Source organism: Antechinus flavipes, chromosome 1 (genome assembly GCF_016432865.1).
Source record: "Antechinus flavipes isolate AdamAnt ecotype Samford, QLD, Australia chromosome 1, AdamAnt_v2, whole genome shotgun sequence".
NCBI lineage: Eukaryota > Metazoa > Chordata > Mammalia > Dasyuromorphia > Dasyuridae > Antechinus > Antechinus flavipes.
The window spans coordinates 299042494-299106326 of record NC_067398.1 but is presented as its reverse complement, the minus strand read 5'-3'; the positions used below and the strand labels follow the sequence as shown (position 1 = coordinate 299106326).

Sequence of the window (63833 nt, the reverse complement as noted above, 5' to 3'; positions counted from 1 at the left end):
AGAGGAAGGGAAGAAAAAACAAAGTAAGAAGTGCACAGCAGAAAATAAAAGAAACCTACAAAGAAGCAAGAAAAAACAGTTTTGAAAAACAATGTATACTATTTATCTTATAGGTTTTCTTGAAACAGAAATTTATTGCTTTATCTTGTATTCTTTCTTATGTTCTGCTGTGTACAAGGCAATTTTTTTCTTTTTTTACATTGTATTTTAGTTTAAAATAAATTTTAAAAATTAAAAAATATTTAATCTTTAATTTATGGAATAAAACAAGCATTTCCATAACATAGTATTTTTTTTTTTAATGATTGCACTTTTCTCTTCAAAGTTCCACTTTTTTTCCTTTCCTTATCCCCTTCTTGAGAAGGCCAAAAAAAAAAAAAAAAAAAAAAAACCAACCAAAAACCCCATACTCCAAAACCAAACCAAACCTCCATTATATATATATTTGTTGTGTTTGATTACACATACATTCATATATATATATGAATGTATGTGTAATCAAACACAACAAATTCCCACATTGGCTTTGTCCAAAAAAGAAGTCACAATCTGCATTCTGACTCTATTATCCTTTTATCAGGAGGTGGATATAATGTTTCATCATGAATCCTTTGAAATTATGGTGAATCATGTTCTTTAGAGTAGCAAATCTTTCAAATTTATTTGACTATTGTTATGGTGTAGATATTTATATCTATAGATACAGCTATATTATATATATATTTATATTGTCAGTGGAGCTCACTTGACAGGCATCTCACCCCTTCCCAAGGTAGCCTGTTCCACTTATGGACAACATCAATCCTCAGTTTTTTCTTTATATTTATTTGAAGTCTGCCATTGCAACTTTCACAGTTCCTCCTAAGAGGTCAATCAAAACAATATAATCCTTCTATCTTTCAGCCATCAAGTCTTCCTGAACCCTAAGGCTGTGTGTAGGAAAGCTCATCAAGTTACCATACTTGGACTCCTCAGTTTTATCATCTCCACCTTATTTGCACTGCTGCCATTTAGTAACAATAATTTTTTTTTTTTTTTTTTTTTTAGCCCTGCCTCAGTAAGACCCACGAGATTTGAATCTCTTGAACTCACAAGATCTCCTCCAAACTTGCACATGTTCATCTCAGGATACATACTCATTTATCTAAGATCAGGAAAAAACAAACATAAAAAGCAGAAAAGGCAGGCAGGGACCCAGACACAAGCATGTCTATTTGAGTCCCTTTATTATATGATAGTTGGTGTGGAAAGGGCAATCCTTTCTCTACTCCACTGGAAATCTTAGAGGTAGATGATGCTACCTGGTATATAGATGCAAGACAGACTAGGAAGGAAGCTATTTCTTTTTTTTTTTTTAAACTGATGCAGCACCCCCCTTCCCTGGTGCTGGGATGGGGAGGATCTAAAAATAATTCAAAATATGCCAGTCATACTAAAATACCAAGTCCTTTCAGCATGGTGGAGTGAGGATTTTGAGGTGGGAGTGGGTGGTCATCACATGAGACAGTCCTCAGAGCCCATAAATGGACACCTGAAGGGCAATTGAACACGCCCCAAAGAATGGATCATAGGCCAATTCAACATCTGTTATGCAGAGTATAAAAAACCTGAGAGTATACCTGTCAAAACAAGGAAAGGAACTATAGAAATAAAGTTAGGTCTAAATAATTGAAGTAATAGTTATTGTTCATGGATAGCCAAATCCAATATAATTTTTAAAAGATTACAATTTTACCTAATTAATCTATCTGTGTAATGTCATCCCAATTACTTTTTAAAAAATTTATATTACTGAATTAAAAATAATAATAACATGGTGCATTTGGAACACCAGAGAGTCAGCAGAGGGGAAGAAGATATGAAGGAACTAATGGAACTAAATTTAGTAGTGATCAGACCTTAAATCATATTATAAAGTGAGAACACTTGAAATTCAAACTTCTGATTCTCATTTGCAGATGAAATTATGGCATAGAAATTGAAAGTAGTTTCTTAACTAGAATAAACTAATCAATAAATATTGAATACATATGTTAGCAGTAGATGTCATCCTGAAATGGGAATAGCAAGTGAGGTTTCAATTACCATGCATGAAGTCCATAAATATAGCAGTCTTCCAAAGAGTCTCTGTATAACATACAAAGAGTTTTGAATTACAAGAACTTTGTACCCATATGTTCCTTTCTTAGTGTTGGAACTCATTTTCTTGCTGTTCTGGGAGGGAATACAAATATTGACTGTTATAAAGCAAGGGTGTGGAAATTTTTTCTTTCTAGGATCAAATCACTTACCTGATAGAGTTACCTACAATGAAAAGCAAATTGGCTAGGTTTGTTTTGTCACAGGTATATAACATTAACTTATTTTTCATTTGAGAAAAAGGTTGAATATAAACCATTTATCATTCAATTTTAGATTCATAGCAATCAATGTGGGGCATTTCAGATAATCCATATATCTTATTTGCATCAAGTCACTAATCAGGATAATCAGTTTTCCATTTATTATTCATGACTTTAGCTAAATCATTTAACTTCTCCATTAATCTTCTATAAAATTATGAGTTGGACTATGTAACTTCTAAGGACCCTTCAAATTAAAGGTCCTATGCCCCAAAACTCAGCTTTCATTGTGAAAGTAAAATGTTTAAATACACCTAAAAATTAATAAATGAACAGGAAAATGAATGTCGGCACTTACTCCTCAGAGTTTGGAAGTCTCTGAATGATGCAAAGAACAACCTCCCCCAAAGCTGACTTTTCACGACTTTTCACTTAAACACGGCAATGACCTGGTTTTAGCAGTCTCAAAAGGCTGGAAAGATTTATTAATGTTATATCTGAATCTGATTATCCACTTACTGGTCTGTTATCTCCATCATGTTAGAAAGACCTCTTTCATTCTCTTTCACCTCTCTTTAGCCTGGCAAATGCTTTAATGGAATTGCTGTTCCATTTCCTGTAATGAGTATGCCATGGCCAAATTTTCACAGGGTTTCCTTTCTTTCCAAATCTCCTTTATGCTCCTAACCCAATCATCTTATGCCACAAGTATGGAGTTTCATAGGAATTTTAAAGTACCAAAAACTTCAAACAAACCTATTCCTGAAGTTCAGGGCCTCATAGAAAATGCAAAATTGAAATTTTATTTTAATTATATTTTGCTAAGACTTAATCAGGCTAGATTTAATGGTCTCTTTCTCAATTGCATCCCCTAGCAAACTTCCCCCACCACCTACATTCCAGACATGCTAGCCTAAAAGTCTAATTTTTGTCTTATATTATCTTTGCAACCCTACCCATCACTCACTTTAAGAGAAACTTGATCAGCCTAAAAGATCAAATTTCGTCAACTTAAATTATAGTAGTAATTCCGTCTGGAGAAGACTACTCCCTTCCCTTGAGAGTCTTAATGATTAGAATCACTCTTCTTGGCAATGGTTAAGGGGTATTAGAAAGAGATATCAGAATCAAGTAATCTCAATTTTGACTCAACTCTTGACTGATTGGATCAGTCAATACATAAAGAAACTAATTCAGGCTATTCACTGGAAGGTCAAAAACTAAGCTGAAACTTAAATACTTTGGCCACATAAGTGAGAAGTTGGGACTCATTGGAAAGGATCCTGCTGTTAAGATAGATTGAAAGCAAAAGGAAAACAGCATTGCAAAGGATGAGATGAATAGAGTCATGGAAACTATGAACATGAACTTGGACAGACTCAGGGAATCATGAAGAGTCTGATAGAACCGAAGAACAATTATTCTGATACTATCATAATTAGTGCTGTAATGAGATCCATAATTCTCATAATAATCAATATGATATGTGTAATGATTATTCTAACTATTTAGATATGTTACTTTGGTTCCAAAAGACCTTGATGTAGAAGCTGAGTTTGTAGCTGACATGCTGCAGCCAAAGTGATGAATCAAATCTCTGGACCTGTTAATAATCCCCCAACTTGACATTGAGGAGAGTCTCCAATTCAACATATGGGGATCTTGGTTCAAGTATACACTCTATTACCTTTGCAACCCCATTTAGCACATGGTTCCTATACCAACCAGTATCAATAAGCTGCTAATTTTTCTTTTGGCAACCTTAGCCTTCTAACTTTTGACTTTTGGAGAATTAGATTTCAAGCTGTGAGATTTGTTACCTTTGATTCAGAATAGATAGATTAAGAGTTAGTGAACTTGAGGCAAGAGAAATTTGAAAAACACTTGAATCAGTTGAGAGGATAACTTCAAGACGTCCACATTACCTTTCTCTAATAGCTGTTTGAGTAAAGGGGCTCATCTGAAAGTGTGACCTTTGTGGCATATAGTGTAAAGTAACAATTCAGTATAAGTTGATTCTCTTCTAAACAGGACTACAGTTTTAATGTTTCACATAAAACCTTCTTTTACTATTCTTTGCATATGGAAAGTTTCTTGTTTTTCAGAATAAAAATCCTTTTCCTTGTCAGAAAAACCTGGGGAATGTTATATAAACTGATAGAGTAAATAAAATGAAGACAATGGACACAATAATTACAATATATGTGTATATATATATACACATATATAACACATACACAACATAGTATACACAGCTATAACATAATTATACATCATACAATACATGTATAATCACAATATGCATATATATACAACTATGTATGCATGTAGATGTAAACATACATATATAGTTAACCCACTTGTGGACTACTGCAAAATTCTGCTGGTTTCTCTGCCTTTAGTCTCTTCCCACTTGACCATCCTCCACTCAATTCTTAAATTGACCTAAAAGTGCAGATCTGAACATATCAGTTCCCATTCAATCAACTCCAGGACCTCCCTATCACCTCAAGGACCAAATATAAAATCTATTATTTGATGTCAGAACCTTCACAGCCGAGCCTGACTTCTAACTTGCTCCTCTTATATTCTGTGATGCAGTAACATTGACCTTATTATTCCTCTAACAAGATATTCCAGCTCTCTGTTATTGCATTTTCCTTTCTTTTTCTTTTTTCCTGAGGCAATTGGGGTTAAATGACTTGCCCAGGGTCACAGAGTTAGGAAGTGTTAAGTGTCTGAGATTAGATTTGAACTCAGGTCCTCCTGATTTCAGGGCGGGTGCTCTACTATTCACTGCATCACCTAGCTGCCCCCTATTATTGCATTTTCAGTGGCTGTTTCCCATCTCTCCTCATCTCCACCTCCAGGCTTACTTCAAGTCCCAGCTAACATCTCTTATACAAGAACCTTTCCTGATTCCCTTAATGCTAGTTCCTTCGCTTCTGTTGATTAATCTTAATTTATGTTTTTATGCCTTATTGTACATAGTTATTTACATATTGCCTCTCCTATCACACTGTGAGTTTCTTGAGAGCCAGGGCTGGGTTTTTGTTGGTTTTTGTTTTTGTTTTTTGCTTTACTTTTCTTTATATGCTGAGAGATTAGTATAGACCCTGGAACATAGTAGGTGCTTAATAAATGCTTGATGATCTGTCTTAAGAAGAGGACTAATGACATCACAGGATGATGTCTTGACTTGATTGTGAATTAGATTTAAGTGAGGCAAATTTGCCTAAAGTCAGTCTCTCTCTTCCAGAATCATCAAAGTCCAGTGGCAAGGCAAAAGTCAAGACAACTGGCAATGGCCCAGGATGCGATGGATGACCTTGGCATCTGTGATGGCTGACCCATCTCTAAATGCTCCACAGCTACCTGCCTCAGTTGCCTTCATGGCCTTAGGAACAATTGCTCTTTTCTGCCCATTCCAGCAGATCATGCTTGGGATAGACACCCCCCTAAATCACCAAAGAATCTGAGGCATTGTCAGTTACTCTCAGCCTGGTTTAGCCCGTGTGCAGAAATAATTTTACCTGGGTGTGGCCACTATACATGCTACAGCTTCTTGGAGACACAGTTGAGAGCAGGCCAGGTGGATACCAAAGATGGAGAAGCAGCCTTGAAAAGGGCTCTGTAAGCCTTCACACCAGAGGTGCTAGTTTTCAACCCTTCATATACTAAAACGAAGCCAAACTCGGAGTAAATGAAAAACTAATAATGGCCTTAGAGAACAGATAATGAACATATAATGTTGTCTCCTTTCAGCAGACAGCATTAGAATATTTTATTTATATTTTGTCAGATTTATTGGATGTTCTTTTTTATAAAAAAGGGTTTAGTTTCTGAGCAGGAAGGGTTATTTCCAGAAATGAACATGTTGTGAAAGCAATAGGAATCAATAAAACTTTTGTTAAAGGTTCTTTCCATTACCACTCCACCCTCCAAAAAGGCCAAAAAAAAAAAAAAACCACTCCTTTTTTTACTCCTTTGCCATTTGTCCCATGTATCTCCCAATGTAAGTCTACCCTATTTAGATTTCAGATAACATTTACAGAAATCTTGAACAAGGAAAAAATTATCTCAAAATACAATCTAAAGAGGGATCAATGGGATTCCTTCCAGAAATCAATAACTAAAATAGTGGAAAAGAAAACTTCCCTTGGGTAGATCCTAGCATTGATCACTTCAGGTAAGTAGGAAGATAATGTTGGAAACAAGAGTTAAATCACCTCTTAATCCACTCTCCCAATGAAAGGACCCCATCCCCATTTCATAGTGACCTATTACCCATCTTCCAAGAATTTTTTGGAAAGGACTTTAGAAAAAAATATTATTTCTTATTTTTTCAGTTTTATTCCTACTTGTTAAAAGAAGAAAAAGAGTTTTAAGAAAGACTTGATGACTTGCTTAAGAACATTAGACTTCTTTACCTGGACTAATCTTTACCTGGAATCCAGGTAAAGACTTCCATCTCACCTAACTCTCACAAAAGGTTTTACTTAATACATAAGCACTCTAAATATTAGTTTAATTTTCATGCCCAGCATCTTTCTTTATTTACTTGTCTTCTATCAGGACAAATTTTGAGCAAGTAAACATTTAAAGGTCACTGAAAAGGAATTATTCTAAAGGAACTGTTTATAATGTATTTTGATACCATGAGACAGTTTAAATCTCATGAAATTTTGCTTTCATTTTGGAAACTGAAAATGACTTACAATATTGGTATATACATCAGAGGAGAAAGGTAATGTCTAATGCTGTGCCTAAATATTCTTCCACCTACCTATCAATTATCTAGAAGGACTTCATTCTTTCTAAAAAAATTGAGATCCATAAGTCAGTTACCCATAGCTATTCCCTAAAAAAATTGGATCCTCTATATATCTTTTAATCAGGGAGAAGCTAGAATCAGAGAATCTAGGGAAGAACTTCAAAATCTTCTAAGATTATGGATTGAGATCTGGAAAGAATCTTGAATGCCATTTAATCCAGCCTTCTTCTGTTACAGGTGGAAAAACTGAAGTCCATTGAGGTTTAAGTGATTTGTTTCAAGATTACACAAGTAAGTTACCTGTGACTCAGTTTTATTTAGATACAGAGAGACTTATGTCCCCTATTGTAAATGGAATAGGCATAAATTAAACTTTTGTTAAAGTTTCTTCTGCCCTCCCAAAGGGAAGAGCAGCAGAAAAGCACTCTGTTAAATTTTGTAAGTACCTTCTATTGCCACTGATATCCCATGTGCCCCTTGTGGGTGGGCATAACTCCCTTTGATTGTGTACTTAAAATTAGCAACACTCTCTTTCTGGACACTTTCTACTATAGTCACAGGGTGAAGATCACAGTTCACTCTCAGCTTGGGTGCCATGAACTCGATTGGTGAGAAGGGAAGACCTTCCGAGCCCTCTATGTCCTCTCTTTTACACCAGCTCTGAGAAATGATTTTAGGAGTATTTATTTCTGTTCTGTGTCTTTTATTATCAGTTTCAGTTGCCAGTAGGGATTCCCTCCGTTACCTGAAGTTTGAACCATGGTGACCTTGGAGTCGGGTGGGATATTGCAGTCAGCCAGCTTAGCAGCCAGCCTTGAGAAGGCATTACCTTAACAGCAAAGTTTGGAACTTGAAACTTAAGCCTGTGATCTATACAAACTGAATTAAGTGAAAAATCTAATTCTCTTTGAATGAGACCTGATGCGGGAAAGATTCCTTTCTACATTCCCACCCTCTCCTAGTTAATAATGTAAACTACCCTTTAACTCACAAATCCTGGTCTCTTTGAATTCCAATAGAAGATCCGGATCTGTCCCAGCCCCACTCGGATCTGAGCCAATTTTGGGGCTACACCCAAAAGCCCCTAGAGCTAAGTCTCCTATTATAAAAAGGCCATGCTGGGAATCCCTCTTTGCAGAGATTCCAAACATGGTAGCCATGTGAGTACCCTCTGTCCACTGGAGCTGTCCATTGCCTTCCTTATCTCTATTTTCCCCTATCTCCTTACTTCCAAACCTAATAATAAACCTTTATTATCAATCTAGCTCTCCGGGCCAATAAATGCTTTTATTGGGAACTCGTGCCGCTACTAGATCCCATTTACCGCCGTATCCTTGGGCCGAATCCAAGGGGCTTGCAGGGGAGCTTTGCTTGACTCCCTGTACCCCAAACCTGCCACTAGACCTCAACTAAACACTAATTTTATTTAGGTACCCCAAATCTAGACCTCAACAAGACCAACTGAAGATTTCTCAAGAGGCTGTAAGACCTTAGATTTTAAACTTCAGGAAGTCACAGGATCCCTATTGTCAGAAGAAAAGTGAAAATCTAGGTTTAAAATTCAGGGATCATGTGACCCCCAAGCAGTAGACAAGTGTTGCTGACCACTGGGCAATGGTTACTTCTTTTTCAGTCCATCCAATGAATTTAAAAATCAACAGGAAGAGGCGTGAACTCAGTTCTTTTGTGCTTGGACCTCCCCTTGCAAGGACTGAATAAATGTTTTCTGTTTGTATCTGAAGATGCCTCAGAATAGTCAAATTGGGTAAGGGGGTGTCTAGCATCTCTTCCACACTTCCTTTTGCCATTGGCTGAGTGGTACAAAGGTAGAGTGGAGGACTATGCCTCCCACACATTGGGAGAGTGAGGTTTGTATGCGATCATATCTGTGAGAGAATTATTTCCTTGTAAAAGCCAATCCAAATGTTAGTGGCTAAAAAGAACTAGGATATTAGAGACCAATTAGGAGATTAATACTGATGGAATTAGAACCATTTGTAGAAAAGCCTAGATACCCCTAAATCTCCTTAAGAGTAGTGATAAACCCTATGCGGAGGATGAAATCTAACACATTTGGGGTTCAAAATTGCCCACTCTATAATAACTCAGTTCTGAGCCAATAATCATTTATTAAAGGGACCTAGCCCCCTTTAATGAATAGAACTTCAGATGTTCCCCACCTTCTGGGATAGCCAATTCTTCTAGGGCCTTTGTTTTATAGTGCTTAATACTAAGATAGTACATATAAGGCAAAATAAAATGCAGGGTCTTGTTGGTTAATAAACCCTCTTGGAGAACCATATACACACACACACACACACATACATATCCATAAACATATATACATACATATATATATACATCTACATGTCTGTTCTTTCTCTGGAGGTTGATAGCATCTTCTTTTATAAATCCAAATCTTTCCTTGTTTTTCTAAATCAACCAGCTCACCATTTCTTTTTATTTTTTATTTTTTGGGATGAGACAATTAGAATTAAATGACTCGCTCAGGGTCACACAGATAGGAAGTGTTAAGTGTCTAAAATCAAATTTGAACTCAGGTCCCCCTTCATGGCTGGTGCTCTATCCACTGTGCCATCTAGTCACCCCCAGCTCAACATTTCTTATATACCATACCTTATTTAGCCATTCCCCACTTGAAGAACAACCATCATTTTAGCCAATTCAATAGGTATATAAGTTATTTTATCAAAGTAAATACCAGGGGCAGCTATAGTGGATAGAGCGCCAGCCCTGAAGTCAGGAAGACCTGAATTCAAATCTAACCTCAGACATTTAATACTTCCTAGCTGTGTGATCCTGGGCAAGTCACTTAACCCCAATTGCTTCAGAAAAAAAAAAAAAAGTAAATATCAAAGTTGTTTTAATTTACATTTCTCTAACCAATAATGACTTGGAGCATTTTTTCTCATATAATTATATAGTCTTCATTTCTTCATCAAAAAATTGCCTATATATATCCTTTGAGAATTCATTGGGGTATGAATTTGACAAAGTTCTTCATTTATTTGAAAAATGAGTTCCCTATCTGAAAAACTGAAAAATTTCCCCCCGATTTTCTGTTTCTGCCTAATCTTGATAATATAGGTTTTATTTATACAAGAAGTCTAATTTAAAAAGTTGAAATTGCACCTCAACAATGGTCTCTCTCTCATTTCTTCATATATTATTCTCCTATCCTCGAGTCTGATAAGTAATATATTCCATATTCTTTTGATTTTCTTGTGATATCTCCCTTCATATCTAGATTATATATATATTCATTTTGACCTTATCTTGTTACATCATTTAGTATTTTGGCCTATAACTAACTTTTTCCAAAATAATATATATATCAGCTTTCCCAACAATTTTTACTAAATATTGAATTCTTATCCCCAAAACTTAAATATTCCCATTTGTCAAACACAAAGTTACTATAATACTTTACTACTGTGTATAATATGTCCACTCTATTCCACTAATTCACTTATTCATTTCTTATCTTGTCCCAGATAGTTCTGTTATCCCTTTCTGTGTTATGGATAAATTAATCCCATTTACATTCTAAATTATAAGTACTTGTTATATATATATTTCCCTCCATCCAATTTTTGCTCATTATCTTTCTTATCCTATTTACTTTATCCCTTTTCATTGGCTTTGTAATTCTGGTCAAGCAAGCTCTTAATCTCTCGGTTCTCTAGAAAATTCCTAGACTCCAAGGTTCAGAGAAGGTCTTGAAGTGCTTTAACTCCCTGCACCAATGAAATCACAGGTCCATTTTCTCTTCCTTTGCATAAATATCTATCATTTCTATAGGAATGTTATTAGATCAGATATCTATGAGCTGTCAATAGTATAAATGGCAGGAGAGGTCTCATTTCAAGTCAAATGTAAATTTGATTCAGTTTTTAAATGAAGGACTATTTGCCCTAACATTTACTGTGATAATAATAATAACAATAATAGCTAGCATTATTATAGCATTTTAAGATTTGCAAATGCCTTACATATATTTGTACAGAACAAACCTGTAATGTGGACACTATTATTATATCCATTTTATAGGTGAGGAAACTGAAGCTGAATGAGCTTAAGTGACTTGTCCAGAGTCACACAAGTGACTCTGATTTCAATTCAGGGCTTACTGTCTCCAAATCCAGTAACTATCTATTATACTAGCAGGTTCTGTGTCCAATATTGTATAAAGCTATAACATCATGTAACAGAACCTTCTCCAGAAAAATAGATATACTTAGGATATGGCTGGAAATTTTTGTGTTCATGGCAAATACCACCAATCACAATTGGGTCAATGGCATGAATTATGCCCTCCTCATTCTACTCCTTAGCAAGAGCTACCAGAGAACATAATTCTGCTACTGAGGCCATTACTAGAGGAAGAAAAAGAGGAAACGAAATCATTTCAACTCATCATCATGTAGATTCCTATTCTGACTTGATTAATTCAGTATTAAACTCTCTTGTTTATTAAGCTGAAGTATAAGACATGAGGAAGTATAATCTAAGACACAAGGCAGCTAGGTAGTACAGTGGCTAGAACAATAAGCTTACAATCAGGAAGACTGATCTTTATGAGTCTGAATCCTGCCTCAGACACTTAATAGCTGTGTGACCCTGGGCAAATCATTTCACCCTATTTGCCTCAGTTTCCTCACCTGTAAAATGAGCTAGAGAAGGAAAAAGATGAAATGTTGGCATTCTTTAACTTTGATGCTTGTAGGCATACTTGTAGGATACTTTGTTATGGCTCAGAGCATACTAATTACATTCCATGACTCTAAATACACTAATTCATTATTACAATTTGACTTTTCAGTGCACTCTGCATCCTGTGATGCTGAGATTCTGTAATTCAGTTTATAATGTTCCTGATACACATTGAATGGATGCCCATCAATTGGAGAATGGTTGGGTAAATTGTGCTACATGAATGTTATGGAATATTACTGTTCTGTAAGAAATGACCAGCAGGATGAATACAGAGAGGACTGGCGAGACTTACATGAACTGATGCTAAGTTAAATGAGCAGAACCAGGAGATCATTATACACTTCAATAACAATACTCTATGAGGATCAACTCTGATGGACGTGGCCCTCTTCAGCAATGAGAGCATCCAAATCAGTTCCAATTGATCAGTAATGAACAGAACCAACTACAACACTGGGAAATGAGTATGGACCACAACATAACATTTCCACTCTTTCTGTTATTGTTTGTTTGCCTTTTTTTTTCTTCTCAGTTTATTTTTATCTTATTTCTAAATCCGATTTTTACCTTGTGTAGCAAGTTAACTGTATAAATATGTATACATATATTGTATTTAACATATTTAACATGTATGGGACTACCTGCCATCTAGGAGAGGGGGTGGAGGGAAGGAGGGGAAAAGTGGGAACAGAAGGCTTTGCAAGGGTTAATGTTGAAAAATTACCCGTGCATATGTTTTGTAAATAAAATGCTATAATAAAAAAAGTTTCTGATACAAACATTAACTTCCTCCACTAGAATGAAAGCTCCTCAAGGCCTATTTCATTTTTGGCTTTGGGTCAAAGGTATTTATAAATGGTAAATTGAAGAACCCATGTAATAAATTTCAACTTGAGCTCATCTATGCAGATGAATCTATTTCCTACTGCCAGACAATGTAAATCATGTAACCTCATGTATTTCCTTTTTTTTTTTTTTTTTTGTTTGGCAGTACTATTGTTGACTATAGCCTGGAGGCATTAAATATTTGTATATGTGTATGCCAAATTTACCAACTATACTACCATAATAAGAAATCTTTTTTCTTAAAAATTAACTCAATCTGGCTAATATGCATTCTTTGGAGCCTCTATAAAATATTTGGTAGTATTCAGATCCCCTGTGAGTTCTGATTTCCTAGTATCTTAATCTCTCTTTTCACTGGTTAGGAAGCACAGACAGGGCAGTCATAATTGGAAGTTATCATGCAATGATTACAACTTTCTTTGGATTTCATTTGTAGCACTTTTTTTGGAAATTCTATAATGAACTTACCATGTAATGTTGCATATTATCATTTTCTGTGCTTATCTCATAGCAGTACTAGACTTTATATTCCATGAGTACAGAAATTTTATTTAAACTCTGTATCCCCTACACACATAACACAGTTCTCTGCAATTGTTAACTTGATCAGGACCAGCCTCTAACTTTTAGGTGACTGGAGCCAAACTAAGCAGGCTAGAGACAGGAGAGTCAGGAATGAAACAGAAATTTAATTTCAAAAAAAGGAAAATGGCTTGCCACAAGGACACATATGCTAGATTCCTGCCCCTACTGTGGAATGCCTCTTCTAAGGAGATTTTAATACTTACACCAATGGTTGTATAGCCCTGTTAAAGAGGGGTAAACAGCAACAGCAAACAACTGGGCTTCATAACCAGAAACAATTCTGGGATTCTGCTGTGCTGAGGTCAACTAGAGGGTGAGAGAAAAGGATTATTGTTACGCTAAGCTCAGGGCATAGCTTGCTTGCTGGCCTTAGCTCTGAAAAACAGGGTGTCTCCTAATATCTTGATATACTTAATATTGTGTACTGTATGAATGAATTTTTGCACATGAGGGTTTTTTTTTCCCCTCTTTTATGATTTCTTTGGGATTCAGCAGATTAAAGCTTCTCAAACTGTATGGGATTGTGTAACTGAATGTGGGGATAGTGAAAAATTTAGCAACAGTAAAAGGTTTTGAATGTGCAATGACCAAAAATCAATTCAAAATCAAATGCATAAGGAGGAAGTTTAATTTAGCTTCATGCTAAAATATTGGGATCATTTGTTAGATCAGTTCAGCAAAGCCAGTATAAGGGTGAGAAGTGGTTATGTAGATCTATTATGGCATTCCATCCCTCTTAAAATAAATGACAAAATGCTGAACAAATCAATCAATTAATCATAGGTTTTAGAATTAATAAGAAAAAATCCTTGACCAACTAAAGTGACTTTTTTTGACAAAGGAAGTGTGCTCAGATTGGCTGAAGAAATTTGATAATAGGACTAAAAAGATTTAAACAAAGGGAAAGTGAATTCCAGATAAATCCCTTATAGAGTAAAGCCCAAGGCTTTGGGTCGAAGTCTCTTTCTCATAGATTGTTGAAGGAAAAAAGGATTTTATGAACTTCAGTGGTCCAGAAGACTTGCAATCTTCCCATCATTATTTTCAAATCAGTTAATGACCATGGATAGCAGTGTCTGCATCAGAAGCCATGAAGAGATTATATAAAGATTCAGTGCTTTATGAAGAGCTCAGCACAGAAGCTATACCCTACATGGGATTCTAGCAAAAGAACTTCCAGAAAGTATGAGCTATCCTTTTGCCACACATGCTCTAAGCTTCAATCACTCTGTACATGGAGGAAATTCGTGTATCACAGACTTTTTAAGGAAATGTATGGGCCAAATTTACCAACTATCCTGCCATATTAAAAAATCTTTATATAAAAATTAACTCAGTCTGGCTGACTAATTGATAACTGTTCATATGTTCATGATAAACCCTAAAGACATGAGGAAACATAGCTAGCCTTACTCGAGGCTCCTGACTTAATACATTGAAAGCTGAGATCATATGCTATACCAAGAAGAGCCTAGAGAATTGAGAGAAATAATAAGTTTTCTCTTTTATTAATAATGAATTACTGAATTAGGGTGAAGATTGTTCCCCTTTCTGTTCCCTCATTCAGAAATTATTATCAATTTGAAGGATATTGTGGATAATGTGATTGGATTAACTTTCCCCTCAATTTTGTTCAGACCCCATTCAAATTGTCCACTGTGTTCTACTCAGGTATGGTTGGATACCTTTTCTAGGTCAAAGCTTCTTTTTTTAAAAAAAAAATTTAGGTTATACATGTACATTCATATTTTACACATTTCCATATGAGTCATGTTGAGAAAAAAATTAGAACAAAAGGGAAAAGCCACAAGAAAAAAAATAGAAAAAAAGTGGAAATAGTATGCTTTAATCATATTCAGTCTTCACAGTCTCTCTTTATATGTGGATGGCAGTTTCCATCCAAAGTTTATTGGAATCACTTGATCCTTGGACCAGTGAATTGCAATGTTTTCCTGGTTCTGCTTGCTTCACTCAGTATCAGTTTATGTAAATTTTCCCAGGCTTTTCTAAAATCAGCTTGTTCTTCCCAGGCTTTTCTAAAATCAGCTTGTTCATCCTTTTTTATAAAACATTACTTTCTACACCATAACTTATTTAGCCATTCCCCAATTGATGGCATGTACTCAATTTCCAATTCCTTACCAGTACAAAAAGAATTCCTAAAAATTTTTTGCACATGGGAGTCCTTTTCCCTCTTTTATAATTTCTTTGGGATACAGGAGATCAAAGCTTCTCAAACTATATGGGGTCATGTAACTGAATGTGAAAAATTTAGTAACAGTAAAAGGTTTCTGAATGCACAATGACCAAAAATCAATTCAAAATCAAATGTGTAATGAATCTGAGGTGTGTCTGCTAGTCCTTGCAAATGTTACATCACATTGACTTCACTGTAACCTTCATTCTCAACACACAACATGAACAATTTGAGCTGTGCATGCATGAACACTAGCAGAAACATCCCATCTTAGATTTAAGACAGGATTGACAAAAAATTTCTCAGGCAAAAAGTAGTCACAAGTGGGAAAAGTTTAAGAAAGCTTGGTCTAGATTGCCCAAGTTTGAGAAAGGTCTGGGAGTAAAAGTGACATAATCATTTATGTCCTCCAACCCTTCCTTAAAATAAGTTCCCCTGTACCAACCCTGAAGTCAGGAAGACTTCAGTTCAAATATGACTTCAGACACTTAACACTCTCTAGCTGTGTGATCCTGGGTAAGTCACTTAACCCCAATTGCCTCAAGGGAAAAAAATTGATTCCCTTTCATTATAATATTCCTTATCTCATTAATCATTAACCAAAGTTGATTGCCCTCTATTGGGAACACCCACTCCTCCAAGATCACATAGGTAATCATGATCCCCTTCACTAATTATTAATTAGCCATGATGGATGAAAATGATTAATTACCCAGAAATTAAGTCTCTTAAACTTTTTATAATCACAGAATCCATCTTCAGAGTCTCCAATACATGTGCAGAATTCTCTTTAAAAAAAAAAAGTTTTTATTTTCAAAACATATACACAGATAATTTTTCAACATTGATCCTTGCATAGCCTTGTGTTTCAGATTTTTCCCTCCTTCCCCTCACCCTCTCCCCTACATGGCAAGCAATCCATAATATGTTATACATGTTAAGATATATGTTAAATCCAATATAAATATGTTAAACATATTTATACAATTCTCTTGTTGCACAAGAAAAATCAGATCAAAAAGGAAAGAAAATAAGGAAGAAAACAAAATGCAACAAACAACATCAAAAAAGATGAGAATGTTATGTTGTGATCCACACTGAGTTCCTATAGTCCTCTCTCTGGGTGTAGATGGCTCTCTTTATCATAAGATCATTGGAACTGGCATCAATTATCTCATTGTTAGAATTGATCATCAAAATTGATCCTCCTATAGTATTGTTGTTGAAGTATATAATGATTGTTGTTGAAGTATATAATGATCTCCTGGTCCTGCTCACTTCACAGCATCAGTTCATGTAAGTCTCTCCAGGCCTCTCTGAAATCATCCTGCTGGGCATTTCTTACAGAACAATAATATTCCATAGCATTCATATACCATAACATATTCAGCCATTCTCCAACTGATGGGCATCCACTCAGTTTCCGGTTCTTTGACATTACAACAAGGGCTGCCACAGATATTTTTACATATCTGGGTCTTTTTCCATCCTTCCGTCCATTTAGTGTATTTCCTTGGGATACAGATCCAGTAGTGATACTGCTGCTGTAGTGGTAATTGCTTGTTTAAAAAAAATAAATAAAGTACTTTATAAATATTGACTCAATGGGCTCCAGGAAAAGGATGGAGAAAAGAAAAAGCGAGAACAGTTGAAAGGAGGTGCTTCTCAGATCCAGGCGCTGCCTTCTCACCCAACCAAAAGCCTTGAGTTCAACTGATGGGGGGAGTGGGAGGTGGGGCAAGATATTAAGGACCGAACCCTCTACCCAGGGAGGGAAAGTTTAAATAGGAATCTGTAACTACCCCAGCCCAGTGACGCTTCCCAGGTATCCAGCCCCCTGAGTAAATGTGAACCTTTAGCACTGGTCAGCTGGGTGGGGGGTGGGGTCGGGGCGGGGTAAGTGGGGACGGTAAGAGAGCGGCTAGGTACTTGCAGAGGAGTCAGCCTTGCGACTCCGCTCTTACACCTGCAACCCAGAGCAGATGGAGTCTGTGTACCTGCTGCTCCTGCTGCTCTTCACACCTGGTGAGTCTGGTGAAAACTCTCGGAGCGCGCGCTCTCTTTCCCATTCCGAAGACCAGTTTCACCGGCCGGAGAGCGGAGGAGGAAGAGCTGGGAGGGAGTGGAGGGGAGAAGGGAGGGAAAGAAGAGAGATAGAGGAAAATGGGTTGCAGGAGACCTAGTAGTCCTCCCAGTCTCTGGCATCAGACTCCGTCCGCACGGGCTCCCTTTGGTCCCACTTCGCGGAGTCACCCTCTTCCTCGGACTCTACGGAAGTCTAAGCTGAATAGTGGGACAGGGGGAAAGAAGTTTCTGTGCCCTGGATAGGGCTATGGGGTTTTATGGGAGGGGGAATTTGGGGGATTTCCTAGTTCTCTAGAATAGCGAAGCCACAGGAAACCAAAAAATTCCTGAAATCTTCACGCAGCCGGGTAATGGAATGGATCTTTAAACCTCAACCACAACGGAAAGTAAATAGGGGTTCTTCAGTATAGGAGGGAGTAAGGGTAGGGGCAAGCTCATTACACAACTATCCCCTGGTCTATTTTCATACCAGCGGCGTCGGGTGAAAACGAACCTCCAGGCTTTTAAAGGGAAAAAGATGCGTCGAAGTGCAGTCCTGGGGTGGGTGTCGGGAGGAGGGAGGAAGCGCCTCATTCATCTTGCTTTATATACTTGAACCACGGAATCTTTTTTAGCTTTTGCTGCTTCTCTCTTACTACCAACTACTTTGAATCGTGCCTAACAAGAAGGCTCCCAAACTACAGGGTGTAATCACCTCAGATTGCTAGCCAGAGCTGCGAGAGAGTAGGATAGGATGATTCATGGCGATAAAGCTAGAAAAGGACATGGGGACAGCTGTTTCTAATGCAAAGGCTTCGCTTCAGCTTGCTTGGGATATACTTGAACCCAGCAGTGACTGGTTAGGAGAATCAGACACATATCCGAGACTTAGCTTCCTTGAAGGGCGTGCTGGAGTATTTTCTTTGGTCAGCATACACTGCTCCCTCTATGTAGGCCATCCTGGTTCTTAGGAGGTATTTGGATACAGCCAGAATCAACTACATGGAGAGGTGAATGGGTGGAGGGGGGAAGGGCAGAAATTCAAACTGAATGGCTCTTGTAGATGGGGCAAGGATCAGTAGAATAGGGGTTAACTCTTGAACATTAGAAAGTGGAATGGAGTGGGAGGTAGGAGGAGGAGTGAGATCTTCTTGTGATCAGGATGGAAAGAAAATGGAGTCTGAAGGGAGTGTCCCGTGTTCCCTTCTTCACAGAGGAAGCTAAGAGGGACAGTGGATAGTCTCTGTTCTAGAATCAGGAAGACCAAGGTTTTTAAATCTATCCTCAGATACTTAGTAGCTTTGGGACCGTCAGTCTGCCATAGTTTCTTCAACTGTAAATGGGTATCATAATAGCACTTAGCTCATAGGGTTGTTGTGAGGATTATTTTAGATATTTGAAAGCATTTAGCTAACACATAGTAGGCCCTTAATAAATGCTTGCTTGTTCTCTTCCTTCTCTAATCCCACTTCCATACACTTGCTAACAGTTCTACTAAGTCCCCAATTCTATTATTCCTACTGCCCCTCTCCCCCCACTTGGTATTGAAATTCTCTTTACTACCTCTAACCCTGCCTAGATCTAGGGTTCAAACAAGCATTTAGTGATTAATTGCTTCCTATGGGCCTTGTGCTACCAGCTTGATTCTGCTTCCCGGGCAGGAAAAATAATAGTGCTTTGCATTTAATGGAGGGTTCAATAGAAGTGAAATGAATTGAAGCTGGTTTTTGGTGCCTGCTTATCACCTCTTGGGACATCCATTCAGGGAACCTGCCCCTAAGCATTTGCCTTTCTGGGGCAATATCTCAAGATATATTTCTTCTTTATCTAATCCCATTATCAATTTAGTCTAATCCCTCATTCCCTCTGAGCTAGCTGCCTTCTTAAACAGCAAAGATGGTATCTCCTTTCAGTAACTTGGAAGGCTAATTACTGATAACCAACCCTGAGGGAAATTTGTATTTTAATAGATGACTCTAGAAAATGAAAATTCTTAATTCTTAATTCTTTATTTCTTAAGGAGTGAATCTTGTTTCAACTACTGGGAAGTGAGATTCCAGGGGAAGATAAAAATGGGTCATTTTGATGTACCTTAAATCGTAAGATTTTGTTATTGTTGAATCATTTCACTCATGTTTAATTCTTCATGACTCTTATTTAGGGTTTTCTTCCTGAAGATACTGGAATTGTTTGCCATTTCCTTCCTATAGTCTTTTTATAGATAAGGAAACTGAGGCTAATAAGAATTAAGTGATTTGCTCAGAGTCACACTGGTAATAAGTGCCTGAAGCAGGATTCAGACTTATGAAGAGTTTTCCTGACCAGCTCCTTCTACATGACATAGAAGTGGTTTTTCTATGCTTTCCTTATCCTTCTAAAATATCCTTAATATTCATTTTTACCTCATGTGATTTTAAATAAAAATGTACTGCAGTGGGGAAATGAAGATGGTGGTAGAGAAGCTGATAATCAAACCTTCCTGAGGTTCTGACAGATCAGTTCTAACTTAATTTTCCCCCTTCTCAGTTTTAGGGAAATCTCATGTGCATCGGAGGGGACTCTTGGAGCTAGCAGGAGCTCTCAATTGTGCTACAAGCCGTTCAGCATTAGCTTATGTGAGCTATGGCTGCTACTGTGGCCATGGAGGAACTGGTTGGCCAAGAGACCAAACTGACTGGTAGGCATCATCTCAGCCCTGTCTCCCCAATAATTGTCATCTTTCCTTCCTTATTCAGTAAAGACTGGTTTTGATTTTGGTTCTGGCTGGAAAAGCCAATTACATAGAGATAAATTCTAAAAGGGTTTAGTTCAATAGATTTCCACTGTTACTTTTGATACACTGGTGCTGTTCTTTTTACTTAAAATTGATTCAGGCAATTGAATGCTGACTCCTAAAATGGCAGTGGGTTGATTTGAAGCAACTATACTTTTCTTCATTGGTCCATTTGTTGTTGTTTTAATAGCTTTTTATTTGTCCAAATACATGCAAAGATAGTTGTCAACATTCACCTTTGCAAAACCTTCTATTCCAATTCTTCCTTCCTTCTCTACCCTTCCCCCTTCAACACAGCAAGCACTCAAATATAGGTTAACTGTATGTGATTCTTCTAAATATATTTCCATCTTCATGCTGCACAAGAAAAATCTGATCAAAAGAAAAAACCCAACAAAATAAGCAAACAACTCCTTCCTTTCAAAAGGTGAAGATATAAAGGATCCACTTTCAGTCTCCATAGTTCTCTCTGGATATGGATGTCTGTTTCCACAAAGATGTCCATTTGTAAAGTGACAGGATTAGGCATATGTTCTATTACCATGGAACAGAGGAAGATTAATGAAGAGATTCAGCCAAGAATTTGAATAGCATTTTTAGAATGCTCTAACCCAGTAAGACTTTTAATTTTAATTTTTGGAGTGACATATATTAAGTTGGATCCTCTATCTTAAGATGGAAACTTCCTGTAGAACTGTTGCTAATAGATGTAATGGGCTTGAGTTGATGCACTGAGGTCCCAAGCACATGAGGCTAAATAGTAATTGGACCATACTCTATTAATATATAAGCTTGGAGAAAGAATGCCCCCTCCCCCCCCCCCCCCACTCTTTGTGCAAGTCCTGATGTGTTGTATAGGAAATGACGATTTTGGTGGGTGGGGGCAGGGGAGTAGAAAGGGAAGGGCAGGAGAGACTGCTTGCTTTTGCCATTGCGACGATTCTTTTTGCTTTTTTGCTGAGGCAGTTGACTTGCCCATGATCACACAACCAGGAATTGTTAAGTGTCTGAGGCTGGATTTGAACTCAGGTCCTTCTGACTTCAGGGCTGGTGCTCTACCCACTGAGCCATCTCCGGCACCAATTGTAATGACCGCGTATTTAAAATCAGCCGGAGTCAGGAACTCAGGGTAAGGGAAAAATCTTCAGTCTTTATTGAAGTGAAGAGGTGAAAAAAGATTGCGATAGCAATATGGGCAGCTGTGACAGAAAGCCAGCTTAGCAGAGAGAGAGATCTGAGCTGAAAGGTCGTTGCAATGGCAAAAGCAAGCAGTCTCTCCTCCCCTTCCTTTTCCACTCCCCTGCCTCCACCCACCAAAATCATCATTTCCTATACAACACATCAGGACTTGCACAAAGAGTGGGCGGGGGCCATTCTTTCTCCAAGCTTGGTCCAATTACTATTTAGCCTCATGTGCTTGGGACCTCAGTGCATCAACTTGAGCCTCAGCCCATTACAAATAGATATGAGTGCTGAACCAGAGTTCAAATTCTGTCTCAGATCCTTGGCAAATCCCTCAGCCTAGAGAAGGCTAGTTTCTTCTTAAGTGGCAAATCAGGTATATCACACATGCTACTGTTTACACACATTTGTTTTCCCCCAAGCATTCATAGGAAACTTAGGGGCTTAGTGGTCACTTTGAGGACTGATATAATTAAAAATATTTGTTTACTGGCCAGTTGCCAACATCTCAATAACTAAATACTGGGAGGATCTGTTAATTCCTTTGATTAAGTATTAGAGATTACATGAAGAAGCACTTAGAGGTTAAGCAGTCTACTTCATGGTCACATAACATCAGATCAACATAGAACCTAAAACTTAAGGATTTCTAACCCAATTTATTATACTAGATGACTTTTTTTTTTTTGTCAAGGCAATTAGGGTTATTGATTTGCCCAGGAACTGTAGTAAGTGTTAAGTGTCTGAGGCCAGATTTAAATTCAAGTCTTCTTGCCTTGCCTTCAGAGCTGGTGCTTTGTACATATACCGTGCCATCCAAATGCCCCTTAGACTTCTATTAATAGAAAAGGAAAAACCTAAGAAAATGGAATGACTTTCAGTGAAAGTCATTAAGGTTACAGCTGCCAGTCTTAGGAAGAGCATCCAGCATGGTTCTTGTCATCAAGTGGCCCAGGAAGAAATTGTTTCTAGTGCTTTGTCATTCATTACCATGTTGACCTTGGGTGAAGTTCCAATCAGTTTGCTATGATTCCATAGTGGTAGTCTATATTATACTCTATAGAACTGTGAACTGCAGATTATAAATCCACTTAAGCATAAGCCTTCTTTATTTTCCTTGGAATGGTAAGCAAGTCCCATGTAGTGAAGGTTGAACTAGTTATATGGAAAGTCCAACTTGTTTTTGGACCTCTGGACCACTTTCTTGTCCAAAATGAGGTGACCATCTTGTGACCTAGTCAGTGTAGATGCCCCATGCTTTGCCCAACCCAAGATACTCCTGACATAACATTTTTAGCGAATGTATCCTTTTTGATTCATGAAACAAGGTACTTTGTATAGCTGCTTTAGATTTGTTCATCTATCAAATGTACTAGTGAGCCCCATAAAAATAAGGCCCTGGAAGAAGAGGGCATCTCAGATCATGAGGAAGATCTAAGGTCCACTTCATCAGAAAGGACTTGTGGACCCTTTAATAAGTTGTCATCGGCTCAACTCTGCCTCAGGCTCTTTTCTTGCACTCTTATCTATTGTGTGTAATTCTAATCAGGCTCACTCCTTAGGCCTGCCAATGTTGACCTTAGTAGGAAACCTACATTTATTACTTAAGTAATACCACAATCTATGATCGCTATTTCTTGTGTGTTAATCTTACTGCCCTAGGTAGATATAAATTTTGGACAAGGATAATGTCCTGTGTTTGACTCTTGGAATACCTAGCAAAGTTTTAGGAACACAAAGTTAAGTACTGAGAAGGAATTTAAGAAATACTAGATGAATCCCTGAGGGCAGAAATCATACTATATACTTATTTTCTATGCTCCATAGTACCTAGTGGAGCTAGGGTGCTGAGTAAATAAGTGCTCAATAAGTTCTTGTTGAATTGATAATATACTTAAACCATAACATAGTAAAAAGCAGGAAATAAAACTAATGGAATTTATTATCCTCAAAAGTGGGAGAAATTGAAAATGTCAGTAATTTCAAGAAAAGTCTAGTTATGAGAGTGGTGCCTTTGGAAGATAAAGAATATTTAGATGGGTTCATAATGACTTGCTAGGAAAAACTATGTGAGGGATATACCTAATTATTGAAATAGATGTGAAGGGGGAAATATCAACTTCCTGCAACTATAATATGTTCCTTGGTATCCTTGTTAGAAACAGAACATGAGTAGAACCCACTAAGGCACTTGTGATGTCCTTGCTAGCCACAGAGGTCATCATGAAGAGCAGGTGAATGGAGGGGGGAATAAGACAGGTATCCTAACTTCACTCTTCTTGCATTAATTTTGCCTTCTCCTACCACTTAGTTTGTTTTATTGTTATTCTTTACACATGTAGCTAAAATTTGTCTCTTCAGTAACTGTAACATAATTTCTCAAGTAAACTATGTCCGTAACATTGTTATCTCCAGGTGCTGCCATAAACATGACTGCTGTTATAGCAAGGTGGAGGAGGCTGGCTGTGGCCCCAAAACAGGACGTTATGATTGGAAATGCACAAACCAGAAGGTGGAATGCAGTAAGTCGAGAGATTCCTTGTTCCTAGCCCACCCCTTGCAATCATGTCCTTTTTTTCTGATAATGGACTGGTGGAGTCTACTGGGATTCCTGTGCTCTAAAAACTGGGCTGAGTCTGGCCCTTCAGCAAATCTCAAATTAAGTCTGGTAGTTTTTCTGTTTGGAGGAGTTAGCTGGGATATATAATTTTCTTTTTTAAGTGAAATACTTAACTGGTTATTGAATTATTGCAAGTTAGAACTAGTAGAGATGTCAGTTGATCTTGAAGTGTGGAACATTTAGATTTAAATCCACCTTTTGGGAGATTCCATCAAGGCCAAATAGCCTAGTGGACAGGATGCTAGATTTGGAATCAGGAAGACTGATTCAAATCCTATCTCTAACACTACTTGCTACCCAGAGACTCGGAATGGGAGAAGTTGATAGTAGTCAAATTAGCAAAGGAAGCTAGAGAAGATAGCTTTGCTTCCATCTGTGGATGAACTATTTCAGTGATCCAGGCATACTTCCCAGCTGGTTTTGCTATAATTAGTTTTTCAATGTGGAGAGGGTTCCCATACAATCAAAACTTCAAATCAACTCTGCCTCACAGACAGAACACAGTCAGAATTCAGCTGCCAGGCTAAGGGAACTCCAAGTGGAATGTTGCTCTACCTTAGGATCTCCTACCTCCTTCTGCTTTCCCTTTGGATTAATAATGTGGAGATTGATTTGGGTTAGCCTACAATTAACTCTTGAATTAAACACTAAATGTCCCAGGAAATGATTTTAAGCTATAAATTGCAATGCAGGTATTGACTTTTATTGATATAGGGAATTTTCTCACCAAAGAGTTCCTTAGGCTGATAGATACAGGTCAAAACCACACATTCCCACTAGGTGGTGTCATGGAGCAAGGACAAGTATAAAAACCTTTAATGATTTTAAGCTATAAATTGCAATGCAGGTATTGACTTTTATTGATATAGGGAATTTTCTCACTAAAGAGTTCCTTAGGCTAATAGATACAGGTCAAAACTACACATTCCCACTAGGTGGTGTCATGGAGCAAGGACAAGTATAAAAACCTTAGAAAGCAACTCTAGTATATGAGGGAAACAATTGCTTTCTAAATATTGAAGAAAATAGAGGAAGACTTTCAGGTTTGTGAATATCTCTGTCCTCCCTCCCCTTACATCACAGCCTTATGTCATATACATGACATATCTCTCGTCATAAAACTGTTTGACAGTAGAACTAGTACTAGAATTCTAGTTCTATAAAAAAATAACTAATCTTATCACCCTCATTTTACAGCTAAAGTCATATGGTTAGGGGCAGGCAGAAAACCAAAGGATAATGTAGTTGCTAGGTAATAGTTTCCTATTTAGCAGTTTCCTCTACATCATGAGTATTTAATGAAATGGAACTTTGGCACCTAAAATACTTTCCCCAGCCTTCTTAATCTTGGTGGCTTCTGTCTGTGATTATCTCTATTGCGCATGCCTCATTTCTACAGTTGTATCCATATTATCTTCTCCACTGGACTCCAGTTTGTCCCCATCTTATAGAATGAGGAACTGAGGTGAATTGCCTAGGGTCAAATAGCTAAGTGTCTGAGGCCACATCTGAGCTGGTCCAAACCTGGTGCTCTATCCATTGTACAACCTAGACACCCTGCTTAGCACACAGTATGTGCTTAATAAATGTTCCCTGACCTTGCAAATGCATGTTAAATATTATTTTAACAGAAAGAAAATTGCTTCCAATATATTTGCTTACATACCTTTAGTATGTTTATCAAAAAACACCACCTTTTTTGGAGATACTCTAAATAGTGTTCTGCTTATTTTAATTACATGTTTGCCCAATTTCCATTTATGGGATGAGCATAAATATTAAAAAAAATTGGATTATGATAATATTTACTCAAACTCCTCCAATAACTTAAAATGTGGTATGCAAACTACTTAGCGCTGTAGTTTCTTATTGGCGATTTCTTTTGGGGGTGGTTTTCCTCTCATATTTTTATTAGTCCTTATGAATCTGGCTCCAGCAAGAAACACGGCCAACATATTTTTTATTTTAGAAAAATTAGACCACAACTTGCACAGAATTGGGCCTGAGGTAAGGCTTTTATCCTGCTCTGTGCTCTAATTCTGCATGCTTGATGTCTTGTTCTCCCAGTAATATGACTTAGAAAACAGTTAAACTCAAAATTTGGCAAAACATCAAAATGACTTATATGTTCCACAGGAACATCTGTCTCATTAGCTACCTGTTTTCCTCCAACCATAACTAAGGTTTGCAATATAGTAAATGTGATCCTTTGCTTTCCTATAAAGCAAAATGTATGGAAAAGTTCACATTGTGGCTGTCAGTAAGCAAGTAAAATAAAAGCTGGATACCACCTAGAACATAATATATTGAGTCAGAAGTAGGCAAGAGGGTGAAAAAATACAATATATTTTGCAACAAGAATTGGGTTTACTGAGAGAAAAGTATGCTAGAATTAAAAGTTATCTAGAAAGTCATCCATCCCAGTAATATGTTTTTCTGTTGTATTATGAAACTCTCAGGATAACTTAATGTAGTACTCATGATATTCCTTACAACTACCTGCTGTTTAAGGCATCATTAAAAGATTTTTAGCATGAACCCCGAACTAGGGTCATGAAAACCATTTCCCCAATGCAGAAATCCTCTTTAGAATATCCCAATCAGGAAGTCATGTAATGCAGTCTTTGCTAGTAATGGGGACTCTACTACTTTATATGACATTTCATTTGGAAATAACTCTAATTATAAGACTTTGCTAGAAAAAAGCAGTCAACTTTATGAAGGAAATTTTCAATCATCATCCCTGGAGAACAGATTAAACTGAGTCTGAAAAAGGTTAAACTCGAGCAGAACAAAAATCAGAAGTAGGCATTAAGTCCTAACTAGCAGGCTGTAAGTGATCATAACTAATGAGGCAGATCTATTTATTCTTGTTTTCAAAATCAGATCTCGGTTTAGACCTGAGGTTTGCTTCCTGGAGCTTTTGTTATATTTGGAGCTCACAGAATCTTAGAATAGAGATCTTAGTAAATACTGTCTTATTTCAATCCACTATAATTATCTGTCTCTCAGAGCTGAGATTAAAAGTTTTTCTCAGGGTAAGTCAATGTGATAATAGGGTTTGACGACAATAAGATCAGATTGTTCACTTTAATTCACCATACATAAGTAACCTGGATATATGGAATCTCTCTCCCTAGATATTCAACTATGATTCAACATATAAAATCCTCTTATCACTTATCTGAAGAATTCTGACCTTATCAAAAACATGGCATATTCAGGAATTTTTGCTTCATTGTGTACATTGGTTACAAAACATTTGCTTTTTATTTTTTCCAATAGAGAGAAAAAAATAGAATTTTGTTGATGGGGAAAAAATAAGTGCCACTTTTTAAAAAAGAAAGGAAAAAAGTTTATGCAGGCAAATTTGCTTAAGGAACTTCCTTCTCAACGTTTGAGAATGGCTTCTCTGAAATACTGTCAGCCCAAGAAAGTACAACAGATTGAAAGTTTTCAAATAGCAGAAGCCAGAAAACCCACTGGATTTTTCTCGATATCAACCATATTTGAAGAATCCATGAATGTATAAATATTCCAATAACTAAATCTTCTGAATTTCCAGAAGTCTAAAAGAAAAAGAACAATTTGTTCCTTTTCAATAACTCAAAGTCATCCAACACCAAACCATTTTATTCTGTGTTCTGAACAGTGAGATTCACTCTCCTTTTTACTCTGTAGTTTCTGGTGATGACTAGGAGAAAGCTTATAGAAGGAAAAGGTCTGGATCCCTATTTATGTGTGTGGTATTTGAGGTCCTGTTAAATTACCCAATTAGAATTTAACATAGTAAGAGGTGGAAGGGACATCATTTAGTCTAACTCCTTTAGTTCTGAGTGTTTATTTGCCTTATCCACAGTCACAGAGATATAACAAGTTCAGTGCTCTTTCCACTGCACTGTAATGCCTATTTCAACACTCCCATTTCACAGATAAGAAACTGAAGAGATGGGTTACATGACTGACTTGGCATTATAGATTGTACCAGGTATTGAACCTGCATCTGATTCTAAAGCCAGTACTCTTTCTACCGTCACTGGATTTCTTACTAATCTAAGAAAAAGTTGCTAAGGAAACCTGTACAAACCTAGATAGGATATAAAGATTTTGGTGATGGTTTTTCTAAGTAATCTGGTGATCTCAACCTTAGTTACAGTTTCACTTAGATCTAGGCCTGAGTTCTAGACAAAATTCCTGGAATTTTAGTTTGTCTCTGTTTCATGGGCATCCTACTTCCCCATCTCAAGCACACTTGATGCTTCGGTCTATATGGAATCCTGGAGGATTAATGAGCTTATTTTGCAGCTAAGGAAAAGTTAGATTAAGTGAGTTGTGAAGAATCACCGAGGTAATTTAAAGGCAGAATTTGAACCCAGGATTTCTGACTTTAAATTTAAAATCTATAATTTTCAAATCATGTAAAAACAGAGACCAATAGGGAAGAGATTTAAACTTGAAATACATAATATTGTAACAATGCCAAGAAATATTGTGGATATCCTGCAGTATAGTTGGAATGTCAAACTTTCAGAGCCTGAGTGTTCTATACTTCTAACTTGTATCTTATCTATATTGCTCAGTGTACTTATTTGGCACATTTAATCCCATGATTTGTATTCTCTCTGCCTCTTGCAGATGCCGATCTGAACACGTGCCAAGAAATGATGTGCAAATGTGACATGGAAATTGCCCACTGCCTGGCCACAGCAAAATATAATCCAAAGTTAATTTTGTTCCCCTCCTTCCTTTGTGGAAATAAGATACCGAAGTGTGACTGACATAACTTGGAAATTTTGTTTTTGACTGTGGCAAAATAAAGGTTCTTCTGTATTTCTCCCTTAGAAGGCTAAAACATGAACCCTCATCTATCACCATGCTTCATCTCCATTGAAACCTACCTGGAAGCCATTTCCTTACTTTGAATCCAACGGACTTATCCAAGAAAGAAAAGTGTGAAAATGGCACACTTTTGCAGACCCATGTCTTCTAGGGATAATGTCGAACTATCTATGACTTTAAGGATAGGGATTTTAAATCAAAGGAGACTAACAAAGATGATAAACTTAAGGGAAAGTACTTAATAAATAAAAAATCAGACAATAAGTTAAAAAAGAGGTTCTAGCACCTCTTATTTCACTGTATGGTCTGAGATTTGGCATCTATAAAATGAAAGTAGTAATCTATTAAATTCTGCTTTTACAGCAAGAAATTTGCTCTCCAATATTTTTCATTGATTTCTCTTACAAATAAGGAATTCATCATCAAAGACATTCATATGGAAGATATTTTAGCTGGTAAACATGATTTTCTGTTTACTTTATCTCCCTTGGGAGCTTTAGAGGATTAAAGAGTGATGTAAAGTCAGGAAAATCTCGTAATTCAAATGTGGCCTCAGATTCTTATTTCCTATGTGACCTTGGACAAGTCAGTTTCCCAAGTATAAAATAGGATAACTGCCAACCAGCATCTACCTCCAGAATTATTGTGAGGGTGAAATAAGTTTCTAAAGTGCTATGTAAATGCTAGCTATGATTATTATAATTGTCAAAGAAACTAAACGTGGTTTCACATAAGAAGTGGGGATAGGGTATAAACTAAGGATTACCTCTCCTGTTTATTTCTAGTCTTGTAACTAGATCAAAACTTTACTTGTTTTATAGAATTGCTATTTTATCTAAATCTCTGGTGTCTAAGCATTCTCTGTACAGAAAGGACATTTAATAAATGCTTAAACTGCACCAAATTATTGGTGTCATTCAATTGGAATGAGTTCATATGCTTTGTTTATAATTCTGGTCATTACAATTATTAAAAATCATTTATATAGAACCTGAGGTTTTGCTAAATGCGTCAGTTACAAGGACTCTGCAAATATTATTAGTACCATATTTCAGATAAGGAAATAGATTCAGTGCGAATAAGAGGTTTACCATGGTCATAAGTCTTGAACCAAAGTCAACCCTATGTCTAGTATTTTAATCACACCTATCCTATATCAAAATAAATGCTTCAAATGTATCCCTATTAGACGTAACTAGGTGGCACAGTGGATAGAATGCTAGATCCAAGTTTAATCTACTTCAGAAAGAATGCTTATTTCTTGAGTGGAGACTTAATTTCTCGGCTTAAAATAATGTTTTACACATTAAGGCTGGGAAGTGGTGCAATAAATAGAACATAGGACCTGAATTCAAATCAAGCCTCAGACCCTGAGCAAATTACTTAATTCCAAGTTAATTCTTCTGTAAAATGGGGACGCACTGGGGGAAAAAATGCAATCCTCTCCAGTATCTTTGCTACAGTTCATATAATTTCATATTTATAAATCACAGCTTTTGGTACAGATATCACACCACAAAGACTGATACAATGTGAGGTCAATTGTCAAATGGTTCTTAAAAGTACAATCTTGAAATTTGTCACATCCAATTCTTTTTAGAAAAATGATTTTTAGGAAGCATGGAGATGATCAAGTACAACTAAAAATAGTCTTCATTAATTGCTCAGTTCAAATGAGGTCCCACAGAGTTGGACACATTTGAACAAAAAAGACTGGATAGCACTGTGGACAAAATACTATGGTGAAGCAAAGTTGTGTCTGTGGGGATTTTTTGGCAAAGATATTGGTCTGCCTTTTCTTTCTCTAAATTTTTACAGATAGGGAAACCGAAGCAAAGAGGATTAAGTCACTCAAAGCATGCTAACTGCACCACTTTGTGGCTGAACTTGAGTTCAAATCCAACTTCAAAACTATATGATTAGGGATAAATAGTGGAACATAATAGTATCCACCTCCAAGGATTGTTGTGAGGATCTACTGAGATATGGCTTTGTAAATCTTACAAACTAATGGCTATTATCAATAAATGCCTTTTCATTTATTTAATTCCCCCACAATCATAGGTGGTAGAAGGATATCTTGTTAAAGAAATGTTGAGTGTTTTTTGTCTTGCCTAACATCATACAATTAGTTAAAAACTGGGACAAGAAGTCAAGTTTCTGGCTCTTACTGCCTCTTTCAACATAGGTAATGATGAAGTCCTGAGGCAAAGTTTAGTGTAATCTTGTTAACATCTAAAATGCTTAGAAACTTGAATGTGTTCAGTAAGGAGGTGTGACATAATCTCCAAAAATTCAGTTCTAAATTCACAAGGACCTAAAAGTTCTTTTTAAAAAACCCTTTATTTCTGTTTAAAGTAACTTTTTGAAATCTTCAGATGCAAATATGAAATCTCACTTCTAAGACGATACAAAGGGTCAAAAGAATAGTTCCAGAAGCCATCACACTTCTCTTTGGATAGAAATCATCTATAGCTGTACAGCCTGTTCGTATATATTTCATACCTGTTGTTTTCATACACAAAAAGCTGCAGTTCATACCATTCCGTATTTACAAATCACAGCTCTTGGTACAGATATCACACCACAAAAACAAATAATATAGGGTGAGGTCAATTATCAAATGGTTTTTAAAAGTACAATCTTGAAATTTGTCACATCCAATTCTTTTTGGAATTTTTAGGAAGCAATGAGACAGCAAAGTACGGCTAAGATTAGTCTTCATTAATTGCTCAAAGTTGTTCAATATCCCTTTTCAAAAAAAAAAAAAAAGACACAAAACATCAATTAAAACTGACTAGGAGGGAATATATCAGCAAATTGCAGAATATTCATTATGATGCTTCCCAAGAAGTCACCAATACATCTTCCACAATACACTTCTGGTCTGCAGCTGTTTCTTGCCATTTGACTAAAAGTTCACTTATGCGCACTGGAAGATAAGGTCCTGCATAGTACAATTTCATCAGCCCTCCAAAAGAGATTCTGTCATTTTAGCAGCTCTTATCAACCTAGGCTTCAGAAGGCCTATTGAGAAGCAAATATACACAACCTAATACCATGATACTTTAATGTATGTCCCATCTTCTTTGAGGAGCTCTAAATAGTCCTTCATTGGCCATTTCACTGAGCCTCACAACACCTTTGTGAGGTAGATAAAGTACATGGCAAGTAACATATCTGTACAATCTGAATAAACCAATACTGGTTTGGGAATGATGGGCCCTGTTTCCCATGCCAAGAAAAACTTTGTGTAGCTTTTTAAAAAAAGCAGCTCCTTTTAATCACTATTTATAGAAAAGTGGACAACCCCCCTTACCCTCACTCCCATCACAGCCCCCACCACTCTTAAATTTCAAAGCTCAGACCTGCTGGACCAGCTTAACTCAGAGCTGGAACAGCAACACTCACAACAATTGGGTTTCTAGTCTGCGTACTTCTTTGACCACAAGATCAATGTTGATAATTGGGTTAAAGTACAGGGCCCAGTAAAATAAACAGTTGCAAATAAACTGAGGAATAATAGGCCAAAAAATGGCTACAAAAAGTCCCTGTGTTGATACTTTCCAAAAATGGCTCCACATTATGTGAGGAACAGTTCTGAAACAAGAAAAAGATTATATTAGAGCGCAAATCTATGGAGAGGTTCTGTTCATTGCTATGGGCACGAATATGCCTGTTTTCAAACAGTGGGAAAAATCATCTCACATATTTCCAAAGAACCTGACCCGGATTAATACGTACGTCCTATTTTGTATAAAAGAGTATTGTACGCTGTAGTTGCTTCTGATTTATTTACCCTCAAATTTGACAAAGTCAAATCTCTTTCTTCGAAAAGAAAAATATTTCTCTTACTGAATCCACATGTGAAGCAGTATGGTATAGTAGAAACAAAACTGGACTTGAATTTAGAAGGGAAAAGTGATAACCTTTGATTGCTTATTGTAAGATGGAAAAAATTTATACACACAGTATTGATTTTATAAGTTCATGGAAAAGAGCTTTCCTAAACTTAACAGGTTACATGTTAAGTTATCAGTTTCTAAGATTCTATATACTTGGGGGCAAATGAATCATTTGCATTTTTCTTTAGAGAGTATAATTCCAACTGGTATACTCTAATTGGTTGTAGTCTGATTGTTTTCATGGATATGCTGGGGTTTTCAGGGTCAAAAAGGAATGGGAAGGAAATAAAATGTAAAAAGGCAAAGACACAATTTCTTTAGCATTCCAAAAGAAAAAAATGTGCTCCAGTTCTGTCTGATCATTATTCATTCAGGAGGCATTTTATAATAGGATCATAAAATAAGAAATCTGGGAAAAAAACCCTCATGATCACTTAATCCAAGACCCTCAGTTAGAAGAAGCTAGATAGGAGACTGAAAGGATCATCATCCTAAAAACTCAGAAAAAGCAGAATTCAAATCCTCCCTTAGATACATAATGTATGAGTGAACTTGGGCAGGTCATGTAACCTCTTAGGTTCTTTTCCTCTTATTTACAAAATGAAGGGATTGGGATAGATGTCCTTAAAGATTCTTTCCATATCTAAATCTATGAATCCACTATTAGATAAGAAAATAGCTGCAATGAGTGATTAAATGACAATAAGTCAAGTTAGATTATTATCAAATGAAACAATATTTGTAAAGCTCATGGCACAGGGTAAGCATTTAATAAATGCCCGTTCCCTCTCCTTTCTTCCTCTCAGTTTATACACCAGGAAGAAAACCTGGAATGTCTAATGTCTAATTCCTTTTTTATTATATCATAGTGGATTCTGCCTAGAAACATTTTACTTTAATCCTTTCCTTAAAAAATCTTTCCTCCTAGGCACATGCTGATGATAATATGTAAATAATACTTGGGAAAATATTTTACAAGTGATTATTAATTTTTAAAATATCTCCCCAAATAAGAGAATCTTCAAAATACTTCAAAGATAGCTTCTTGTCCTGAAAAATATTTTTTCCCAAACCCTGCTATTTCATTCATTTCTATACTTACTTCAAGTCATTTCTTGACCAAATCCTCCAAAAAGAAAATAACTCCAGAACAGAGAGCAACATGGCATTAACAATAAGAAACCGTGATGTCCAATAGTGCACATCCAGCCAATCCCAAGCAAATTCAGCAATTAATTGATATGGAAGAAAAGAATATTTAACAAGGAATTCTCTCCACTGCTTCCAAGTGGGCTCTTTAAAGTCCTTTGGGGAAAAGGAAAAAAAAAATGTGGTTTTTATTAACTATCTGGTTATAATAACTAATTTTTACTTTTTATTCCTTTTTGAAATAATCTAAATTGAAGTTAATTCTAAAATTAAAATGATCAACCACACTGTATTGTAAAATTATAAAAAATTAGTAACATACAAACAAAAAAAAGACTTTTTAACCAATGGAAAGAGTGCCCAAGTGAGTAGAACAAAGATTCCTACTACAAACGTGGGACATTAGGTAAGCCAAAAAAATAATTCAAGGAACACTTCATGTAAAAACCAAGATGAAGTTCTTTCATATAAAGCTAAGGCAATTCTCAGGACACTGACTTAGATGATTAAAGTTCCTTATTGTTGGTGGATTTGTGAACTGATCCAACCATTCTGGAGAGCAATTTTGAACTATACCCAAAGGGCTATCATATTGTGTATACTCTTTGACTCAGCAGTACTGGGCTTGAATCCCAAAGAGACATTAAAGGGAAAAGTACCCACATGCAAAAATGTTTGTGGCAGCCCTTTTTGTAGTGGCAAAGAACTGGAAACCAAGTGGAGAGATATAGATGAACTGATGCTAAGTGAAGTAAATAGAACCAAGAGAATATTGTATATGGCAACAACAAGATTATATGATGATTAACTGTGAGACATGGCTCTTTTCAACAATGAGGGGATTCAGGCCAATTCCAATAAACTTGGGAAGGAGAGAGCCATCTGCATCCAGAGAGAAAACTATGGGGACTGAATGTAGATCAAAGGATAGTATCTTCAACCTTTTTTTATTATTGTTTTTTTCCTTTATCATTTTTTTTCCCTCTTTGGCTTGATTTTTTCTTGTGCAGCATGATATATGTGGAAATCTATTTAGAAAAATTGCACATGTTTAACCTATATTGGATTACCTGTTGCCTCAGAATGGGATAGGGAGGGAGAAGGAGAGGGAGAGGGAGAGGGAGAAAAATTTGGAAAACAAGGTTTAGCAAGGGTGAATGTTAAAAATTATCTTTCCATGTATTTTGGGAAAAAAAAAAAAGAGTTCAGGATCTTAGAATATAGAAGGTGTGAGACAAAAGAAAAAATAACAGAATCATTAAATCAATTATTAGTGGTCTTTCCAGGAAGATAGGTGATTAGGTGACTCAGGCCACCCCTAAATGGAATAAGGTGATTGGATCAACCTTAAAGTATAGGATTGCTAGCTCTTAAATGTAATCTGCTGAAGGAAGAGGAAAAAATAATTTCTAACGGGGAAATTCATTCCTGACCAATATATTAGTTCTTTTAAGGGAGTCAAAGAAAGACTGTAAACAAGGGAAGGAACAGCAAATGACTTTTTTATACCACTTTATTTAAAAAATGACTAGTTTCTATACCAGAGATTTAAAAACTAAGTCATTGTCAGATTTATGGGATTGTTTGTTCTTTATTGAAATCTTACAAAGTATCTGTCTATTATAGTTTTACTAAATAAAAATAAATTCAAAAAAAGTTTAGGTGAAATTTATTAAAAAATAGACCCATAGTGACTCATTCAGCAAACTTAGGGATACTTTAGATACAAACCCAAGGTTCTAAGTTTAACATCTTAGATGACAACCCTGCTAACCCACAACATTTCCCTTGATATTAATCCTCAACATCAAAGGCAGACAATTAGGGTGGGCAGATATAAATTTGACTTACCATGTCAATTTAGTGTTCTATTTGTCCATTACCTTAATAAGCTTCTAAGTGCCTCCTATGAGCAAAGCACTGTATTGAGCACTGCTCTCAGTGTATGATTTGTATGGTATATGACTTTGTAATATGATACAGGCAATGCCACTATTTAGCATTCATATGTCACACATGACATATCTCCTTGTGAACTGAAGTCACATTTGCTTACTTCTTTACTCTCTGGAGTAAAATACTGCATAAATAATGCAATGATGACTGAAGAAGCTAATTTTGTTGGTATAAGTATTCCCTCAACTGATGAACATCCCAGCCCTTTTGTAACTTTGAAAATTTTGCTGTGGCCAAAAAATTCATTATTCATTAGCCAATCTACACCAAGCCTCAAATTATCAATCTCTAAGTTTTAGTTTCCTCATTTGTAAAATCTAAGAGAATAATACTGGCCATTAGAAGTGTCATAATACAGTGAATAGAGGGGCAACTCTGGAGTCAAGAAGATCTGGATTCGAGTCCTATCTTTAGCACATACTAACAGATGCATGCCCGTGGCCAAGTCACTATTTAACTTCTCAGTGATCCAGACCAATCTCTTAAGACTACTAGTGACAAGTGTGAATTGCTGATCAGCATTGGTAAAAGGGGTTTCCACAACAAGAAGGAAGGAAACAAGCATTTATTAATTACCTAGAATGTGCCCAAGCACTTTACAAATTTTGTATCATTTGATCCTCACAATCCTAGGAGGTTTTTGCTATTATAATCCCTATTTTAGAGTTGAAAAAATTGAGATTAAGTGACTTGCCCAGGGTTACATAGCTAGTATATGTTTTAGGTTGAATCTTAACTCTAGTCTTTTGGACTCTAGAACCAATGTTACTATGCTACTTAGATGCCCCTCCATAGTTTCCCAAATGAATGAAATCATAGATTCAAATCTAACTTAATTTTATAATAGCTTTTTATTTTTCCAAATTACATTCAAAGATAGTTCTCAACATTCACCTCTGCAAAACCTGTTCCAAAATTTTTTCCTTCCTTCCTCCCTCCCCTAGACAGCAAGCAATACAACATATGTTAAACATGTACAATTCTTCTAAATACATTTCCATATTAATCACGCTGTGCAAGAAAAAATCAGATCAAAAGGGGAAACACATGAGAAAGGAAAAAAAAAACCCAAGCAAACAAAAAAACAACAAAAGATGAAAAGACTATGCTTTGTTCCATATTCAGTCTCCATAGTTCTCTCTGGTTGCAGATGGCTCTTTCCCTCACAAGTCTATGAATTACCTCTTTGTTGAAAAGAGCCAAATCCATCATAGTTAATCAACACATTATCTTGTTGTTGCTGTGCACAATAATATTCCATTACATTTATATGCCATAATTTATTTAGCCATTGTCCAACTGATGAACAAGCACGCAATCTCGAGTTCCTTGCCATTACAAAAAGAGCTGCTACAAATCTTTTTGCACATGTGGGTTCTTTTCCCTTTTATTATGAGCAGACCCAATTAAAAAATATTTAATACTCACCTTTCAGGGATGTTATGACAAAAGGTGGAGCATAATCAAGGTAAGTTGTTATTTCTATTGTCCCATATCAAATTCTTATCAAAGCATTTGGTTCAATAACTGTGTGTGTGTATATGCATGCATCAAAGTCGAGATATTCCTTAAAAAAAAACTTACTAAAAACTTTGTGATGATATCTTCTTTTTCTTGCACAGGACATATTGTATGGATGAAAGGGAGGAAGGTTTCAGCATAATCAAACAAATACAGATACAACATACTGAGTCTTGGGGAGCTCTTCAAGGCATACAGTAGGAATAATGACTTGCCTGGATTGACAGCCTGAAATGCATTAGAAAGTGAACAATGAAATATTAAAAACATGAGGCAATCATCCTTTTAAACTCTTTAAATCATTTTCTAAAACAAAATTTATATATTTTTGCAGCCTTAAATAAATGAAATTAACAGTGAGAAAAATGAGTATTTTTCATAAATATCCAGTATGTAAAGTCTCAATTTCTAAAATTATTTTTAAATGCCCGATTAGAGAAACAGTAGCCCTACATAAAAGTGTCTCTAAGTCTGAAGAGCAAACATTCTACAGTACTGCAAATTACAGTTACAAAGTCTGACAGTGCCAGGATTGGTTCCATTACGAGTTATCAGGAAAGTACACTCAAGCCAACTCAAAGAATCATATTAATGGAACTCTTGACCTGAAAAGATAAAAATTCTTAGCTACTTTCCATAAGATAAGAAAAACTGAAATACAAATGATCACAAGCACCCAGCACAGAAATATTAAACATAAAAGTACTTGTTTGATGGAAAAATTATTTAGATTATTATCAGCATAAATGGAAAACTTAAGGAACCCCATTATGGTAAAATGTAAATATCAGGGAAGAAGCAAAACTATGTGATCTTATGTAAATCATGAAACCTCTTTATGTCTTCATTTCCTCAAACATATAAGTTTAAGAGATGCCGTGAATATATAAGTAGATAATTTCTATGTCTTTCTAGGGTCAAAATTTGGTGATCATGTTATGGCTATATTTCCTTTCCCTATACATCAACCTTCAAGGTAGGAGATAGGAATGATACCTACGATTTTATTGGCATAGAAACAAACTCCCAGATTAGGAATTTCTTCTCTTAAGGTAAGTTAGAACCTTCTCAAAGACTTGTAGTTTTAGTGACTTAATTAGGTCACTGATACATGAGGCAGAAGCCAGACTTAAATCCAGGTCTTCCTGAGTTGGAAACTGATTCACTATTCACTACACTCTACTATTTATCATGTTGATGGAATGGAAATCAATGGTACAAAAAAATCAATTTGGCTATGGAATATATTTATTTATTTTTGCAACAAAATTACTTTTACTAATTACAATATTCTCAGATTACTAATAAAATTAGTGTCAACATCTTAAAAGATCCAGAGCGAAAAGTTCAGGACTAGGAAACATTTTGTTTACTGAATCTTAGAAGCTAATGAGTTGGCTGGAATATGTCTAACTCTCTGACTTTATGGGGCTTTCATAGTATAATTACAATTATACTTCATTCATAAAATTTTAAGAGCTTAAAGGAATCACTTGTTCAAATACACCTAATTTTATACAAGAGGAAAGTAAATCTCAATATCCAGGGTCACACATCTGGTAGTGCTAAAATTCGGACTGACTGAAGTAGGGAGACCTGGGTTCTAATTTAATACTTTTATCTTTAAAAGTTCACAGATGGCTTAATCTATGTATGAAAAAGGGAATCAGTGGCTATAAAAGTTTACCTTGTATTCCCAAAGATTCTGTGGGGGCTTTACTCCTAAAGTTTTGACACGCTCCAGTTCCATTATGATGGCTTTTCTGTGGCTACTATTCTCTATGTTATATGGAGCCTTTGAAAAGTCTTCATCTGTCAATGTTAAAAGCAATCTATGGTAGGGGAGCAAAAAAGAAAAAAAAAATCTGTTCTTTGAGATCACGTGTTGAAAATACCCCTTCTGTGTTCAAAATTTCTTCTTGGAAGAAAATCCTAAACTTGTAAAAGAGCTAAAACATTTAATACACCTGGAACTCAATACATATACTCTTCTGTGAAGGCTACTATAGCAATGTAGTAAGTCATTCTCAATAAGAGGCCAATAAAACTATTTTAAAACAAACAAAAAATATTGCTCTAAAACCCATAATGTGACTGAGCTCCCAAATCTCAGCAACAACGCTTAATGGAAATAAATGCATACAAATGAATGTTATACAGGAATAGTATTGTTGTAATGAGATTGATGAGATCTATAATTTTCACATTAATCGACATGATATACGTAATGATAATAGTATTTAAATTTATAGGTGCTTCCCTACTTTCCAAGTGATCCTGACGTGGAAGCTGAGATTACAGCTGACATGTCATAATTGAAGTGATCGATCAGATCCCCTGACATGCTAACAATCCCCTGAGCTTATAACTACCAAATGAACCAAACCAGATGCCTTGCTTCTGCTCCTAGCCATGCTGAACCCTGATTCTGTGTTCCACTGAACAATCACAAGGCTTAACAATCCTAACAACTTGGAGACTGTTTGCTTGTGTTTTTCACACTTAAAAATCCTACCCCTGCCATTAGCAAGTGAATCCCCTTCTTAGGAAGGTGGACTTCACTTGCAAATTGTTTCCCTTACTTTGAAATTAAACTTCTCTTTGACATCTGACTCTTCTGTCTCTAGCTTGCTCCAGCCTAACAGATTAGAGGCTGATTCAGGATGGTTAATGGTATCAAAGGCCACTTAGGAAGCAACAAGCAGGACCCCAGAGTCACTTGACAGGGCTCTTTTCTTGGTTGAGCATAACATTTAGTTCATGCTCAAGGTGTCTGTTAAGTGGTTTGTTTAAATAATAAGCCTACTCAACTCTAATAGCTTAAAAAAGCAAACATTAACAAGAGACTTGATGAGTGGAAAGGTACCTATTAATTAGAAATTAATTTCAAATCATCTGAAACAGCTATATACATAAAAACGTAAGAGTCATTATACTAGATCAGCCTCACAATTCATCTAAAACAAAATTCAATTTTTGACATTAGCACTAAGGCTGGCTTATAGATAAAAATAGTTCATGGAACAATATCCAAAGATTGCAGTTGTATCTTAAAAAACTTCTGAGTTTTGTACAGTTTTGTACAGTCACATTCAATTCTCTAAATACATCCTCAGTTTTTTGTTTTTTTGGTTTTTTTTTTTTTAACATAGGGTTAATTCTATTTTACTACCCATTGGCTTAAAGTAACCCCTCTGCATATATGTCCTATTCCAGTTCACACTCCAAGAGATACTTTGTAGATGTGGTTTTTGGTAGACAATTCAATGTTCAACTCTATCCAAAGCCAGTCTAACTTTTATAGACTCAGCCTTAGTCACTGCATCTTAACTCTTTTAGTCTATAAACAAAAGTTTTTTCAGTCTCATTCATTATCGTAGGTGATCTTCTCTGGACTTTCTTCTAGCTCCACTGGTTTTGTTTGGTTGGTTTTTGTTTTGTCTGGGAGGGGAGAACCACTTTGTTGGTATTATTACCTTAGGAACATTTTATGATAGGTCACAGAGGCAAAATACAAAGAAAGAATAGTACAGATTCAGAATGACCATCTTATATTCCCCAATTTAAGGTAATATTTACAGGAATTTCAACTGTGAAAAAAGCTGAAAATTATAAGGAGACTTTCAAGAGAAAGTAAGTGAAATTTCAGCAGCTTAAGTCTGTCTCCATTTTGAAGCAACTTCAACAATTTTCTGTTTATCCACAAATGACATGTAGATTTAATTTTTTTCAACACGCTAAGGATTCATTTCTCTGGTGTATATACTCCATTTTCTGATGAAGACTACAACCCTTCCACATACACTGAAGTCTTTATGAGTTACTGTAGCTGAAAAAAAATTTGAGCAAACTTCCTGCTCTCAACTAAGCTGGCCTCTGGATGAGACACATAAGTCACTTGCAGGCCTAAATTCAAAAGCTTTCCAGCTTGGTTAGACTTGCCAAAGCTTGCTCTCCCCTGGCAAAGTCTTTGGGTGAACTCAGGGTCACTTTCATACCATGAGATATCTGAGTTAAGCAAAGGATCGAGATTTTATTTATATGTTAATTTAATTATACTTATTTTTTTCCCTTCTGAAAGCTCTCATCTACCACAACAGTGGACTATCTTTAAAAATGTCAATGTATTGCTTACCTGCCATTAACTCTTTCAGATAAAAATCTTTCTCTATAAAGAGAGGCCCAAGGGCCCAATTGCTCTAGCCAGAAGATGACTTCTTCGGCCGTCCATTTTGCAACAGATTTGTGAACAAGTAGGTCATGCTCTGACTCTCTACTGCTCCAGTGATACACAAGTAAAACCACCTAGAAAAGAGAATAACAGCAAGTTTAAGGCATAATTAACTGTAATGTTTCAGTTGTGAAAAATCAAAGTTTCAGGGAGGAAAAAAGCACATTTTCTTAGAGATGTGCTTAGCAGTGTTTGGCACAAAGAAATTCTTCTTCTTCTTCTTCTTTTTTTTTTTTAAATTAAAGCTTTTTATTTTTCAAAACATGCATGGGCAATTCTTCAACATCAGCCCTTGCAGAACCTTGTGTTTTAATTCTCCCCTTTCCCCTATGCCCTGGCAAGCAGTCTAATATGTTAAACATGGTAGAAATATGTTAAATCCAATATATGCATACAAATTTATACAATTATCATGCTGCACAAGAAAAATAAAATCAAACCAGTTAAAAAAAAAAAAGCAAAATAAAAAGCAAGCAAACAACAAAAAAAAAAGAGTGAAAAATGCTATGTTGTGAACCACATTTAGTTCCCACAGTCCTCTTTCTGGGTGTCGATGGTTCTTTTCATCACTGAACAATTGGAACTGGTTTGAATCCATCTCATTGCTGAAGAGAGTCATGTTCATCAGAATGATCATTGTATAATTTTGTTGTTGCCGTGTATAATGATCTCTTGGTTCTGCTCATTTCACTTAGCATCAATTCATGTAAGTCTCTCCAGGGCTTTCTGAAATCATCTTGCTGGGCACTTCTTACAGAACAATAATATTCCATAACATTCATATACCATAATTTATTCAGCCATTCTCCGTGAGCATCCATTTAGTTTTCAGTTTCTTGCCACTACAAAAAAGGCTGCCACAAACATTTTTTGCACAGGTGGATCCCTTTCCCTCTTTTAAGATCTCTGGGATGTAAGTCCAGTAGAACCACTGTTGGGTTGAAGGGTATGCACAGTTTGATAACTTTTAAAGCATAGTTCTAAAATGCTCTCCATAATGGTTGGATCCGTCAGTTCCACTAACAATTTATTAGTATCCTAGTTTTCCCACATCCCCTCCAACATTCATTATTATCTTTTCTTGTCATCTTAGCCAATCTGAGAGGTCATACACAGATTCTTAATAAAAATTTATTGATTTTTTTCATTGATGATGAAAATCTTTAATATGAAAGCAGGTCAGTTATACCATCGAAAGTCACCTTGAAAAATATTTATTTACCTCTTTGCTCTTTTTGTTATATTTGCCAGTCATTCCACCAAGAATCTGAACAGCCAAGGAAACACCAAGATATCTGTGCTAGTACTACTAGTATAAATTAGTACAGTTTGTTTTCATAAGCTTGAAATAAGCACCAAATTAACTGGACCAGCTGAAGCCTGAAGAAGATGTAATACTAATCCCATATGATAGGTAGACAATCATATAGCTTCATGAAGAAGCAGCAATGTGTAGTGAATAAAGTCAGAAAGACCTGGGTTTAAGGGATATTTTTACATAAGAACCATGTGATCCTTGGAAAGTTACAACCTCTCAGTGTCGCAAGGCATCCTTCCAAGTCTGTAAAATGATGTGCAGCTACCAATTTGCACTGGCTGTGGGAGTTTCTTCACTGGCAATTCTTAACACCAATGAAATCATAGGTCCCAACCAAAAAGCAAAACAGAACAATATCTTTAATCTGGTATCTTTCTATTTAAATGAAATATGGAATATTTAGGCTTTTACAACATAACACATACAGAAATACTATTAAGCTTTAGTATACCAAAGTTCCACGTATGAGGAAATTTATTTGAAATGAGCAATGTTAAATGCTCACTAGTGATTTATTGTGTAACTTCATTTAAGTCTTTTTTGTTTCATTTTGTTTGGCTTTTTAATGAGATTTGAAATTTCACTGGTGTACGAAACTCACATTGAGAAAACACCCTCTGCCAAAGCAGATCAGCATAGACCCTGCACCTTACAGTGTTACAGGGTACTAAGAAGATAAGTGACTTGTCCAGGATCACACAGTCAATGTGTAAACATAGAACTCAAACCCAGATCTTTCTGCCTATACATGCTATATATGGCTACCTCTTTCATGATGCCATTTAATGATCTAATCATATTTAAAGAGAAATAGGTTTAAATTAGCAAATGAAGTGGAGAGGGAATTGGACAAAAGATAAACTTACTGCAACACCAGTTAAAGCTGTCAATACTCCAGAAAAAAATCCCCCTCCTCTTTGAGGATTTGCTCGTCCTGCATTTGGAGCTATAGAAATTTGATCATTGCCATATTTATGAAAGGCTGCAAGACTATGGACTATATCACTGTTCTGCTGAATGTCTTCTAATCTCAATTTGATGGCATCAGGAAATAACTTTTCAATGGCATCTCTAAAAAGAAAACAAAATCAAACAAAATCACTTAACAATTCATATGGATATGTAGTAAAGCTTTGAACTCCAAGTGATTTATAGTCTGATAGGGAGAATACTAGTATTTTGCTCATGATGTAGTAGGCTCAGTTGGTTTAACTTTAACTAAAGAATCTAACAACAGTTCAGTGAAAACTAAATCTTGTAAAACAGGGCTTTAACTTAAACTTTCAAGAAATTTTTATGTGACCAGGTATATAAAATAAGTATGCAAATCAAATAATTATTGATAATAAATCATAATTTCATAATCCCATATTCAGTTATGAGACACCATGTGAGATCACAACCCACAGTTTAAGAAAAGCAAACCCCTAAAGGATAAAAACAGTCTTTCAAACATAACCTATAACAGCATTTTCACTAACTTATGCATAACTATTTGTCATATTACCTCACTAATGTGACCAAGTGAAGTCAGTAATAAAATGAGTACAGTCCAGATTTTCAGTTCTACTTTGCCCAAGATATCATATATAACATTATGATGGGCGGCTAAAGCACTGATCCTGTATTCAAAAAGATTTGAGTTCAAAACCGCCTCACATACTTTGTTTAACCCTAGGCAAATCATTTAATCCTGATTGTTTTCCTACCAAAAAGAAAATAAAGTATACCTTCCCTAAATTTATTTTTTTAAAAGCCCAATTTTATGATATTATAGAAACTGAAATTACTTGTTGATTAACTGACCTACCACATATTGCTTTATAATGTGTAATATACTGTATAATATGTGAAAAGACTTTCTTTTTAATTCATTGTGGCATTATCCATAGATTACAGAAATAATCATACCAATAACCATTATTTAAAAGAATTGTCTGGCTAAACCATTTGCCTTGAAAGGCAAAATCTAGGTTATTTTATATGACTCAGGAAGTCATTATTAAAGGCAAATTGTTTCAATAATCTGATAACCAGAATTATCATTTATGCTTATTAAAAAACCTCTAGGTAAGAAGAAATCAAATTTTGCCCTTTTTTACTTATGGTTTAAAGCTTCAAATGATGTTACAATAGATCAAAAAAAGAAAAAACAACAATTAGACCTCTTCTGAATTTGCCTTTTTCAAACAATATCTCCTATTCCTAAGGTCATTATAAAAGCTACCTATCTATGCTTTGGATGATGACTGAGGATTACCTTAGCAGAATATTTACTTTTGGAAAACCTTCCCATTTCTCTCGACATTCTGGACATTCTGTTTTCTTTGAAGACACCCACCATAGAGCCAGGCAATGTCGACACAAACTGTGTCCGCAGTTCAAGGTGGTTGGATTCACCAGGATATCATAACAGCAGTGGCAAGAAAATTCACTAACAGAAATTTGACGACTAACACTAGAGATGGGTTTCTCTTTTTCAGTGCTCGTCATGTTGGGTGCAATTAGCTGAACGTCTTCCATCTTTTTCTAGATCATTCCGTATTCTGAAGATATATCTATTTCAGTCTTAAGAGCTGCATTAAATCTGAGAGAAAAAAAAAGGTGCAGGAGAAAATGAGACAATTTACTGAGGGAAAAAAAAAAACAAGAATTAACCAAAATCATTTTACTCATCATAAACTATCCTCTTATAAGCTTTTATTACTAAAACTTTAAATCAATCAGGATAGATGAGGTTTGTAAAAATCTCTGCCATTTCTTACAGATTTCAGTGGCTGAGGGAAAGTCCAATGTAGATTACTAGATTCTTTGCAACAAGAGTCTTAGGGCATTGAGGATATCAAGAGGTCAAGTTAATTTGCTGAGTCAAAAATGTCCAAAGGTTACAAAAGCCTGGTCTTCTGACCTCTACAATTCCACAGCTGCCTCTATCTTAAATACTTATCAGTCCTAAGTCTTATTCCCTGAGTGTTTTACATTCTAGTTGTATAAGTGAAATGCAAACAAACCAATAAACTAATCCTAGGCAACATATTAATAGATGCTAACTACAAACAGGAAACTATTACATCCCTCCTTAGCCAGGTTAATATTAAGTGTATTTTTAAATGCCTTCTGAGACAATGTCTTAATAATAGAATGACAAAAGGTGAAAAGGGGAAGAAGGAAGTAAACTTTTTTTAAAGGTCCATTTATATGCCAATTTTAAACACTTTACAAATATTTTCACAATGGTCTCATGATCATTTTGTTGCTATTGAGTTGTTTCTGTTGTGTCCAATTCTATGACCTGATCTGGAGATTTCTTGGCAAAAACACTGAAGGGTTTGCCCTTTGTTTTTCCAGCTCATTCTACAGATGAGGAAATTGAGGCTCACAGGATTGTCCAAAGTTACTTAGTCAGCAAGCAGCTGAGGCTGATTTTGAATTCTGATTTTCCTGACTTCAGGGCTATTGCTACAGCCACTGTACCACCCAGGTGCCTCTAGGATGTCCTTTTTAAAAATAGTTATATCTGCAGTATTTATTGCAGTGCCTGGTTAAGAAACGCTTGTTGATTGGTATATTTAAGCAAGTAAGATTATCATGGAGCTCTTCAACTCAAGAGTTCATAAATTGTCTTCTATGACTATGGGTAGTGGAATGCTTAGCAAGGATTACTGTTCTCCTTTTGAATTAGTATGACGTTTTTCTTTCACTTCTTACCTTGAGAAGTAGAAACTTTACTTAAGTTTCATCAATCAATTGATGAAATGGAAAACAAGTAAATATCTGAGTATTTTTGTTTTCCAAAAAGTGCTTGGGTCAGAATTTGTCTCCCAGGGACCACTACAAAATTTTCAGAGTGGTAAATAAGCATCCTGTTGGCAATTTGGCTAATAATTTTTGAATACTGGTGGATCTCATTGTAAAAAGGATATCAAATGGGACAGTCAAAATGTCATTTGTATGTTTGTTACAAGGGAGGACTTTTACAGAGTTGAGTAGGAGGCAAGGATAGTGAGGAAGAAAAAGGAGGAAGAAGAGTGCATAAGAACACTCAGACACAGACGATGAAAGGCAGTTTTAGTATTCCCATGCCAAAGATAATATGTGATTAAAAAACAAAAACAATAACTTGCTGAGTAAGTTTCATATTCAACCTTTTATGGAGGTTCTTTTTTGCATTTTGAAATGTTAATGATTATTGATACTGTCATGATCATAACAAAAATAGCTATTTTTAAAAAATGCTTATTTTGATTTTTAAAATTATTTTTTATTTTTGGTTATTTTAAAATATTCTCTTTAAAAAGGAGCACCTGTCTATAGGTCCACATCTACATGAAATTCCTTTCATTTGTATTTTACCTAGAATATCGGCCATAACCATTCAAAGATGTAAAAATAATAACAATAAAATTAATATTAAGATTCTTAAAAAGTTTACACGTATTACCTCATTTAACCTTACTAAATTCCTATTAATTATATTTATTTATTTTTTGGTTACACATGTATATTAACTTTTTAAATACACATTTTAAAAAATGAATCATGTTGCAAGAGGAAAATCAGAACAAAAGGGAAAAAACCATGGGAGAGAGGAAAAAAAAAAACCCAGAGAAAAGAAGTGAACATAGCATGTATTGATTTACATTCAATCTTCATGACGCAGATGGTGTTTTCTATCCAAAGTTTGTTGGGATTGCCTTGGATCACTGAACCACTGAGAAGAACCAAGTCTTTCCTAACTAGGAGTCATCGCACAATCTTGCTATTACTGTGCACAAAGAGGATTTTTTAAAAAATCAAATTAAGCTCTTTTATGGTGGCAAAACATTGAAAAATGAGTAGATGCCCACCAATTGGGGAATGGCTGAATAAGTTGTGGTACATGAAAGCAATGGAAATATTATTATTCTATAAAAAATGATGAACAAGCTGATTTTAGAAAGTCCTGAGAAAATTTACAGGAACTGATACTGAGTGAAACAAGCAGAACCAGGAACATATTGTATACAGTATAATGGTCATTTGTATGTTTGTCACCTTTTTTTTGTTTTTGTTTTTTACTCTCATGGTTTTTCCCTTTTGTTCTCTCCCAACATGATTCATGAAGAAATGTGTATTTTAAAAGTTAATATACATGTTAATATTACATATAGTTAATATACAGAAAAAATAAAACAATTAATTTTTAAAAATCAAGTGCAAGAATAGATACTACTCAAATTAACATGCAGTCCATTGACAATCATCTCAGACATCTGAAAGGCAATGATGTGGGCTCCAAATTGTAGAATGAAAAAAAAGTAGCCTGAAGTGAATTTGGGAAATTGGATGAAGATACCAAGAAGCTCTATGAAACAAAAGCCCATTTTTTTTAATGCTAGTTTTAAGTGATTATACATTGCTGTAAAACCATAAAGTATAGAAATATTGACTCTCCTTTCATGTATAGAAAAATATTCACAGCAGCACTTTTTAAATTTAACTTCTACTCAACAAAAACTCATTACTGGCTCTTGAGGTGGAGTCAACAGGAGCTACTAAGCACTCATTCCTCTAAACACCAAAACCTGCCCAGATTCCACCAATATTTTTCCTTCTAATGAATAGGATGGAGCCCCTTTTAGCTTCCTGGTTGTGAGAAAAGTTTAGCCAGTGACACTGCTTTGATGGATATGGAATCTCCAACTACCAACTTTCTGTAAGAGGAGACAATCAAGCTTTTCTATTTGCCCTACCACTAAACCCTAAGGACTCTTCTAAGGACCTCCATCTAAACTCCCCTTACACCCTAGGAAATTACCAGATCTTAATGTCCATTCTGCAAGTGATCTCTCTTATATGTGTTTCCTCCAATTAAAAAATGTGAACTCATTAAAAGTAGAAATTGTTTCAGTTTTCTTTGTGTATTCCCAGCAGTACTTGGCACACAGGAGGCACTAGGACAGGTAAAATCCAAAATGACTAAGGAAACAAAGGTTTAAGCATAATGATTGCCAAATGTATAATAAATAGGAAGCAGACCTCCTCACTTGGCATTGGATTACCAATACAATAGCAACAGACTTTTAGTCATTAAAAGAAAACAATTAACAGGATATAAATCAGCATACAAGATTACATAATATGATTTCTAATTGAAGGAAAGATTAGGGGTTTCCTAAAGTTGGAAGGGAAAAGGAAATTGGTGCAATTCCCTGAAATCAGAAAAAGAGGTGTCCCCTATTCTCCAACGTGCTTAACTAATTGACTAGTATGGGACCAGTTTTCAGATAAGATATATGGGTTGCTTGAGATGTATAATTGTGAGAAAACTCCTTAGAAAAGAAAGGACATTATGCTAGAACCAGAACTGAATCATATGATGGAGTCAGTATGGTTCACTCAATTCTCACTATTTTCACAGCACTTAAAAAAAGCTTTTTTACTTAATGAACTGAAGAGAAGAAAAAGTAGTTTTGAATGAAAGGATTTGGGTTTAAGTTTGATTTGATGCTTAAGTTACCTTGTATAACAGCCAAACCACTTAAAAAATCCCTAAGGCTCAGTTTCCTCATCTGCAAAATGAAGATGGTTTCTAAGGCACCTTATGAAGACAATACAATAATGTAAATGAAAAGAATATTAAGATAATGCTGATCACTGGCACTCTAGAAAAAGTGAAGACAAGCATCTCTTCTTTGAAGGTGGTGAACCTGCTCAGTTTCTGCCCCTAGAAAAAAAGAGTGTGAAGTTCACCCACCGCAGCAAAAAAAGAGGGCAGCACAGGGATATACTTTTTCTGGCTGTCAAACCTCACATTATTCCCTTCAATCTGGATGAGGTTATGACCTATATCAAGAGCAGACAAAGTGTTTCAGCATCAGCTCCATTGGGAAGAAACATAAGCTAGCCCTCAAGGCAAATGATATGTGACCAGCATTTGGTAGTCCAGGACAGAGCCCAGTACATCCTACTGGTAGCCTTGCCCTGGGGAAGGGAGGGAGAGGAGGAAAGGGATGGAAAGCCTTAGAACAAATCACATCATGGGCTTATGTATAGCAGTGGAAGACCTGATAGATGCTGACACCTGAGTCAGTTATAGGCAGTGGCTTTGCCTAGATATAAATATGACTTCAGATACATGATGGGGTAAAGGTCCTGCCCAGGAAACAGGCAGTCCTTTTGGGTGGAAAGATCTTATTGAGGGCTGCTAAAATGCTCCTAGACTGAAATGGCATCCAGGACAGCTCAAGGACCATATCTGCTCCCCTCAAGGAGCCACCTTTCATGCTCTGCACTTCTTAGAAAAAAGTGGTTTTCAACCTTTACTCATTAATGCTGTTGATTCCCCTGCATAAGGACCAGCAAACTATAGTTCACGACTAAAACAAGCTGCCATCAAGAAAATCCTCTTAGACAAGGCTGAAGCTATAGTATCTACTCTTTCTACACTCTTACTTTCTAACACTCAAGCTATTTAATCATCCCCAGACTCCTGGGATCAATAAGAACTAAGATAATAAACTTGTTACAGTGAAAATACCACTACAAAGATATACAAAAGCATCTGAGGTGATATTCATTACTGAGTTTAAAATTTGGATTTCAACATCAGTCCAAAATATGCTTTATTCCTGTTGAAGCAGCACCAAAAGTAGCTCAAGAAATGCTAAAGCATTAACTTTTCTGGATACCAGGTAATCTAAAGAAGACATAATTTCAACCAAAGAAATTTGTAAGAAAGGGAAAATTATAGAGAAATGAACATCTCATAGAAAAAATACTACTGGAAATCCCAAAAATGAAATATAATGCAGTAGAATAAAAAAATAAACAACTAAAAAAAAAGTAGAACAACAAGTCCAGAGTGTTAACAGAACTATAAAGTCAATTGGTAGGATAGCAGTTCAGGAAAATGTGAACAAACTTGAAGATAGATCAAACAATGTTATAATCAAATGTTATAATAATTAGCTTTCCAGATGAAAAGGATCTAAGTAAGTAGGTAAGGAAAAAGACCTGAGGAAACAATTCAAGAATATTTCCAAAAATATTTAATAACAACTTGAATAAAAGAAAAGTCAGAATCCTAACAAGAAACCAAAAATTCAAGCCTCAAGATATATCAAACTCCAAAACGAAGAGATTAAAAAAAAAAAACTCCTTTTAACTCAGACCTCAAAAAAGAATAAATTATAAATCAGAATGCATTAATCAGCATTGTTTCAATTCTTTTCTGAAGACAGAAGAATAACACTTGAAAACTTATAAAACTTCAAAGAACTCCATGACAAAAGACTTCAACTGAAAAGAACTAAGATCAGAGAAGTATAGCAATATTTCCTTTAGGTGGATGTTATTAAAGATATTCAACAAAGAGTTTTTAAAACATGCTGATAAGTATTGTTATGATTGTAAAGTAAAATTTACAAACCTCTAAGAGAGAAATTTAAAAGTGTTATATACTGACTTCAATTCAATAAACAATTCCTCAGAGGGGAAAAAAGATCAAGAGACACACTGTGATTTCAAAAGTCTGATGGAGTATGCCTCTCTCTTCTTGGCAAAATGGTAAACTAGAAAAAAAGAAAATATTTCCACATGCAACCAGATATTTGTTTTACTCTATTTTTATTTTTTGGCTGTGAGAGAGGGTTCTACAGGAAGAAGAGTTCATGAGACAGAGATGTTTTTAAAAAACCCAATAATTCAATAAAATATGAAAGAAAAAGAGGGATAATGTGTTGTTGTTGCACTGATGTTTTAAGATGGAAAGCCTTTAGAACACTGGATAGATCCTTAAGGAAGAATTTATGAGAAGACATGGACAAGAAACATGAAAAATGAGAAAGCATGGATGAACTGTAATCTGCATTGATAGGGTAAAGAATCCATATTGTCTAGTTCTTGTTACTACTAAATGAGCACAAAGAAAATTTTGGTTAAATTATTAATGATCTTGGTGCCATTGTTGGTAGAGTTGTGAAATAATCTAACCATTATGGAGAGAGAACTATGCCCAAAGGTTGGTTGATTGGTGTCCTTCATACTCAAGAGGACCAAAATGGCATCACCATGTTAGAATCAAGTTACAGTGTGTCTGACTGTGGCTGATCAGAGCAACATAAGCTGGGAAAGTTCTGCCACAGATTGGACACCAACAGTCCAAATGAACATTTCTCCAAATGTAGCTTCTCTAATTTTGTGCATCTCACATTTCCTTTGGGCTAATTCAATTCTGCTTTGCTCATAGAGTACAGCACCTTCTTTGATGAGGGCACACCATGCTGGGTATTTCTGTGCCAATGTCTCCCATGCTACACAATCAATTCTAAAATGCTAATGAGACCTTGAGAATGTCTATCACTTTTCCTGACTACCTTGTGAGTCCTGCCTTTTGTGAGTTTTCTACAAAATAAATTTTTTGGCAAACATACATTTGGCATTGGAGCAATGTGGCCAGACCAAGAGAGTTGTGCTCTCTGAAATAGAGTTGGAGTACTTGGCAGTTTAGAATGAGAAAAGACTTCAGTGTCTGGTATTTTATCCTGTCAAGTGATCTTCAGAATCTTCCTAAGTCAGTTCACATGGAAGCAATTCAACTTCCTGGCATAACACTGATAGACTGTCCAGGTTTCACAGGCACACAAAAATGGGATTTTCTTGGACAAAGATAATGAAATGGTTTGCCATTTTCTTCTTTAGCTCACTTTATTTTTAAAATATGATTTATTTAGATGAGGTTTTTTTGGAGAGATAATTGGGAGTTAAGTGACTTATTCAGAGTCACACTGCTAGTAAGTGTAAGGGATCTGAGGTTAGATTTGAACTCAGGTCCTCCTAACTCTAAGGCAGTGCTCTATCCATTTTGCCATCTATCTGCCCCCAGCTCATTCTACAAATGATGAACTGATGCAAAATAATTAAGTAATTTGCTCAGGATCACACAACTACTAAATTTCTGAGGCCATATTTGAACTCAGAGCTTCCTGACTCCAGGTCAGTGCATTATCTATCACAACTATTCCACTGTTCCTCAAACAAAGATTGCATTGCCATTTTTTTTTTTATCTATTTCTTGCTTTTCTTCCAATTTATCCTTTAATGCTTCAGGACAATTTGTATTAATTGGGTCTCCAACCAAGTTTCCCATAAATCTGTTTTCCCTTAAGATAGAATACTGCCTCATAAGAAAGTGAAAAATGCTATTTGTGATTTTCCACCATCCTCCTCTATAAAAGCCTACAAATATATATTCTAAACTGGTGATACATTTAAGTGTCATATTCTTCCATTTGGCAACTGATAAATATAATGTTGGATGTCTGTTTTTTAATCCATTTTTTACTCTTCAACATGGAGTTGCCTCATGAACATAACAAATTATAATTTTTATTTTTTTTTTAATTTGATATTGACTTTGACTTCTTTAAATGGTGGCCAAAGTTTGCCAGAAGGGGAATCAATTTGCCTTTATTCTTTTTTTTTTTTAAATCCATAAACAATGAGGAGCCATAAACTTGTATCCAACCAATGTTTAAGGAGGATTCAACAAGAAGTTATCAATAGCATCAAATAGATTACAAGATCCTGAAAAAGTTATTCAAGAGAAAGTTGAGAAGTAAAAATGGAAAATTAATTTGGGAGATATACTAAATTTTTTTTTTAATTTAATTAAAAATATATAGGAAGAAAGAATTTTCTTAAGATGAATTCAAAATTTTTCATCTGGATGCTTAGCAAAAAACAATGCTTACAGAATTAGGAAATTCAGGAAAAATTATTAATTTTAGAAAGAAGATAATGAATTTAATTTCATATAAATTGAGTTGAAGTGCTAGCAGGTTGTCCAAATAGATGTGCAGCAACATGACTGATATGGAAATATTTTTTAAATGATTGTATATGCAAAACCTATATCACATTACTTGCTGTCTATGAGATGAGGTGGAAGAGAAGGAGAAAAATCTGGAATACAAAGTTTTGCAAAGTTGAATGCTGAAAATTATTTTTACATGTAATTGGAAAAGTAAAATACTATTAAAAAAAAAATCTCCACAAGGAACTAAAGCTGGCCAAGAATTTACAGTTAAAGAGGTTACAGATGAGTCATTCACATAGGAATTAAAATAAGATGTTCTAAAAATCTATCATTCATGAGTTGTCCAATTGTTAGCAGTAGATATTAGTACTTACAAAATTGGCTAGAGATGATTCAGAGTTTCAATGATGTTGTGATGAAGAGAGGACTGTGGGAACTGAGTGTGATTCACAATATAGCATTTTCATTCTTTTTGTTATTTGCTTACATTTTATTTTCTCATTTTTTTCATGTTTGATTTGATTTTTCTTTTGCAGCAAGATAATTGAATCAATATGTATGCATATATTAGATTTAACATATATTGGAATACTTGCCATCTAAGGAAGAAACCAGGGGAAGGTGAGGAAATTTGGAACAAGGTTTTGCAAGGGTTAATATTGAAAAATTATTCATGCATATGTTTTTTATATTATTAATTATAGCTTTTTATTTACAAGATATATGCATGGATAATTTTTCAGCACTGACAACTTTTCCCCTCTTTCCCCCCTCTCCCTCCCCGAGATGGCAGGTTGGCCAGTACATGTTAAATATGTTAAAGTATAAGTTGAATACAATATATGTATAGAAGTCCATACAGTTATTTTGCTGTACAAAAAGAATCAGACTCTCAAATAGTGTATAATTAGCCTGTGAAGGAAATCAAGAAAGCAGGCAGACAAAAATAGAGGGATTGGGAATTCTATGTAGTAGTTCATAGTCATCTCCCAGAGTTCTTTCACTGGGTCTAGCTGGTTCAATTCATTACTGCTCTATTGGAACTGATTTGGTTCATCTCATTGTTGAAGAGGGCCACGTCCATCAGAATTGATCATCATATAGTACTGTTGTTGACATATATAATGATCTCCTGGTTCTGCTTATTTCACTCAGCATAAGTTTATATAAGTCTCTCCAGGCCTTTCTGAAATCATCCTGCTGGTCATTTCTTATAGAACAATAATATTCCATGATATTCATATACCACAATTTATTTAGCCATTCTCCAATTGATGGACATCCACTCAGTTTCCAGTTTCTGGCCACTACAAAGAGGGCTGCCACAAACATTCTTGCATATACAGGTCCCTTTCCCTTCTTTAAAATCTGTTTGGGATATAAGCCCAGTAGTAACACTGCTGAATCAAAGGGTATACACAGTTTGATAACTTTTTGAGCATAGTTCCAAATCGTTCTCCAGAATGACTGGATGTATTCACAATTCCACCAACAATGTATCAGTGTCCCAGTTTTTCCACATCTCCTCCAACATTCCGCATTACCTTTCCCTGTCATTCTACATGCATATGTTTTGAAAATAAAAAGCTTAAATTAAAAAAAAAACACACTGGCTAGATCTGAAAATGAAGTTGTCATAAATGAAATATACATTCTTAAAAGAATACCTATGATCTTCCTTTTAAATACCATCCTAGTCATGCTGGGTATATTTTATGTTCATATCCACTCACAATACATAGCATAACAACAAAAATATTTTTATGGCTTGTATTTTCAAATATTAATCACAAGAAACAAGATACCTTTCTACATAGTACAGTAGAAAATTATAATTATCTATTTTACAACTGAATAACAATGGATTTTAAACTTTTTTGATTTTAGCCAATTCTTGGGAACTGGAAAAGTTTATACTTACACTTCTGGTACAGTGGGAATAGTCCTGAACTTGGTGGCACAGGATGCATGCTCAAATCCTGGCTCTGCCATAAATTATCTGTGTGCCCTTGGCTGAGTCACTTAACTCTATGGACTTCATTGTCTTCATTCATAAAATGAAATTTTTTTGAACTAGCTGAACTAAGTCCTTTCCATTATTCAGTCATTTTAAGACCTTCAGTTGAGTTATAGATTGATTCATTCCCATGTCTCAGCATTATTGCCTTTGGTCCCATTACAACCTCTATAGGCCCACCAAATCTTCACTGTCCTTTGTGTGGCGCACACTTTTGTTTCTTTGGAGTTTATGATTTCCCATGATTTAAAGCAATATAGGAACACCAAAACAATACTGGTATTAAAAAGAAAAGATTTTGTTTTATGGAGATGCTTGAAATCATTAAAAATACTGGGCTGTTGCGAATAGCATCTAATTTTTTTTCTCTTCTGTTCAATTCTGAGCTAAAGTCACCATCCATCATCCAACCTTCCAACCTATAGATACTAAAAAAAAAGTAGTGCCCTTAAGCTATATGCATAGCATCATTACACCACTGGAATAAAACAACTTTTATCCCCTAGGTTTTTATAGTGAGTATAGTTACTCTGAACTCTTGAATGATTATCCATCTCATTTAGGAAATTCTGCAGTTTTCTGATACTTGATAATGCAAGACATCTGCAAATGAATATCTGGAATACTTCGATGGACAATTTTATAATGTCATAAACTTGTAAAGTTAAGCAAAAATATTCATTCTGAGCTTTGTACTCTTCTGCTTACAGCTATTCTTCCTACAGGTCTTTTGTCTCACACTTCAATACTTTCAAGTTGATATGCATTAGACTTATGCTCTTTAAATGTATACTTTAGAAGTGTATGGCTTCATGAAGTAACAAATTCAGAAACTAAATTTAAAAGCTGTGGCTTTTTGATTTTTGAAAATACTCTACTGCAATATGATTAAAGGTCTTTACAAACAGGAAGTTTGCTCTCTATATGCTACATGCTGAACTTATGGCAAATGACAATATCAGATTTTACTACTCTGAAATTAAGCGTGTTCTTATTGTGTAATTCTGAGCCAATTCCACAGGTGTAAATATTCCCTTTGGTTAACAAGCATTTGATTGTTAAACAGTTAAAAAGTATTAACATATAATAATAAAACACAGTAAAAACCTGACTATGTAGTGGCTTTGAGAAAGGTCAATTTGGACACCTCATTTTTTGGGGAAAAAATCTTGCCAAAATGTACTTTGTATTTCCATGCCTCCTTACACTGGGCATGCCAAATCTAACAACTTGATAACTCAGGAACAGTGAATCATTGTATTATGCTGCAATATAATGATACCTTTGATAACACATTATTTCTCTTCACTCTACAAAGTCATTCATGGACATAGATAGAATGTAACATAAATATGAAAGCAAGTAGGTCAGTCCAGTTGGAACATGGGATATGTGGGAAGAGTAATGGGCAATAAATCTAGAAGGACAAGTTGGAACCAACTTGTTAAATGCTTTAAAAATGCCCTAGTCTTTTGAACCTGGAAACAAGGAGGAGGTTCTTGAGTAGAGGAATTACATAATTGGACCTGTGCTTTAAGAATATCAATCTGGCATTTGTGTAGCAGATACACTAGACAGAGATTTGAGGCAGAAGACTTATTCAAAAACTTGCAATAAACCAGGTAAACTGGAGTGGAGCAAAGGTCCAGTAAATTGAGCTCTAAGCCTACAATTGGGAAGATTTAAGTTCAAATCTGTCCCCAAATACTCACAGCCTATGTAACCTTAGAAAATTCTGCAGTTTTGTCTATTAAAATGCTGTTACTTATGTTCTGTACACTTCAATTTCTTCAATTGTAAAATAGGAATATTAACAGCTCTTACCTCCCACAGTTGTTAGAAGATCAAAAGAGATATATGTAAAACACTTAACATACCCAATAGAGTAGGTACTAAATAAAATGCTCCTTCCTTTCTGGTTTTTTTGCTTTTAAATTAATTGGTTATAAGAACTGAAAAAAGAGAGTAGCACTGTTGAAAACAAACCCAAAGTCATGAAGCTAGATGATTGGAAGGTTAGGAAATACGAACAGTTTAGGAAAAAATAATGAATTCCATTTTGGACATTCAGTCCAATTTGGACTTCAGATGTATATGGGAAATTCAGTTAGATATTTCTATACTCAGTTGGGGATAAGGGTTCAAACATAAATAAATAGGAGTGACCTCAACATAGAAATGACATTTGAAATCCAACTTCATGACCTTATCGAGAGAAATGGTATCTAAAGAGAAGAGGACCCCACAAAGCCGCAGACAAGGAAGACGGAGCTGTTTCAGCACCACAGTTTTTGAGGTTAAATGGAAAAAATATGAATATTCAATTTAATAAACATTTGCTAAATACTGAGAATCCAAAAAAAACCCCCCAAAGCAATGCCCAACCTCAACAAAATAATACTGGAAGAAGAAAAAAGACACATACAAAATGAATACAAAGTAACAGGGGCAAGATGAGAATCAGGAAAGGTCTCTTTTAGAGACAACTCCTTAGCTCTTGAAGTGAGCTAAGGACAGCAAAAAACAGAGATGAAGAGAAAAAAAGGAGTATTTTGGATAAGAGGAACAATGCAAGAGTTAATGACAGGACTGTAAAAATATAATGTCTGAGGCAAGTTCATTTTCTGGAGAAAGAGGGAGAAAAATGTAAGGTGAGTTTTAAAAAGAAAAGGTCCCAGGGAAAAATGGGATGAGTCATGTCAATTGTATACAATCTCCTCAGTCCCTAAAGAAACAAAAGAATTAGAAATTAACTTGTTTTTCCCTTTTGATAAAAAGTTGCTTAGTCAGTATAAGCACTTTAGATTTCAAGGGTTTTTAAAAACTGAAAGTCCTCAGGCTTTGCAAACTATATTGCTAATTTATCACTATCATCAAATTTTACTACTATTATTCATTATGTTCTCTTCCTAGTCTATCTCCCTGATAAGTTTCAAAAGTAACTATTAAATAAAAGTCATTTAATCTCTGGTGCTTGAATATTTTTGTCTCTTGACTTGGCCTATACAAAATCTTGATCACCAGATTTATAAGAAATCAAATTAAATGAAATTCAACAATTTTACTACACGAATGTTAAGTAGCTGATAACTAAGGGAATGCTAAGTTTAACAGCAGCAGAAATATAAAGACATAAAGTGGCTGAAGCCAAAAAAACCTGGATTCTAACCCCAATTTTGATACTAGCCATGTGACCAAGTGCAAGTCATTTAAATTCTCTAAACCTTGGCTGTCAAAAGGGAATAACATTTTTTAAACCATTTCAAAACTTTGTTTTGAGGACAATTCTTTAAGGAAGGTTATAGAAATGTAAGCTATTTTTTGTCTGTAAGCATTTGAGGTTGTGACTTGCCCAGGGTCTCACAGCTAAGAAATGTTAAATGTCTTTGAATCCTAATTTGAACTCAAGTCCTCCTGCCTCCAGGGCTGGTACTCCATTCACCAATAGCCCCAATGTGAGTTTTTTTTTTTTTTTAAGCTGTTTATTTTCAAAATACATGCACGAATAATTTGTCAAAATTGACCCTTGTACAGCCTTGTGTTTCAGATTTTCCCCTCTCTTTCCCCCTCCCTCTCCCTTAGAGGGCAAGTAACCCAACATTTTTTTGTTTTTGTTTTTTGCTGAGACAATTGGAATTAAGTGACTTGCCTAGAATCACACAGGCAGTAAGTATTAAGTGTCTGAGGCCAAATTTGAACTCAGGTCCTCCTGGTTTCAGGGCTGGTGCTCTATTCATCTAGCTGTCTCCCAATCCAATATATGTTAAACATGTTAAAACATACGTTAAATCCAATATATGCAAATACATACAATTCTCTTACTGCACAAGAAAAATCAGATCAAAAAGGAAAGTAAATGGGTAAGAAAATAGAATGCAAGAGAACAAAAAGAGTGAGAATGTTGTGTTGTGATCCACACTCAGTTCCCATAGTCCTCTCTCTGAGTATATATGGCTCTCTTCATCACAAGAACATTGGAACTGGCATCAATCATCTCATTGTTGGAAAAAGTCACGTCCATCAGGATTGTTGTAAAATACTGATATTGCCCTGTGCAATGATCTGATTCTGCTCATTTTGCTCAGCATCAGTCCATATAAGTCTCTCCAGGCCTTTCTAAAATTATCATGCTGATCGTTTCTTACAGAACAATAATATTCCACAATATTCATATATCATAACTTATTCAACAATTCTCCAATTGATGGGCTTCCCATTCAGTTTCCAGTTTCTTGTCACTTCAAAAAGGGCTGCCACAAACATTTTTGCACATGGGGGTCCCTTTCCCTCCTTTATAATCTCTTTGGGATACAAGCCCAGCAGAAACACTGCTGGAACAAAAGGTATGCAAAGTTTGATAACTTTTTGAACATAGTTCTAAATTGTTCTCCAGAATGGCTGGATCCATAAATGAGCTATTTTTATGCCTCACCTTTTAGGAAGAAATTTTATAGCCTTCAATCTCTCAGATTCCCATTGTAGAGTATACAGACCCATCAATGAATCAATAAACATTTATTAAAAAACTTTCTATGTGCTAAGCTAAGCACTGAGGAAATATAAAAAGAGACAAAACATAGTATGTACTCTTAAGAAGTTTATATAATGAGGGAGACTATGCAAAACTATACACAGGATAAATATGAAGTAATTTAACAGAGGGAATAAAGAGGAGTTGGAAAAAGTAACCTGTAAAGATGGGATTTTAGCTAAAACTTAATGGAAATCAGGAATTCTCACTAAATCTGCTCATTATAAAGGATAGCAAGCCTAGTAGATATATCACTAGATATTTTCTGCAGCAACATTTTCCTTGATCAGAGAATATGTGACAGCTATAGTAACAGAAATGGGAATCCATTAATGCCCAAGAAGAGACTTTCAAAATTAAAGGCACTGACATCTGTGTTATTAAATAACAAAAAAAAAAGTCCCATGACATAAGCATTTGGAAAACACACACAGAGACCCTAGAGGATAGATTTGGCTCCTAATCATCTAATGCAAACTGCAAAGCAGTGTGCAGAGAAAAATGCATTTCTTTGAATTTCAAAACTGTCACATGTGTAACACCAATAAAGTTTCAGTTCAGTTCAACAAATATTAAGATTGTAGGTGTGTGGCTAAGTGTACTGATCTAATCTAAAATTTTGAGCATTTCTAGCACAAATTTTTAAAAATTCCTTACTAAGAAAAGGCCACATACTGTTACATGCAAAGCACTGTGCAAAAAGCTACTGCTCTGTTTCTAGTGTTCTTGTAATGAAAAATAAATGTATGGAAAAAGAACTGATAGAGAAAAAACTGAAATCATAATATTGCATGTGCATTGTGGGAAGATGCTACAGTTGGCCCTCCCACTTTCTATAAATACAAAGCAAGCTAACTAAAGCTCAAATGAGTAACATATTCTAGGCTCTATTTTCCAAATTCAAATATACATGTAGTTAGGTTGTTTTAAAATTCTCCAAACTGAAAAACACACAATTCCATTTCTCAGAAATGGTCACTGGGTTTTGGCTTGCTATCTCAACTTTAAAGGTCAGAAACTCTTCCTTGATAATCCTTTGCTTTTTGATTGTGTGGGACAATCCTTTAAGACTAGAGTCTCCAGGGGCAGCTAGTTGGTGTAGTGGATAGAGCCCCATCCTTGAAGTTGGGAGGACTTGAGTTCAAATTTGACCTTTAGACACTTAACACTTCCTAGCTGTGTGACACTGGGCAAGTCATTTAACCCCAACTTCCTCAGGGAAAAAAAAAAAAAGACTAGAGCCTCCAAGTTCTGATTCCACTGATGATTCCATCAAAGTTTTTCTGGTACAGCAAACTCAGTGAACTAACTCTCTAATTAGATCAGGGGTTCTTAAGCTTGGATTCTGGAAGTTGTTTTTAAAAAATATTTTGATAGCTGTGCTTCAATATAATTGTTTCCTTTGTAGTTCTCAGTATTTTATGCATCTTAAAGCATGATCTTAGAAGGATCCTGGGCTCCACCACACTGCCAAAGTGGTCCAGAACACACAAAAATGTTAAAAATCTTTTAAAGTTCGAATTTAAGAGTACTTATAAATTATAACAATAATTGCCTTAAACCTTGGGAAAATGCCAAGCAGAGAACAATATTAAATGATTTATGAATATTTCTGGTAATGATTTGATTCCTTTGAGATTACAATCATTGCAGACTAGAGGTGTCATGGAAGGAATTCCAGGACTGGGTGTATTAAATATTCTAACTGAACTCAAGGTTGACCTCAGAAGAAGCAGCAACAGCCTTTAGGGGCCTTCAGCCTCAACAGTAGAAACAAACCCCAAACTAGGTGAGGACAGCACATGCCCTCCAGGTCTAGCTTTTAGTTGGGCCATTGGGAGAAACAAGCGCTCGATCGGACCGGGCGGGGCCGTGACGTCACCCCCAAAGGGCGGGCCAATCGGCGCCCCGAGCCAGGGCTTTTTAACAACCCCGGGGAGGGGTCCTCGAAGAGGGAAAAGCGAGTCTCAGCTAGGTCAGCTCTCGCTTCACCCTCCGTAGCCCCAAAAGACTTGCGCGGCACCTTGGGGGTCTGACACTGCGGACGACTCCAGCAATGGCTAGCGGAGTAGGATAAGACCCCAGAACACATTCGAGGTGACCAGGTCCAACCACCTCTCCACCAGGTGGGGCTTTATCCCTCACCAAACTCCTAGAGCTCCCTACGCCCTCCTCCCCTGGCCCACAGAGGGGATTTCCGTTATCTTCAGATTTCGTGCCCCGAGGAAATAGGCCTGCAGGGGTTTCCTCACCCTGAGGCACGGCCCCGGTTGCAAAGGGTGAGGTGAGGAGAGGAGGGGTTAACAGTGAAACGACACGAGGATACTGGAATTCGGGTTCGCTGAAGAAAAAGCCCTCAGGCGCGGGCCTCCCACTGCCGCGATCCCCAAATGACGTTGTCTAGCCATCTCGGGGCCCTCCAAGAGCTAGGGATTCTCCGGCTGTCGTTCCCACCTCCCCCGCTGTCGCCCGCCTCCTGCCCTCCCTCATTCGCAATGCCCCAGCGTCTTACCGCGCGGTGCTGGAGTCGGCCCCAAGCTGACCAGAGCATCCCCCCCCCCAGCTCCCGAGGCGGAGCTGCCCACCCCGACCCCCAGCCGCGGCGGCCGAGGCGGAAGACCTCACTTCCGGAAATAAAGTGCGGGCGTACTACGCCATTGGTGCGCCCCCCGCAGCAACCATAGAGCACGTTCGGAACGATTCCCACCGCCTTTACCGTAGCATCTTCCCACTGGCTAGAGAGGCCAGGCTCTCAGGAATGGGGTGGAGTGGGGGAGAGGGGGGCGGGGCGGGGGCTGGGAGGAGTGCAGAGAGGGGGTAGTTTACGCCTGCGCAATAAAGTTTACTAGGTTCGGGCACCTCCATCCATCCTGCTTTCACACCTACCACCCACCTACCCACCCACACTTTTTTTTAGTTATTTAAGCCTTGGGCTAGTGGACTCCTCCGGGCTGTGAGTTTTAGTGGCAGCTATGCAGATGGAGTTGTTTTTTCTGTTACCTGAGTGCTTCTGACCAAAGGACTGGCTGAAAATCAGAAATTGGGCAGCTATTAGATACTATTAAACCTACAATCAGGAAAAACAAACTTCCGTAATACCTTGCAAACAGGGATTGTTTGTGTGCTCATCCAGCATTTATTAAATGTGCCAGGCACTATGCTAAAGGCTGGGGTGTGCAAAGAAAGACACAAAAACATGCTATCTTTAAGGAACTGATTCTCAGTAGAAAAATGAAAACATTGCCAGATAATTACAGAACAGACAGGAATGTGGTAAATGCATAGCAGACGTCTAGTAAAGAGAAATGAATCAAGATTGCTATTATCACATTTACCAGTAACATATATCTTATGATCATAACTAAAGCACTGGAATGTACCTCAAATTTCATCTAGACCAACTCTCTCTTTTTTTTTCTTAAAATAAATGAAGTAGCTCAATAGTTGG

At 36.0% G+C, this 63833-nt stretch overlaps 2 protein-coding genes across 3 annotated transcripts; one reads left to right on the top strand and one right to left on the bottom strand.

Moving 5' to 3' along the window:
• The first annotated feature begins 16597 nt into the window (after positions 1 to 16597).
• PLA2G10 (phospholipase A2 group X) lies at positions 16598 to 29880 on the top strand. Its single transcript, XM_051963289.1, has 4 exons — positions 16598 to 17506; positions 20072 to 20222; positions 23916 to 24022; positions 28756 to 29880. Exons 1-4 carry the CDS (start codon positions 17464 to 17466, stop codon positions 28896 to 28898), a joined length of 444 nt encoding a protein of 147 aa, XP_051819249.1. The 5' UTR covers positions 16598 to 17463; the 3' UTR covers positions 28899 to 29880.
• Positions 29881 to 31283: 1403 nt separating this feature from the next.
• BFAR (bifunctional apoptosis regulator) lies at positions 31284 to 63147 on the bottom strand. 2 transcript variants are annotated; one of them, XM_051963234.1, is made up of 8 exons: positions 63102 to 63147; positions 45300 to 45626; positions 43906 to 44110; positions 41626 to 41795; positions 39178 to 39322; positions 37554 to 37718; positions 33967 to 34169; positions 31284 to 32559 (listed from the first exon to the last, which is right to left on the bottom strand). In XM_051963234.1, the coding sequence occupies exons 2-8, from the start codon at positions 45560 to 45562 to the stop codon at positions 32367 to 32369; spliced, it is 1344 nt and encodes a 447-aa protein (XP_051819194.1). In that variant the 5' UTR covers positions 45563 to 45626; positions 63102 to 63147; the 3' UTR covers positions 31284 to 32366. The 2 variants fall into 2 exon arrangements, with proteins under 2 accessions (XP_051819194.1, XP_051819184.1); XM_051963224.1 differs by lacking the exon at positions 63102 to 63147 and adding an exon at positions 62898 to 63011.
• Between the last annotated feature and the right edge of the window lie 686 nt (positions 63148 to 63833).

Bases quoted from the DNA above. Each gene is read 5' to 3' on its own strand.
- PLA2G10 (XM_051963289.1), top strand. From the start codon at position 17,464: ATGGAGTCTGTGTACCTGCTGCTCCTGCTGCTCTTCACACCTG. The intron at 17,507-20,071 runs GTGAGTCTGGTG...CCCCCTTCTCAG, and splicing joins CCTGCTGCTCTTCACACCTG to TTTTAGGGAAATCTCATGTG. The intron at 24,023-28,755 runs GTAAGTCGAGAG...TGCCTCTTGCAG, and splicing joins AAACCAGAAGGTGGAATGCA to ATGCCGATCTGAACACGTGC.
- BFAR (XM_051963234.1), bottom strand. From the start codon at position 45,562: ATGGAAGACGTTCAGCTAATTGCACCCAACATGACGAGCACTGAAAAA. The intron at 34,170-37,553 runs GTAAGTTTTTTT...TTTTCCCCAAAG, and splicing joins ATATCATCACAAAGTTTTTA to GACTTTAAAGAGCCCACTTG. The intron at 32,560-33,966 runs GTAAGTATAGAA...TTCTTGTTTCAG, and splicing joins TGGTCAAGAAATGACTTGAA to AACTGTTCCTCACATAATGT.